Below are 71,233 nucleotides of genomic sequence, written 5' to 3' on the forward strand. Positions count from 1 at the left end.
ATCATTTGAGACACTGAAGCTGCTGCCTGTGCAGGTTGTGCTAGTTGATTGCCCCGATGGATTTACCTGTGAGTTTCTGTCTGTCCTTTGCCTTCGTAGATAGTCGTGGACAGGGTCTATGAGTTTGTACAGGCTGTCCAGAACGGCATCGCTAATAAATGCTCTCTCTCCCTCAGTGGAAGATGCCGGAAGCCGAATGGTGAAATTGCTCTCAGGGCCAAAAATGTCCAACATTGTGCCCTGAGGATTCCAGTCATCATCATCCTCATCATCCTCATTCACATCATCATAATCGTCATCGTCATCGTCAGGCTCAGACTCTTCATCCTGATCCTCCTCATCCTCTCTCAGAATGTCACCCTGATGCTGGGGGCTTTCTGAGAGAGGTGAGAGAGGTAGGTGACTTTCATCCTCTCCCTCACTATTGATGAAGATGGGGGGCTGAGGTCCAGTGGTTTTGACTGGTGCTGTCTCAGCAGAAGTCAGAGAAACACCCCACTGAACACATTCATGCAGATTGGATCTGCACACTGAGGAACGAAAAACATTCATCAGGTACCCACTGTTGCAGGATTGCACTGCTTACTGCCTGGTTTTGAAATCATATGGGTCATGTGATCTGTTTTTTGCCAGAGGTACATGTAATTATTTGCAAATCTCACAAACATGGTACAAACATACTTCCATCGTGTTAAATGTTTTCTTCCAACTTAGGGTTTGATTTACAAAATACAATAAGTAAAATATTTTGCGTGTACATACCTTTGCTGTCGACTCGATGCAGGTTAATGACTGGGAACATTTTTAAGTCTAGAGTTTTGATTAAGTTACTTTTGCCTGAAAACATGACCTAGTAAAACTCGTTACTTTCCCTGTCCTGTGCAAGTTGTTCCAAATGAATTATTTGCAAATTCCATCAGTGTTCTAGAATAAGTATAGCATTTTGGAATTATGTCACAAAAGGTCTCTATGGCAACATGCTTCTGATATATTATTTCAGATGTGAAAAAAATTCATTGTTTATTCACTTGCCATATTAGAGAGTTCTTAGCATACACACCTAGTGTAGCTATTAAAATAACCTCCTGTGAAGTAGAGTACTGTCACGGCACGGCCCCCTCGTCCCAGACGTCTCCCTGTGTGTGTGTCTGTGTGTGTTTGTGTACGGTTGTATGGCGACACCATTACTGTGTATCACATATGTTCCACGTTTTACGTCGTAACTGTGCATGTATAGCATGTGCTGTTTAGGCGTTGGTGTTTGTCGGCGTTTGAGCAGTGTGCTTAATTGTGCTGTTGAATATAGCGTCCGTTCGCTCACTTGTGTTTAACATTTTTTCCTCTGTTACTTGTATGAAATAAACGTCTGTGTGTGCGTGACATGGCTCATTTGTGCATCCTGCCTCGCCTCCCACGTCAGAGGTACAGCAAGGCCGTCGCCATGAATTGAACTTTGGGGGGCACCAAATCTACCCCGGGGGCAGGGAATTCACTAACTCAAAAGATTAATGATAACAATAATTATTATTATTATTATTATTATGGAACTAAAAAAGAATAACGATAATCATATTCCTAGAGGGCAGTGGTAGCTTATTGGTTAAGGAACTTGATTTATAATCGGAAGGTTGCTCATTCAAACACCACCACTGCCAAATTGCCACTGTTAGGCCCCTGAGCAAGGCCCTTAACCCTCAATTCCTCAAGTTCTATTCAGTCATAATTGTAAGTAGCTTTGGATAAAAGCATCAGGTAAACAAATCCGGAAAAATATGCATTGTTATATGAACACAAGTCCAAATATTTTTGACCAAGGTTCAGGAGATTTTTATTTTTACTGACGTACATGTACACTTGGGTGGGTATCAGGGACATCTGCTCTGCTCTGCTCTCATTTTAACCTCTTGACGTATCTTCTCCTCTCCAGCCCTCTCTCCTCCTCTCCTCTGGTACTATATTTTAATCTCCTTTCCAGTCATATCGTTTCCTCTCCCCTGCTCTCCAGTCATCTCTCTCTCCTTTCTGTTCCTCCTCTCTCCTCTTTTCTTTTGTCCAGTCATCTCTTCTCTGTTCTCTGCTCTCCATGTCTTTCTTCCTCTCCTCTGGTACTTCTCTTCTCCTCTCCAATCATCTATTCTCCTTGGCTTTCTTTTTAGTTATGTATTTAATTGTTTTATTAATTACCACCCCCTCACACGTATCGGGGGACTACTTTATTAGTCTTAATGTTTTTTTTATTAAAAATTTGGGTTTTCTTTGTGATTCATGTTTCATTTTAATCTATTATTATTATTATTATTATTATTATTATTATTATTATTATTAATATTAGAGGATTATCTTAAATTTGAATATCTAACATTCAGATGAGGTGAAATTAACATCCAGATGAGGTGATGTCATTATTTGATCTTAACTATCACTATTTACTCCTTTTCTCACCTCCATTTCACCTGATCTCCATGTCCCGTCATTATCCTCGTACTCTCTCTCTCTTTGTCTCTTTACTGTACGTCCTGTACGTCCTCTCCTTGCCCTATGACACTTAGCTCGTTACACAACTAAGACGTAGAACTGTACTGTATGTGATTAAAGAAACATAAAGATATGTTTTTATGTTTAATATATTTTTAGCAAAAAATGAGCTGGACCCTCAAAAAACAATCAAACACAGGCTATGATGAACAATCATAAAATGTTATTTTATCATTAGAACTTCTACAAAATGTCAAAAAAGCTGACAGTTTTTTAAAAATTATTTTTTATTATTATTTTTATTTATTTTTTTAATTATTGCTTGAGAGAGGTGACTTGTCATTCCTCTTCATTGTCTCGTCTCCTCATCTTGCTGAGGCTGCTCTCTGTCTCGGAGCTGTGAGAGGAGCTTGAGGAATCTGTCTCTCTCTTCCTCTTCCTGGAGCTACTTTGCTCCGTCTGGCTACTGCAGCTCTGACCCACGGCAGGAGCAGCACTGGAGCTGTGAGCTGTGACCTCAACAGGTTCTCTTGGAGTGTTTCCAGGCCAGGAACTGTGCTGAGCTCGGTCATTTTGTGCCGTCACAGAGACATCGGGGTTAGGTGTCCTGGAGGCATCAGTAGATGGTGGCGTATTGTAAAACGGATAAAATCCAGGTGTGAAAGAATCACCTGCCATCTCAAAGCTGACGCTCCATGCGTCGGCCTTCCAAGCCGTCATGGCAAGCAGAGGGTGGTCCCTGCCATATTCTGGCACCATGTATTCAAAGGGCTGGGGAGACCTCAGGCGCCTCTGGGGCCACTTTGCTTTGGTGCTGCGAATGGCAGCAAGGAGCCTCATTTCTTTATCTTCTTCAATATCATTTGAGACACTGAAGCTGCTGCCTGTGCAGGTTGTGCTAGTTGATTGCCCCGATGGATTTACCTGTGAGTTTCTGTCTGTCCTTTGCCTTCGTAGATAGTCGTGGACAGGGTCTATGAGTTTGTACAGGCTGTCCAGAACGGCATCGCTAATAAATGCTCTCTCTCCCTCAGTGGAAGATGCCGGAAGCCGAATGGTGAAATTGCTCTCAGGGCCAAAAATGTCCAACATTGTGCCCTGAGGATTCCAGTCATCATCATCCTCATCATCCTCATTCTCATCATCATAATCGTCATCGTCATCGTCAGGCTCAGACTCTTCATCCTGATCCTCCTCATCCTCTCTCAGAATGTCACCCTGATGCTGGGGGCTTTCTGAGAGAGGTGAGAGAGGTAGGTGACTTTCATCCTCTCCCTCACTATTGATGAAGATGGGGGGCTGAGGTCCAGTGGTTTTGACTGGTGCTGTCTCAGCAGAAGTCAGAGAAACACCCCACTGAACACATTCATGCAGATTGGATCTGCACACTGAGGAACGAAAAACATTCATCAGGTACCCACTGTTGCAGGATTGCACTGCTTACTGCCTGGTTTTGAAATCATATGGGTCATGTGATCTGTTTTTTGCCAGAGGTACATGTAATTATTTGCAAATCTCACAAACATGGTACAAACATACTTCCATCGTGTTAAATGTTTTCTTCCAACTTAGGGTTTGATTTACAAAATACAATAAGTAAAATATTTTGCGTGTACATACCTTTGCTGTCGACTCGATGCAGGTTAATGACTGGGAACATTTTTAAGTCTAGAGTTTTGATTAAGTTACTTTTGCCTGAAAACATGACCTAGTAAAACTCGTTACTTTCCCTGTCCTGTGCAAGTTGTTCCAAATGAATTATTTGCAAATTCCATCAGTGTTCTAGAATAAGTATAGCATTTTGGAATTATGTCACAAAAGGTCTCTATGGCAACATGCTTCTGATATATTATTTCAGATGTGAAAAAAATTCATTGTTTATTCACTTGCCATATTAGAGAGTTCTTAGCATACACACCTAGTGTAGCTATTAAAATAACCTCCTGTGAAGTAGAGTACTGTCACGGCACGGCCCCCTCGTCCCAGACGTCTCCCTGTGTGTGTGTCTGTGTGTGTTTGTGTACGGTTGTATGGCGACACCATTACTGTGTATCACATATGTTCCACGTTTTACGTCGTAACTGTGCATGTATAGCATGTGCTGTTTAGGCGTTGGTGTTTGTCGGCGTTTGAGCAGTGTGCTTAATTGTGCTGTTGAATATAGCGTCCGTTCGCTCACTTGTGTTTAACATTTTTTCCTCTGTTACTTGTATGAAATAAACGTCTGTGTGTGCGTGACATGGCTCATTTGTGCATCCTGCCTCGCCTCCCACGTCAGAGGTACAGCAAGGCCGTCGCCATGAATTGAACTTTGGGGGGCACCAAATCTACCCCGGGGGCAGGGAATTCACTAACTCAAAAGATTAATGATAACAATAATTATTATTATTATTATTATTATGGAACTAAAAAAGAATAACGATAATCATATTCCTAGAGGGCAGTGGTAGCTTATTGGTTAAGGAACTTGATTTATAATCGGAAGGTTGCTCATTCAAACACCACCACTGCCAAATTGCCACTGTTAGGCCCCTGAGCAAGGCCCTTAACCCTCAATTCCTCAAGTTCTATTCAGTCATAATTGTAAGTAGCTTTGGATAAAAGCATCAGGTAAACAAATCCGGAAAAATATGCATTGTTATATGAACACAAGTCCAAATATTTTTGACCAAGGTTCAGGAGATTTTTATTTTTACTGACGTACATGTACACTTGGGTGGGTATCAGGGACATCTGCTCTGCTCTGCTCTCATTTTAACCTCTTGACGTATCTTCTCCTCTCCAGCCCTCTCTCCTCCTCTCCTCTGGTACTATATTTTAATCTCCTTTCCAGTCATATCGTTTCCTCTCCCCTGCTCTCCAGTCATCTCTCTCTCCTTTCTGTTCCTCCTCTCTCCTCTTTTCTTTTGTCCAGTCATCTCTTCTCTGTTCTCTGCTCTCCATGTCTTTCTTCCTCTCCTCTGGTACTTCTCTTCTCCTCTCCAATCATCTATTCTCCTTGGCTTTCTTTTTAGTTATGTATTTAATTGTTTTATTAATTACCACCCCCTCACACGTATCGGGGGACTACTTTATTAGTCTTAATGTTTTTTTTATTAAAAATTTGGGTTTTCTTTGTGATTCATGTTTCATTTTAATCTATTATTATTATTATTATTATTATTATTATTATTATTATTATTAATATTAGAGGATTATCTTAAATTTGAATATCTAACATTCAGATGAGGTGAAATTAACATCCAGATGAGGTGATGTCATTATTTGATCTTAACTATCACTATTTACTCCTTTTCTCACCTCCATTTCACCTGATCTCCATGTCCCGTCATTATCCTCGTACTCTCTCTCTCTTTGTCTCTTTACTGTACGTCCTGTACGTCCTCTCCTTGCCCTATGACACTTAGCTCGTTACACAACTAAGACGTAGAACTGTACTGTATGTGATTAAAGAAACATAAAGATATGTTTTTATGTTTAATATATTTTTAGCAAAAAATGAGCTGGACCCTCAAAAAACAATCAAACACATGCTATGATGAACAATCATAAAATGTTATTTTATCATTAGAACTTCTACAAAATGTCAAAAAAGCTGACAGTTTTTTAAAAATTATTTTTTATTATTATTTTTATTTATTTTTTTAATTATTGCTTGAGAGAGGTGACTTGTCATTCCTCTTCATTGTCTCGTCTCCTCATCTTGCTGAGGCTGCTCTCTGTCTCGGAGCTGTGAGAGGAGCTTGAGGAATCTGTCTCTCTCTTCCTCTTCCTGGAGCTACTTTGCTCCGTCTGGCTACTGCAGCTCTGACCCACGGCAGGAGCAGCACTGGAGCTGTGAGCTGTGACCTCAACAGGTTCTCTTGGAGTGTTTCCAGGCCAGGAACTGTGCTGAGCTCGGTCATTTTGTGCCGTCACAGAGACATCGGGGTTAGGTGTCCTGGAGGCATCAGTAGATGGTGGCGTATTGTAAAACGGATAAAATCCAGGTGTGAAAGAATCACCTGCCATCTCAAAGCTGACGCTCCATGCGTCGGCCTTCCAAGCCGTCATGGCAAGCAGAGGGTGGTCCCTGCCATATTCTGGCACCATGTATTCAAAGGGCTGGGGAGACCTCAGGCGCCTCTGGGGCCACTTTGCTTTGGTGCTGCGAATGGCAGCAAGGAGCCTCATTTCTTTATCTTCTTCAATATCATTTGAGACACTGAAGCTGCTGCCTGTGCAGGTTGTGCTAGTTGATTGCCCCGATGGATTTACCTGTGAGTTTCTGTCTGTCCTTTGCCTTCGTAGATAGTCGTGGACAGGGTCTATGAGTTTGTACAGGCTGTCCAGAACGGCATCGCTAATAAATGCTCTCTCTCCCTCAGTGGAAGATGCCGGAAGCCGAATGGTGAAATTGCTCTCAGGGCCAAAAATGTCCAACATTGTGCCCTGAGGATTCCAGTCATCATCATCCTCATCATCCTCATTCTCATCATCATAATCGTCATCGTCATCGTCAGGCTCAGACTCTTCATCCTGATCCTCCTCATCCTCTCTCAGAATGTCACCCTGATGCTGGGGGCTTTCTGAGAGAGGTGAGAGAGGTAGGTGACTTTCATCCTCTCCCTCACTATTGATGAAGATGGGGGGCTGAGGTCCAGTGGTTTTGACTGGTGCTGTCTCAGCAGAAGTCAGAGAAACACCCCACTGAACACATTCATGCAGATTGGATCTGCACACTGAGGAACGAAAAACATTCATCAGGTACCCACTGTTGCAGGATTGCACTGCTTACTGCCTGGTTTTGAAATCATATGGGTCATGTGATCTGTTTTTTGCCAGAGGTACATGTAATTATTTGCAAATCTCACAAACATGGTACAAACATACTTCCATCGTGTTAAATGTTTTCTTCCAACTTAGGGTTTGATTTACAAAATACAATAAGTAAAATATTTTGCGTGTACATACCTTTGCTGTCGACTCGATGCAGGTTAATGACTGGGAACATTTTTAAGTCTAGAGTTTTGATTAAGTTACTTTTGCCTGAAAACATGACCTAGTAAAACTCGTTACTTTCCCTGTCCTGTGCAAGTTGTTCCAAATGAATTATTTGCAAATTCCATCAGTGTTCTAGAATAAGTATAGCATTTTGGAATTATGTCACAAAAGGTCTCTATGGCAACATGCTTCTGATATATTATTTCAGATGTGAAAAAAATTCATTGTTTATTCACTTGCCATATTAGAGAGTTCTTAGCATACACACCTAGTGTAGCTATTAAAATAACCTCCTGTGAAGTAGAGTACTGTCACGGCACGGCCCCCTCGTCCCAGACGTCTCCCTGTGTGTGTGTCTGTGTGTGTTTGTGTACGGTTGTATGGCGACACCATTACTGTGTATCACATATGTTCCACGTTTTACGTCGTAACTGTGCATGTATAGCATGTGCTGTTTAGGCGTTGGTGTTTGTCGGCGTTTGAGCAGTGTGCTTAATTGTGCTGTTGAATATAGAGTCCGTTCGCTCACTTGTGTTTAACATTTTTTCCTCTGTTACTTGTATGAAATAAACGTCTGTGTGTGCGTGACATGGCTCATTTGTGCATCCTGCCTCGCCTCCCACGTCAGAGGTACAGCAAGGCCGTCGCCATGAATTGAACTTTGGGGGGCACCAAATCTACCCCGGGGGCAGGGAATTCACTAACTCAAAAGATTAATGATAACAATAATTATTATTATTATTATTATTATGGAACTAAAAAAGAATAACGATAATCATATTCCTAGAGGGCAGTGGTAGCTTATTGGTTAAGGAACTTGATTTATAATCGGAAGGTTGCTCATTCAAACACCACCACTGCCAAATTGCCACTGTTAGGCCCCTGAGCAAGGCCCTTAACCCTCAATTCCTCAAGTTCTATTCAGTCATAATTGTAAGTAGCTTTGGATAAAAGCATCAGGTAAACAAATCCGGAAAAATATGCATTGTTATATGAACACAAGTCCAAATATTTTTGACCAAGGTTCAGGAGATTTTTATTTTTACTGACGTACATGTACACTTGGGTGGGTATCAGGGACATCTGCTCTGCTCTGCTCTCATTTTAACCTCTTGACGTATCTTCTCCTCTCCAGCCCTCTCTCCTCCTCTCCTCTGGTACTATATTTTAATCTCCTTTCCAGTCATATCGTTTCCTCTCCCCTGCTCTCCAGTCATCTCTCTCTCCTTTCTGTTCCTCCTCTCTCCTCTTTTCTTTTGTCCAGTCATCTCTTCTCTGTTCTCTGCTCTCCATGTCTTTCTTCCTCTCCTCTGGTACTTCTCTTCTCCTCTCCAATCATCTATTCTCCTTGGCTTTCTTTTTAGTTATGTATTTAATTGTTTTATTAATTACCACCCCCTCACACGTATCGGGGGACTACTTTATTAGTCTTAATGTTTTTTTTATTAAAAATTTGGGTTTTCTTTGTGATTCATGTTTCATTTTAATCTATTATTATTATTATTATTATTATTATTATTATTATTATTATTAATATTAGAGGATTATCTTAAATTTGAATATCTAACATTCAGATGAGGTGAAATTAACATCCAGATGAGGTGATGTCATTATTTGATCTTAACTATCACTATTTACTCCTTTTCTCACCTCCATTTCACCTGATCTCCATGTCCCGTCATTATCCTCGTACTCTCTCTCTCTTTGTCTCTTTACTGTACGTCCTGTACGTCCTCTCCTTGCCCTATGACACTTAGCTCGTTACACAACTAAGACGTAGAACTGTACTGTATGTGATTAAAGAAACATAAAGATATGTTTTTATGTTTAATATATTTTTAGCAAAAAATGAGCTGGACCCTCAAAAAACAATCAAACACAGGCTATGATGAACAATCATAAAATGTTATTTTATCATTAGAACTTCTACAAAATGTCAAAAAAGCTGACAGTTTTTTAAAAATTATTTTTTATTATTATTTTTATTTATTTTTTTAATTATTGCTTGAGAGAGGTGACTTGTCATTCCTCTTCATTGTCTCGTCTCCTCATCTTGCTGAGGCTGCTCTCTGTCTCGGAGCTGTGAGAGGAGCTTGAGGAATCTGTCTCTCTCTTCCTCTTCCTGGAGCTACTTTGCTCCGTCTGGCTACTGCAGCTCTGACCCACGGCAGGAGCAGCACTGGAGCTGTGAGCTGTGACCTCAACAGGTTCTCTTGGAGTGTTTCCAGGCCAGGAACTGTGCTGAGCTCGGTCATTTTGTGCCGTCACAGAGACATCGGGGTTAGGTGTCCTGGAGGCACCAGTAGATGGTGGCGTATTGTAAAACGGATAAAATCCAGGTGTGAAAGAATCACCTGCCATCTCAAAGCTGACGCTCCATGCGTCGGCCTTCCAAGCCGTCATGGCAAGCAGAGGGTGGTCCCTGCCATATTCTGGCACCATGTAGTCAAAGGGCTGGGGAGACCTCAGGCGCCTCTGGGGCCACTTTGCTTTGGTGCTGCGAATGGCAGCAAGGAGCCTCATTTCTTTATCTTCTTCAATATCATTTGAGACACTGAAGCTGCTGCCTGTGCAGGTTGTGCTAGTTGATTGCCCCGATGGATTTACCTGTGAGTTTCTGTCTGTCCTTTGCCTTCGTAGATAGTCGTAGACAGGGTCTATGAGTTTGTGCAGGCTGTCCAGAACGGCATCGCTAATAAATGCTCTCTCTCCCTCAGTGGAAGATGCCGGAAGCCGAATGGTGAAATTTGTCTCAGGGCCAAAAATGTCCAACATTGTGCCCTGAGGATTCCAGTCATCATCATCCTCATCCTCATCATCCTCATCATCATAATCGTCATCGTCATCGTCAGGCTCAGACTCTTCATCCTGATCCTCCTCGTCCTCTCTCAGAATGTCATCCTGATGCTGGGGGCTTTCTGAGAGAGGTGAGAGAGGTAGGTGACTTTCATCCTCTCCCTCACTATTGATGAAGATGGGGGGCTGAGGTCCAGTGGTTTTATCTGGTGCTGTCTCAGCAGGAGTCAGAGAAACACCCCACTGAACACATTCATGCAGATTGGATCTGCACACTGAGGAACGAAAAACATTCATCAGGTACCCACTGTTGCAGGATTGCACTGCTTACTGCCTGGGTTTGAAATCATATGGGTCATGTGATCTGTTTTTTGCCAGAGGTACATGTAATTATTTGCAAATCTCACAAACATGGTACAAACATACTTCCATCGTGTTAAATGTTTTCTTCCAACTTAGGGTTTGATTTACAAAATACAATAAGTAAAATATTTTGCGTGTACATACCTTTGCAGTCGACTCGATGCAGGTTAATGACTGGGAACATTTTTAAGTCTAGAGTTTTGATTAAGTTACTTTTGCCTGAAAACATGACCTAGTAAAACTCGTTACTTTCCCTCTCCTGTGCAAGTTGTTCCAAATGAATTATTTGCAAATTCCATCAGTGTTCTAGAATAAGTATAGCATTTTGGAATTATGTCACAAAAGGTCTCTATGGCAACATGCTTCTGATATATTATTTCAGATGTGAAAAAAATTCATTGTTTATTCACTTGCCATATTAGAGAGTTCTTAGCATACACACCTAGTGTAGCTATTAAAATAACCTCCTGTGAAGTAGAGTACTGTCACGGCACGGCCCCCTCGTCCCAGACGTCTCCCTGTGTGTGTTTGTGTACGGTTGTATGGCGACACCATTACTGTGTATCACATATGTTCCACGTTTTACGTCGTAACTGTGCATGTATAGCATGTGCTGTTTAGGCGTTGGTGTTTGTCGGCGTTTGAGCAGTGTGCTTAATTGTGCTGTTGAATATAGAGTTCGTTCGCTCGCTTGTGTTTAACATTTTTTCCTCTGTTACTTGTATGAAATAAACGTCTGTGTGTGCGTGACATGGCTCATTTGTGCATCCTGCCTCGCCTCCCACGTCAGAGGTACAGCAAGGCCGTCGCCATGAATTGAACTTTGGGGGGCACCAAATCTACCCCGGGGGCAGGGAATTCACTAACTCAAAAGATTAATGATAACAATAATTATTATTATTATTATTATTATGGAACTAAAAAAGAATAATGATAATCATATTCCTAGAGGGCAGTGGTAGCTTATTGGTTAAGGAAATCACTATATTTTAATCTCCTTTCCAGTCATATCGTTTCCTCTCCCCTGCTCTCCAGTCATCTCTCTCCTTTCTGTTCCTCCTCTCTCCTCTTTTCTTTTGTCCAGTCATCTCTTCTCTGTTCTCTGCTCTCCATGTCTTTCTTCCTCTCCTCTGGTACTTCTCTTCTCCTCTCCAATAATCTATTCTCCTCTCCTTTCTTTTTAGTTATGTATTTAATTGTTTTATTAATTACCACCCCCTCACACGCATTGGGGGACTATTGTACTTTTCTTAATATTTTTTTTACTTAAAAATTTGGGTTTTTCTTTGTGATTCATATTTCTTTTAATCTATTATTATTATTATTATTATTATTATTATTATTATTATTAATATTAGAGGATTATCTTAAATTTAAATATCTAACATTCAGATGAGGTGAAATTAACATTCAGATGAGGTGATGTCATTATTTGATCTTAACTATCAATATTTACTCCTTTTCTCACCTCCATTTCACCTGATCTCCATGTCCCGTCATTATCCTCGTACTCTCTCTCTCTTTGTCTCTTTACTCTGATTGATTGAGAGTGGACAGGAAAGAAACATCATCACTAAACTAGTAACAAGAAAGAATATTTATACATATATGACGTCGTACTGGAGTCTGTATATTAGGATGAGACTAGTGTCATAGCATTATGTGACCTTCACTATCCATATTTGCTTCTCTGACCTGTCAGCATCTTCTTACTCTCCATCTTCCTCTTGCTCTGCTTTGAAAGAAACAGTTTGAACATATTAGCGGTAAACGACTGGTATTTTTTTGCCATGATGTTCAGGACTGAATTATTGATCATTTTTTATCTGACAGGTAATTATGATGTCTGGAAAGACTGACTCAACTCTTGTACATGTCACAGGAGGCCGGTATACTCATAATAGAGATCACTCCACTTCCCAGCCTCGCTCCAAATCCCCGGGTGCACCTGTCCTCACTAATGGTGTGTCTATTTAAAACCCACAGGTACACGAACACAGCGCTGCACTTTAGTGGACTATCCCGCAGCAAAGCTGGTGATCGTCGCTGCGCTGCCTTCGAGGCGTAGGCTACCTTGTGTGATATATGTATTTCGTGCGTCAGTTACCTTATTATCTATGACTAATAAAATGCACTTCCCCGCAACCCCGCCTCTCGCTTTCTCTGAAGCACCGCCGTCACAGTACAACTAGTTATATCATCTGACTAGTACTCACAGCTTAGTTTTATATTTTTCTAAGGTTGTCCAAAAAACTGCTGGATGTCATTGTCACCCTTCATCTTACTCATGACTTACTGCGACTGTAAGCTGACAAAAGCTGCTTTCACTTTTTCAAACTGTCACTAATAATGCTTTTATCATAAACAGGTACACCTACACAGGATAATATAAGAATATACAATAAATTAAAGATGCTACTCTCAACATGTTCACATGCATCACTACAGTGATTGACACAATACTGTGATTTCATGTGGGATTTCTAACAAATATGTCATGGAACGGTCTCCTCTCACTGTTACATGGTAAGGCCCGCCACGTGCAGTGGGAGTTAATTGTAATTTGTCTCGTTTGTAACCACACCCATGTATAGCACACACCTGCACCTGGTTTAGTCTTGTTATGTTGTCTGTATTTAAACCGCTGTAGGCGTCGGTCATTGCCTCTGTTCATCTTATCTTTGTTTGTGCTATTGTTCAGTGTCAATGTTAGTGTTCGACATTTACGTTATGCGAGAGCGCCACCATTGTGTGTTATAAACGTCTGTCACTGTAGAGGGAGTCTGTTCGTCCTTCTCGGTACCCTGCGGCACTCGGGCCGTTACAAAACAGAATGAAATACAAACAAAACCATTGACCGTTGTTGGATGCTGCGCGAAAGTGTGGCTAATTTAACTTTAAAGCTAACTTTAGTAAAGTCAGTAGTGATTGTTGCCTGATTTAGCATTTGCAAATTGGACATTTTTAATGAAAAATTTGCTTCCACTTCATCTAATTACTGACACTTTTTAGAAAAAAATATTATTTACTTCTACATTTACAGTTTCAGCACAAAATAATGTAATGACATTAATGTTAACTTTTCATGCAGGTCAGAGACAATTGCTAATCATTGCTAATAATTTGAACATTGACAGGACTTAACGTTGCACAAAGTTAGTGAGTGGAATAAATGTATTTTTACCTCAGTTTTACCTCGGCATTTTGAGAATTTCTCAATATGCCCCAAATTTCTGGGTGGCCTGACCAATAAATATATAATTTAACAGTTTGAGCAACACCAATTATTTTTCTAGGTACCTTAGCAACATTGTTAAGACAATTCATATCCTGGACATTTAAGTTCCTGACACAATCAATCATAGAAAAAGTTCAAACAGATTAAATAAAGGACTTTTAAAAAGCCTCATAATCTGAACATGCTGATGTGTTGAGTTTATTTTCTAAAATTTGAGGTTTAATTGTGTGGAAGGCAGATGGGAAATACACAAAAAAAAGTCTTGCATGAGTTTTTAAACTTTCAAGACATCTGTAAAGCACGTTCAGTAGCATAATCTATCTTCCTGCTGGATCTATATGAAAATTGTACTGGATCTAAATGTTCCTCTAATACCAAAGATGTTAAGGCTACAGGATGGAAGTCATTCAACTCCTTTGGTGATTTACATTTGGTAGGGATTTTTCATTGCTCCAGAGACTATTTAAAATGTAATAAAATACATCCCTTAGTTGCTCTACCCAAGCATACAAAGGTTTACCTGAGATATTGCCTGATCCAGGCCTCCTATTTAAATAGCTTTTTTTGTTCAAAATCATTCTTTCTAAAACACACCGTTTACCTGAAGAGAGTGACACTCAAATCAAAGCAATTTAGTGCCTCAGCCAGTTCCCTATCACCATTACAACTATTAAGTCTAATGGGTATGTTGTCTTTCCCTTGTGCCCAGTCATGAATCTCATGCCTAATTTACATTTCTGCTAAACCGTTTTTATTTTTGTTTTACCTTTTGCTTTATGATTTGTACTATAACTTCTCTCTTTATATTCATTAAGATACTCTTTACTATTCTTTGTAACCCATGGCTTTGTGTTTGGATGTGGTTTCAATTCCTTCACAGGGACAACAACGTCTTCACGTCACGGGACGCTGCCCCTCCCCCAAATCACATGGTACGGCCTACCGCGTGCAGGGTGTTTCACTCTTGTTTATGTAGCCACGCCCTACGTGATGGCACACACCTGCAAGGGGTTCGGTGTTCTGTCCATTTAAAGCCCCCATTTGTGTGTACCTCGTTGTTGGTCATTGCTGATGTAGTGTGCTTATGTAGTGGTTAGTTTCAGTGTATGTTAGCCTTTGTCGATGTTTATGTAGTCCATATTAACGTTCACGTTGTGCAAAGTCGTTTGTGTGTTCACATTCTCCGTTTATGATGTGAGAGCCACCGTTGAATGTCATTAAATGTTTCACAAAACCGAGGAAGTCGGTGCGTCCTGCTCCGCACCATGCGGCACTCGGGCCAGCCTTTAAACACAAAATAAAATCTAACTAGATACAACATCAGTCAGCTCACTTATATCTGAACAAGAGTCAATAAAAACTGACCAGTTTGGCATTCAAAACAATGCTGCAAGCCCTTCACTGGATCATCAGTCCCAACTATAACCATTTTAGACTGCATTTTCTCCTTCTTTAAAAGCGGTCTGTATACTGGGACCAAGTGAATAGTCTGGTGGTCAGATGCACTTAATGGGGTGGTTTCTGGGTGCTTTATAGGTGTTTTTATAGACCCATAACAATGATTTTTATTTGCTCTAGTAGTTTTATTTTCTCTAGACATTTGGGGCACCAGAAGAGAGAGTCTGAAGTTGTGTTTGACTCTGTAGATCATATCAGCAGCACATTTAATATTGGCTTTTGGATGGATGTACACAAGTTATTTGAAGAAATTCAGAGGGCAGATAAAATGGTCACACTGATGCAGATAAATGTTCACTGTCTGCAGTGCATATCCTCTCCCTAATGAGTACATTTTTGCACCAGCTTCGATTTATGTACAGACACTGCCACCTTGACATTTCCCCAGAGCACTTGCATCTCTGTCCAAACGTATAGGTGCCAAAGCCTATTGCCTTATCATAGTCAGTGTCCGTAGCCATAAACCAGGTTTCTGTAAAGGCCATAATACATGCGTTCCTATAATGTAATATATATTTGACATTCATTTGAAAATCATCTACTTTGCTTTCCAAATTCTGTGACTCAGTTCTTGGTTGTTTTATATCTCATCAGTAAATCCTGAGAATACTGGAATACTGAGAATATTTCCCTCCAGCCCCCAGAAAAATTGTATTAAAGTGTACAGAGTTTCCAGAGAAACAGAACATTTCAGTTAGGTTTCATACCCCACCGTAACACTGAGGCTGCCCTCATAAATGTAGTATATGATATTCCACCTGAATAATCTAGTAAAAAATAAATAAATTCTAAAACACAATACAATCATTACGATACAGCCCCTCCCCCTTGAAGTTTTCGTGTGTGTGTGTGTGTGTGTGTGTGTGTGTGTGTGTGCTTGCATGGTCACACCCTCTCGTATTTCTCACCTGATCCTTGTTCTGTGTCATTAACATGCACGTATATAAGTCTTTGGTCTAGTCGTGGATGTTATCGATGTTTAACCCCGATAGCCTGCGAGCTACATCGTCTTTGTTGTGTGTGCGGATAAACGTATGTCCCTTGTTTTACTCAACTCGTCCCCGCATCCTGCTCTGCCTCCAAAACGTTACAGAAACATCCACTGCCGAAGGATGCCTGGGACAAAAGGCAAAAAGAGGAGGGGGAAGAAAGGACATAAACAACAGGGGAGAGTGTTGCAGGAGAATTTCTGGGGGGCCCTGAGTGTGGTCCAGGGTCAGACTCTGTGGACTCCTATTGTGGAGTCCTACGTTGGACTACCAGGACTGGTTTGGTGACGATTTGTACCCGGAGTTGGACTCAGCAGTATCGGGTCGCTCTGTCCTCCTGCCTCGCCGTTTGGTGTCGGTTTCGGGGCCGTAGCCCGATAGGCTGGCACGCCAGGAGTCACGCCATTGGGGAGGGGCTCTCTCACAATATAGCCCCCCTCCTCGAAGTCTTTGTTTGTGTGTGTGTATGTTTGTTTGTTTTTTTACATGGTGGGGGCTGCAACACGTTAGCACACTCATGTAGTGGGGACCGAAAACACTGTGGGGACCAGTTTGCTGGTCCTCATGATGTTTTCAGCCAAAATCCCTCAGTTGACTCATGAGACCAGGCTAATATGGGTGATGCAGGTATTTTGGGGGGACCCCAGGAAGTGCAAAAACAAGGTGTGCTTACACTCCATACTCACGATGCCACCGTAGATTTTTGGTAGTACTGCACCTTACACATTCTTTGTGGGCGTGGGGGGGGGGATGCGGACCATAAGCACTCTTTCACTATTGTGCACTTAACCTGTCACTGCTGAGCCAAGGTAACGCAAATAAAATGTTTTAAGTAGTTACTTTTAAACATGATTAAAAATAAAATAAAAAATGAATGACCTAATAAATAATTGCAAACAAGATATGAAAACACAATTTGCAGTTCATAGAACATACAATTATATCTAGTATATGTAATATGCACTGCTTTATAAGTTCAAAGATGAAATATAAGGTAATATAAATATAAAGTAATACGGCATTCATGAATTGATTCTGATCAGCTGATAACATATCAGCCTTATTAAATCTTTAACATTTTTACGTTTACAGTAAAATACATATAGATGTATATCTTTTTTTTCATTTTCAGTGTATTAAAATATTCCAGTGTACTTATGATTTTGGCTAATGCTTCATTTTTGTGGATACTGAGGTAACTCTAAAATTGCAGCTGTAGGTTTCCCTGTTTGGGCTGTTTTCTTTATATTGAATGGAAAAAGGGACACACAGGAACAAAGACACAGTATAAGGTAAGCACCACTTTAAAACAATTCATTGCTTACATTTATACCTTTGCTCATAAAAATGAAGTTTTATGTTTGCCCTCAGTTTAGAGAGAGCGAGCGCTGCAGCTGTAGATTGTATATACTTCAGTTACGTGAAGCCTGTGCGTCTTTAAAGTTTGTAAAGTCGTTGTACCAAAATGACAATGCAACTCCGCATAGACCGTTGAATTAACTTTTAATTAATATCCTTGCGATAGAACATGTGAGCACACCAGTCATGTCTTACAAATACGTTATATCTGGTCAGACTCCTGCATGCTGATTGGTCCAGCTCGTAGCAGACAAAACAGGACATTTGTTCAAATGCTCTACATCCCTCCTTTAGTACACGTACCTCGTGAAGAAGGCAGAATAGTTGAACTAGTTGCATAGGAAGCCTATTTCTCAAATCACCATGTACAAAACAAGATCTTTTTATTTATTTTTTACACATCAAGCCACGTCATTGCATGTATTTTGGGTTGGGTCTGCAGACACGACCCGAGTGAAATCTGTGCCTTTCTATCGTTCTGTTGGTCTGAGGGTTGCAGATTTCACGAAACTTTCTCTCTACGCACTCCGGGTCCTCTCTGGGCTCCGCCGGGGAAATTATCGCTCCGTCTGCTCCACGCGTGCGTACCTCATCTGCTTAGACAATGAGCGTTCACGTTCAATGGCCTCTGGTCCCCGAATGTTGAGAAGACTATAGGCCCTTGTCTTCGCAGGCTTGTCGAAGTGTGCCGCTACGATGAAAATATCGTATTCTCTTTCGAAAATTCGCCAGTTTTCGCCAACATTTTCATCAGAAATTAGGGGGTCAGGACTGCGAAATCCATCCGCCATTGTCAGATCAGGGTGGCACTAACTAGTTGGCTAGCAGGAGAAAAAACGGACGATCGTTCGGCGGCAGAAAAATCAGTCACAGGCGTAAAGTTCGTGCCGGATTGTGACACCATGTAAAGTCGTTGTACCAAAATGACGATGCAACTCCACATAGACCGTTGACTTAACTTTGAATTAACAACCTTGCGAGAGAACATGTGAGCACGCCCGTCATGTCTTACAAATACGTTATACCTGGCCACAGGCAGACTCCTGCATTTGATTGGTGCAGCTCGTAGCAGACAAAACAGGACATTTATTCAAATGCTCTACAAAGTTGATACAGTAATATACATGCACGTATTTATAGTTCATTTTAAATAGCTAAAATGGTGACTGTAGTTTTCTCTGTTTAATATTTCATTGAACAAAACGGAGTTGAAAGAACAAACAAACTACTCTTCCCCTAATTCTCACGTAGCTTCGATTCTGTACATAGCTGTACATCTTGGAAAAAGCTTCGCTGTTGTACTCGAGAATTAAGTGCCTGTATAAGGTAGCTAAACATGAAAAACCATTAATATCTCGGTTATATCCCTTTGTTAGCTAGTCCAAGTGTTGCAAGTCGAAGTGTTTATAACGTGACGCTGTTTCAGTCATATCTAACTTCAAAGAGAGAGTGTGTGGAAACTATTTGTTTGTTTTTGTATAATCAAAGTTTTAAGTGAATGTTTAATGTGTGTTTAATATAGAGAGATACATCTTTAAAGTTCAGCTTGGTCACTAGCTAGCTAGCATGCTGGGTTAACCTAAGATTAAAGGGGTTAAAGCCCAAGGTTTTGTAATGAGACGCTTAGTTTGGTTATATTTAGTTTATTCAAAGCATCTTGTTATGAACTCTTAGATGGTACATGTAACAGTGTGTGATACAATATATATATATATATATATATATATATGTGTGTGTGTGTGTGTGTGTGTGTTTGTTTCTGTTTAAACTAACCACATATATTTCTGTGCAAAATAAAGTGAAGCTAAAGTGGCCGCTGCCGTTTTCCTTGTTCCTTGATGCACCCATGTCATTACCACAAGATATAATAGCAAATTTTAAGAGTTCATTTACTACAAAACTAGAGTTCATTAACATCAAACCGGTTGGCCAACAGCAGAAACTGATGAGAAAAAAAAACAATGTGAGAGCTGTGAAGGAAACCCCAAAATCAAATCAGTGACATCAACAACCTCCACTGGGCAGGACTGAATCCTCCATTCAACAACATGGAGAGAGGAAAAATAGAGGCCTTGCCACTAGATGAAAACTGCTGATCAGAAGTAAGAATCAGGAATCCAGTCAGGAATTAACAAAGACAATTATAGATGAGTTGCAAACATTTTGGAGTTTTACAGACTGATGATATCAAGATTAATCTCTACCAAAGTAGAGGTCAGTAAGGCTGAAGTATGGGTTACAAAGGGATCTGCTCATGATCCAAAACACTCAAGCTAATCGATCAGCACAGTGGAGTTTCTGTAACTCATGATGGTAGCAGTAGAATGAATTCAGAGGTCACCAGAAACATTTTCTGCCAACTTGATAATGATAATGACCCAAAACATACTGCCAACACAATAGAGGGAAAAAAGTGGACAATTTTAGACTGGCCATGTCAGTCATGGGACCTTAGCCATGATTAACCTTAGGCACCTTTCACCTCCTGAACAGGAGACTTTGTAATGGGAAAAGCTTTATGGACAGTGTACAAGTTGTAGGCATTGCAAATGTAAAATGCAAACACAAACCATTCTAAAAAAAATCATGCCCTTTGTGCTAAAGGTGACCCTCACAATTCAAAAAACAAGCGTAAGGGTGTGTGTATGTGCGTGTGTGTTTGGATGGTCACGTCCTGTGGTGTTTCTCACCTGATCCTTGTTCTGTGTCATTATCGTGCGCCTATAGGCGTCTCTTGTCTAGTCGTGGATGTTGTCGATGTTTAATTCCGATAGCCTGTGAGCTACATCGTCTTTGTTGTGTGTGATAATAAACGTATGGCTCTGTTTTACTCAACTCATCCCTGCATCCTGCTCTGCCTCCTCAACGTTACAACAATTTAATATCACAGTGATGCAGATGATGCACAGATATGCCTTCTTTTCTCTCTGGGTCATTCCAACCCATTAGACACATCGTTTATGTTTGGAGCAAATAAATAGTGCGGTGACATATAATGTCCTTTATTTAAATAAAGACAGCATGAACTTGTCAGCAGAGAGGAGGATCTTAAAGTTGCATATCTTTATACAAATCTTGATTCTAGGAATCTAAAAACAAAAGATCTAGGCAGAAATCTTCTAGTAGACTCAGATCTCACCTTTACTAGCCACACCAAATCAATCACCAAAACAGCTTTCTTTTCTCTTATTAATACAGGTAGAGCCAAAGGCTTAATGTCCCTACTGAGACCTAGAGAAACTAGTGCATGCCATGCTCTGACATTGGGGGAGACCAAATCTACACAGGGGGTAGCGAATTCACTAACTTATAAGTTGAAATTATTAGTAGTAGTTGTAGTATTAAGGGACTAATAAAGCATTTAAAAAAAAAAGTTATTTATAATTTGGGTCCTTTAAATAAGCACTCTTAAATTTGGTGCCAGACTAATATATAGAGGACCCTTGAAATTTCACATTTCAAAATATGCTGGATATCACGGAATGCTCCCCCTCCCACTGCTCACGTGCTAAGGCCCGCCATGTGCCATGGGAGTTCATCATGTTTGTAACCATGCCCATGTTTGCACATGCCTGCACATGGTTCATTGGGTAATGTTTTTGTATATTTAAACCTCTGTGGGAGTGTGCATCTTTGAGGGTCTTTGGTCAGTATGCCCTACCATGCACACTAGTATCTTGAAAAAGAATTGTATAAAATTAAGCATTGCTTTTGGTTAATCCTTTTTAATCACTGCTTCTGGGTATTGGGTGTTGACATGGAGAGCTGTAATTAGGAACACATAATAGAAAAATTATTACTTCTAGCAAAGTTGCGAACATAAAAGTGGGTTTTTTCATTGCTGTGAATGTGAATGGGATGTCTAAGAGAACAAATTGTAATCTGTTTTAATAAGTACAGGGCTGAGGGCATTCTCAGTTAAACAATTAAACACAGGCTATGATGAACAATCATAAAATGTTATTTTATCATTAGAACTTCTACAAAATGTCAAAAAAGCTGACAGTTTTTTAAAAATTATTTTTTATTATTATTTTTTTTTTAATTATTGCTTGAGAGAGGTGACTTGTCATTCCTCTTCATTGTCTCGTCTCCTCATCTTGCTGAGGCTGCTCTCTGTCTCGGAGCTATGAGAGGAGCTTGAGGAATCTCTCTTCCTCTTCCTGGAGCTACTTTGCTCCATCTGGCTTCTGCAGCTCTGACCCACGGCAGGAGCAGCACTGGAGCTGTGAGCTGTGACCTCAACAGGTTCTCTTGGAGTGTTTCCAGGCCAGAAACTGTGCTGAGCTCGGTCATTTTGTGCCGTCACAGAGACATCGGGGTTAGGTGTCCTGGAGGCATCAGTAGATGGTGGCGTATTGTAAAACGGATAAAATCCAGGTGTGAAAGAATCACCTGCCATCTCAAAGCTGACGCTCCATGCGTCGGCCTTCCAAGTAGCTTTGGATAAAAGCATCAGGTAAACAAATCCGGAAATCTATGCATCGTTATATGAACACAAGTCCAAATATTTTTGACCAAGGTTCAGGAGATTGATATTTTTACTGACGTACATGTACACTTGGGTGGGTATCAGGGACATCTGCTCTGCTCTGCTCTCATTTTAACCTCTTGACGTATCTTCTCCTCTCCAGCCCTCTCTCCTCCTCTCCTCTGGTACTATATTTTAATCTCCTTTCCAGTCATATCGTTTCCTCTCCCCTGCTCTCCAGTCATCTCTCTCTCCTTTCTGTTCCTCCTCTCTCCTCTTTTCTTTTGTCCAGTCATCTCTTCTCTGTTCTCTGCTCTCCATGTCTTTCTTCCTCTCCTCTGGTACTTCTCTTCTCCTCTCCAATCATCTATTCTCCTTGGCTTTCTTTTTAGTTATGTATTTAATTGTTTTATTAATTACCACCCCCTCACACGTATCGGGGGACTACTTTATTAGTCTTAATGTTTTTTTTATTAAAAATTTGGGTTTTCTTTGTGATTCATGTTTCATTTTAATCTATTATTATTATTATTATTATTATTATTATTATTATTATTATTATTATTAATATTAGAGCATTATCGTAAATTTAAATATCTAACATTCAGATGAGGTGAAATTAACATTCAGATGAGGTGATGTCATTATTTGATCTTAACTATCACTATTTACTCCTTTTCTCACCTCCATTTCACCTGATCTCCATGTCCCGTCATTATCCTCGTACTCTCTCTCTCTTTGTCTCTTTACTGTACGTCCTGTACGTCCTCTCCTTGCCCTATGACACTTAGCTCGTTACACAACTAAGACGTAGAACTGTATTGTATGTGATTAAAGAAACATAAAGATATTTTTATGTTTAATATATTTTTAGCAAAAAATGAGCTGGACCCTCAAAAAACAATTAAACACAGGCTATTATGAACAATCATAAAATGTTATTTTATCATTAGAACTTCTACAAAATGTCAAAAAATCTGACAGTTTTTTAAAAATTCTTTTTTATTATTATTTATTTTATTTTTTTTATTATTATTGCTTGAGAGAGGTGACTTGTCATTCCTCTTCATTGTCTCGTCTCCTCATCTTGCTGAGGCTGCTCTCTGTCTCGGAGCTGTGAGAGGAGCTTGAGGAATCTGTCTCTCTCTTCCTCTTCCTGGAGCTACTTTGCTCCGTCTGGCTACTGCAGCTCTGACCCACGGCAGGAGCAGCACTGGAGCTGTGAGCTGTGACCTCAACAGGATCTCTTGGAGTGTTTCCAGGCCAGGAACTGTGCTGAGCTCGGTCATTTTGTGCCGTCACAGAGACATCGGGGTTAGGTGTCCTGGAGGCATCAGTAGATGGTGGCGTATTGTAAAACGGATAAAATCCAGGTGTGAAAGAATCACCTGCCATCTCAAAGCTGACGCTCCATGCGTCGGCCTTCCAAGTAGCTTTGGATAAAAGCATCAGGTAAACAAATCCGGAAATCTATGCATCGTTATATGAACACAAGTCCAAATATTTTTGACCAAGGTTCAGGAGATTGATATTTTTACTGACGTACATGTACACTTGGGTGGGTATCAGGGACATCTGCTCTGCTCTGCTCTCATTTTAACCTCTTGACGTATCTTCTCCTCTCCAGCCCTCTCTCCTCCTCTCCTCTGGTACTATATTTTAATCTCCTTTCCAGTCATATCGTTTCCTCTCCCCTGCTCTCCAGTCATCTCTCTCTCCTTTCTGTTCCTCCTCTCTCCTCTTTTCTTTTGTCCAGTCATCTCTTCTCTGTTCTCTGCTCTCCATGTCTTTCTTCCTCTCCTCTGGTACTTCTCTTCTCCTCTCCAATCATCTATTCTCCTTGGCTTTCTTTTTAGTTATGTATTTAATTGTTTTATTAATTACCACCCCCTCACACGTATCGGGGGACTACTTTATTAGTCTTAATGTTTTTTTTATTAAAAATTTGGGTTTTCTTTGTGATTCATGTTTCATTTTAATCTATTATTATTATTATTATTATTATTATTATTATTATTATTAATATTAGAGCATTATCGTAAATTTAAATATCTAACATTCAGATGAGGTGAAATTAACATTCAGATGAGGTGATGTCATTATTTGATCTTAACTATCAATATTTACTCCTTTTCTCACCTCCATTTCACCTGATCTCCATGTCCCGTCATTATCCTCGTACTCTCTCTCTCTTTGTCTCTTTACTGTACGTCCTGTACGTCCTCTCCTTGCCCTATGACACTTAGCTTGTTACACAACTAAGACGTAGAACTGTATTGTATGTGATTAAAGAAACATAAAGATATTTTTATGTTTAATATATTTTTAGCAAAAAATGAGCTGGACCCTCAAAAAACAATTAAACACAGGCTATTATGAACAATCATAAAATGTTATTTTATCATTAGAACTTCTACAAAATGTCAAAAAATCTGACAGTTTTTTAAAAATTCTTTTTTATTATTATTTATTTTATTTTTTTTATTATTATTGCTTGAGAGAGGTGACTTGTCATTCCTCTTCATTGTCTCGTCTCCTCATCTTGCTGAGGCTGCTCTCTGTCTCGGCGCTGTGAGAGGAGCTTGAGGAATCTGTCTCTCTCTTCCTCTTCCTGGAGCTACTTTGCTCCGTCTGGCTACTGCAGCTCTGACCCACGGCAGGAGCAGCACTGGAGCTGTGAGCTGTGACCTCAACAGGATCTCTTGGAGTGTTTCCAGGCCAGGAACTGTGCTGAGCTCGGTCATTTTGTGCCGTCACAGAGACATCGGGGTTAGGTGTCCTGGAGGCATCAGTAGATGGTGGCGTATTGTAAAACGGATAAAATCCAGGTGTGAAAGAATCACCTGCCATCTCAAAGCTGACGCTCCATGCGTCGGCCTTCCAAGCCGTCATGGCAAGCAGAGGGTAGTCCCTGCCATATTCTGGCACCATGTAGTCAAAGGGCTGGGGAGACCTCAGGCGCCTCTGGGGCCACTTTGCTTTGGTGCTGCGAATGGCAGCAAGGAGCCTCATTTCTTTATCTTCTTCAATATCATTTGAGACACTGAAGCTGCTGCCTGTGCAGGTTGTGCTAGTTGATTGCCCCGATGGATTTACCTGTGAGTTTCTGTCTGTCCTTTGCCTTCGTAGATAGTCGTGGACAGGGTCTATGAGTTTGTGCAGGCTGTCCAGAACGGCATCGCTAATAAATGCTCTCTCTCCCTCAGTGGAAGATGCCGGAAGCCGAATGGTGAAATTGCTCTCAGGGCCAAAAATGTCCAACATTGTGCCCTGAGGATTCCAGTCATCATCATCCTCATCCTCATCATCCTCATCCTCATCATCATCGTCATCGTCAGGCTCAGACTCTTCATCCTGATCCTCCTCATCCTCTCTCAGAATGTCACCCTGATGCTGGGGGCTTTCTGAGAGAGGTGAGAGAGGTAGGTGACTTTCATCCTCTCCCTCACTATTGATGAAGATGGGGGGCTGAGGTCCAGTGGTTTCGACTGGTGCTGTCTCAGCAGGAGTCAGAGAAACACCCCACTGAACACATTCATGCAGATTGGATCTGCACACTGAGGAACGAAAAAAATTCATCAGGTACCCACTGTTGCAGGATTGCACTGCTTACTGCCTGGGTTTGAAATCATATGGGTCATGTGATCGGTTTTTTGCCAGAGGTATATGTAATTTTTTGCACATCTCACAAACATGGTACAAACATACTTCCATCGTGTTAAATGTTTTCTTCCAACTTAGGGTTTGATTTACAAAATACAATAAGTAAAATATTTTGCGTGTACATACCTTTGCAGTCGACTCGATGCAGGTTAATGACTGGGAACATTTTTAAGTCTAGAGTTTTGATTAAGTTACTTTTGCCTGAAAACATGACCTAGTAAAACTCGTTACTTTCGCTGTCCTGTGCAAGTTGTTCCAAATGAATTATTTGCAAATTCCATCAGTGTTCTAGAATAAGTATAGCATTTTGGAATTATGTCACAAAGGTCTCTATGGCAACATGCTTCTGATATATTATTTCAGATGTGAAAAAAATTCATTGTTTATTCACTTGCCATATTAGAGAGTTCTTAGCATACACACCTAGTGTAGCTATTAAAATAACCTCCTGTGAAGTAGAGTACTGTCACGGCACGGCCCCCTCGTCCCAGACGTCTCCCTGTGTGTGTGTCTGTGTGTGTTTGTGTACGGTTGTATGGCGACACCATTACTGTGTATCACATATGTTCCACGTTTTACGTCGTAACTGTGCATGTATAGCATGTGCTGTTTAGGCGTTGGTGTTTGTCGGTGTTTGAGCAGTGTGCTTAATTGTGCTGTTGAATAGAGTTCGTTCGCTCGCTTGTGTTTAACATTTTTTCCTCTGTTACTTGTATGAAATAAACGTCTGTGTGTGCGTGACATGGCTCATTTGTGCATCCTGCCTCGCCTCCCACGTCAGAGGTACAGCAAGGCCGTCGCCATGAATTGAACTTTGGGGGGCACCAAATCTACCCCGGGGGCAGGGAATTCACTAACTCAAAAGATTAATGATAACAATTATTATTATTATTATTATTATTATGGAACTAAAAAAGAATAACGATAATCATATTCCTAGAGGGCAGTGGTAGCTTATTGGTTAAGGAACTTGATTTATAATCGGAAGGTTGCTCATTCAAACACCACCACTGCCAAATTGCCACTGTTAGGCCCCTGAGCAAGGCCCTTAACCCTCAATTGCTCAAGTTGTATTCAGTCATAATTGTAAGTAGCTTTGGATAAAAGCATCAGGTAAACAAATCCGGAAATCTATGCATCGTTATATGAACACAAGTCCAAATATTTTTGACCAAGGTTCAGGAGATTGATATTTTTACTGACGTACATGTACACTTGGGTGGGTATCAGGGACATCTGCTCTGCTCTGCTCTCATTTTAACCTCTTGACGTATCTTCTCCTCTCCAGCCCTCTCTCCTCCTCTCCTCTGGTACTATATTTTAATCTCCTTTCCAGTCATATCGTTTCCTCTCCCCTGCTCTCCAGTCATCTCTCTCTCCTTTCTGTTCCTCCTCTCTCCTCTTTTCTTTTGTCCAGTCATCTCTTCTCTGTTCTCTGCTCTCCATGTCTTTCTTCCTCTCCTCTGGTACTTCTCTTCTCCTCTCCAATCATCTATTCTCCTTGGCTTTCTTTTTAGTTATGTATTTAATTGTTTTATTAATTACCACCCCCTCACACGTATCGGGGGACTACTTTATTAGTCTTAATGTTTTTTTTATTAAAAATTTGGGTTTTCTTTGTGATTCATGTTTCATTTTAATCTATTATTATTATTATTATTATTATTATTATTATTATTAATATTAGAGCATTATCTTAAATTTAAATATCTAACATTCAGATGAGGTGAAATTAACATTCAGATGAGGTGATGTCATTATTTGATCTTAACTATCAATATTTACTCCTTTTCTCACCTCCATTTCACCTGATCTCCATGTCCCGTCATTATCCTCGTACTCTCTCTCTCTTTGTCTCTTTACTGTACGTCCTGTACGTCCTCTCCTTGCCCTATGACACTTAGCTCGTTACACAACTAAGACGTAGAACTGTATTGTATGTGATTAAAGAAACATAAAGATATATTTTTATGTTTAATATATTTTTAGCAAAAAATGAGCTGGACCCTCAAAAAACAATTAAACACAGGCTATTATGAACAATCATAAAATGTTATTTTATCATTAGAACTTCTACAAAATGTCAAAAAAGCTGACAGTTTTTTAAAAATTATTTTTTATTATTATTATTATTTTTTTTTTTATTATTGCTTGAGAGAGGTGACTTGTCATTCCTCTTCATTGTCTCGTCTCCTCATCTTGCTGAGGCTGCTCTCTGTCTCGGAGCTGTGAGAGGAGCTTGAGGAATCTGTCTCTCTCTTCCTCTTCCTGGAGCTACTTTGCTCCGTCTGGCTACTGCAGCTCTGACCCACGGCAGGAGCAGCACTGGAGCTGTGAGCTGTGACCTCAACAGGATCTCTTGGAGTGTTTCCAGGCCAGGAACTGTGCTGAGCTCGGTCATTTTGTGTCGTCACAGAGACATCGGGGTTAGGTGTCCTGGAGGCATCAGTAGATGGTGGCGTATTGTAAAACGGATAAAATCCAGGTGTGAAAGAATCACCTGCCATCTCAAAGCTGACGCTCCATGCGTCGGCCTTCCAAGCCGTCATGGCAAGCAGAGGGTAGTCCCTGCCATATTCTGGCACCATGTAGTCAAAGGGCTGGGGAGACCTCAGGCGCCTCTGGGGCCACTTTGCTTTGGTGCTGCGAATGGCAGCAAGGAGCCTCATTTCTTTATCTTCTTCAATATCATTTGAGACACTGAAGCTGCTGCCTGTGCAGGTTGTGCTAGTTGATTGCCCCGATGGATTTACCTGTGAGTTTCTGTCTGTCCTTTGCCTTCGTAGATAGTCGTGGACAGGGTCTATGAGTTTGTGCAGGCTGTCCAGAACGGCATCGCTAATAAATGCTCTCTCTCCCTCAGTGGAAGATGCCGGAAGCCGAATGGTGAAATTGCTCTCAGGGCCAAAAATGTCCAACATTGTGCCCTGAGGATTCCAGTCATCATCATCCTCATCCTCATCATCCTCATCCTCATCATCATCGTCATCGTCAGGCTCAGACTCTTCATCCTGATCCTCCTCATCCTCTCTCAGAATGTCACCCTGATGCTGGGGGCTTTCTGAGAGAGGTGAGAGAGGTAGGTGACTTTCATCCTCTCCCTCACTATTGATGAAGATGGGGGGCTGAGGTCCAGTGGTTTCGACTGGTGCTGTCTCAGCAGGAGTCAGAGAAACACCCCACTGAACACATTCATGCAGATTGGATCTGCACACTGAGGAACGAAAAAAATTCATCAGGTACCCACTGTTGCAGGATTGCACTGCTTACTGCCTGGGTTTGAAATCATATGGGTCATGTGATCGGTTTTTTGCCAGAGGTATATGTAATTTTTTGCACATCTCACAAACATGGTACAAACATACTTCCATCGTGTTAAATGTTTTCTTCCAACTTAGGGTTTGATTTACAAAATACAATAAGTAAAATATTTTGCGTGTACATACCTTTGCAGTCGACTCGATGCAGGTTAATGACTGGGAACATTTTTAAGTCTAGAGTTTTGATTAAGTTACTTTTGCCTGAAAACATGACCTAGTAAAACTCGTTACTTTCGCTGTCCTGTGCAAGTTGTTCCAAATGAATTATTTGCAAATTCCATCAGTGTTCTAGAATAAGTATAGCATTTTGGAATTATGTCACAAAGGTCTCTATGGCAACATGCTTCTGATATATTATTTCAGATGTGAAAAAAATTCATTGTTTATTCACTTGCCATATTAGAGAGTTCTTAGCATACACACCTAGTGTAGCTATTAAAATAACCTCCTGTGAAGTAGAGTACTGTCACGGCACGGCCCCCTCGTCCCAGACGTCTCCCTGTGTGTGTGTCTGTGTGTGTTTGTGTACGGTTGTATGGCGACACCATTACTGTGTATCACATATGTTCCACGTTTTACGTCGTAACTGTGCATGTATAGCATGTGCTGTTTAGGCGTTGGTGTTTGTCGGTGTTTGAGCAGTGTGCTTAATTGTGCTGTTGAATAGAGTTCGTTCGCTCGCTTGTGTTTAACATTTTTTCCTCTGTTACTTGTATGAAATAAACGTCTGTGTGTGCGTGACATGGCTCATTTGTGCATCCTGCCTCGCCTCCCACGTCAGAGGTACAGCAAGGCCGTCGCCATGAATTGAACTTTGGGGGGCACCAAATCTACCCCGGGGGCAGGGAATTCACTAACTCAAAAGATTAATGATAACAATTATTATTATTATTATTATTATTATGGAACTAAAAAAGAATAACGATAATCATATTCCTAGAGGGCAGTGGTAGCTTATTGGTTAAGGAACTTGATTTATAATCGGAAGGTTGCTCATTCAAACACCACCACTGCCAAATTGCCACTGTTAGGCCCCTGAGCAAGGCCCTTAACCCTCAATTGCTCAAGTTGTATTCAGTCATAATTGTAAGTAGCTTTGGATAAAAGCATCAGGTAAACAAATCCGGAAATCTATGCATCGTTATATGAACACAAGTCCAAATATTTTTGACCAAGGTTCAGGAGATTGATATTTTTACTGACGTACATGTACACTTGGGTGGGTATCAGGGACATCTGCTCTGCTCTGCTCTCATTTTAACCTCTTGACGTATCTTCTCCTCTCCAGCCCTCTCTCCTCCTCTCCTCTGGTACTATATTTTAATCTCCTTTCCAGTCATATCGTTTCCTCTCCCCTGCTCTCCAGTCATCTCTCTCTCCTTTCTGTTCCTCCTCTCTCCTCTTTTCTTTTGTCCAGTCATCTCTTCTCTGTTCTCTGCTCTCCATGTCTTTCTTCCTCTCCTCTGGTACTTCTCTTCTCCTCTCCAATCATCTATTCTCCTTGGCTTTCTTTTTAGTTATGTATTTAATTGTTTTATTAATTACCACCCCCTCACACGTATCGGGGGACTACTTTATTAGTCTTAATGTTTTTTTTATTAAAAATTTGGGTTTTCTTTGTGATTCATGTTTCATTTTAATCTATTATTATTATTATTATTATTATTATTATTATTATTATTATTAATATTAGAGCATTATCTTAAATTTAAATATCTAACATTCAGATGAGGTGAAATTAACATTCAGATGAGGTGATGTCATTATTTGATCTTAACTATCAATATTTACTCCTTTTCTCACCTCCATTTCACCTGATCTCCATGTCCCGTCATTATCCTCGTACTCTCTCTCTCTTTGTCTCTTTACTGTACGTCCTGTACGTCCTCTCCTTGCCCTATGACACTTAGCTCGTTACACAACTAAGACGTAGAACTGTATTGTATGTGATTAAAGAAACATAAAGATATATTTTTATGTTTAATATATTTTTAGCAAAAAATGAGCTGGACCCTCAAAAAACAATTAAACACAGGCTATTATGAACAATCATAAAATGTTATTTTATCATTAGAACTTCTACAAAATGTCAAAAAAGCTGACAGTTTTTTAAAAATTATTTTTTATTATTATTATTATTTTTTTTTTTATTATTGCTTGAGAGAGGTGACTTGTCATTCCTCTTCATTGTCTCGTCTCCTCATCTTGCTGAGGCTGCTCTCTGTCTCGGAGCTGTGAGAGGAGCTTGAGGAATCTGTCTCTCTCTTCCTCTTCCTGGAGCTACTTTGCTCCGTCTGGCTACTGCAGCTCTGACCCACGGCAGGAGCAGCACTGGAGCTGTGAGCTGTGACCTCAACAGGATCTCTTGGAGTGTTTCCAGGCCAGGAACTGTGCTGAGCTCGGTCATTTTGTGCCGTCACAGAGACATCGGGGTTAGGTGTCCTGGAGGCATCAGTAGATGGTGGCGTATTGTAAAACGGATAAAATCCAGGTGTGAAAGAATCACCTGCCATCTCAAAGCTGACGCTCCATGCGTCGGCCTTCCAAGCCGTCATGGCAAGCAGAGGGTAGTCCCTGCCATATTCTGGCACCATGTAATCAAAGGGCTGGGGAGACCTCAGGCGCCTCTGGGGCCACTTTGCTTTGGTGCTGCGAATGGCAGCAAGGAGCCTCATTTCTTTATCTTCTTCAATATCATTTGAGACACTGAAGCTGCTGCCTGTGCAGGTTGTGCTAGTTGATTGCCCCGATGGATTTACCTGTGAGTTTCTGTCTGTCCTTTGCCTTCGTAGATAGTCGTGGACAGGGTCTATGAGTTTGTGCAGGCTGTCCAGAACGGCATCGCTAATAAATGCTCTCTCTCCCTCAGTGGAAGATGCCGGAAGCCGAATGGTGAAATTGCTCTCACGGCCAAAAATGTCCAACATTGTGCCCTGAGGATTCCAGTCATCATCATCCTCATCATCCTCATCCTCATCATCATCGTCATCGTCAGGCTCAGACTCTTCATCCTGATCCTCCTCATCCTCTCTCAGAATGTCACCCTGATGCTGGGGGCTTTCTGAGAGAGGTGAGAGAGGTAGGTGACTTTCATCCTCTCCCTCACTATTGATGAAGATGGGGGGCTGAGGTCCAGTGGTTTCGACTGGTGCTGTCTCAGCAGGAGTCAGAGAAACACCCCACTGAACACATTCATGCAGATTGGATCTGCACACTGAGGAACGAAAAAAATTCATCAGGTACCCACTGTTGCAGGATTGCACTGCTTACTGCCTGGGTTTGAAATCATATGGGTCATGTGATCGGTTTTTTGCCAGAGGTATATGTAATTTTTTGCACATCTCACAAACATGGTACAAACATACTTCCATCGTGTTAAATGTTTTCTTCCAACTTAGGGTTTGATTTACAAAATACAATAAGTAAAATATTTTGCGTGTACATACCTTTGCAGTCGACTCGATGCAGGTTAATGACTGGGAACATTTTTAAGTCTAGAGTTTTGATTAAGTTACTTTTGCCTGAAAACATGACCTAGTAAAACTCGTTACTTTCGCTGTCCTGTGCAAGTTGTTCCAAATGAATTATTTGCAAATTCCATCAGTGTTCTAGAATAAGTATAGCATTTTGGAATTATGTCACAAAGGTCTCTATGGCAACATGCTTCTGATATATTATTTCAGATGTGAAAAAAATTCATTGTTTATTCACTTGCCATATTAGAGAGTTCTTAGCATACACACCTAGTGTAGCTATTAAAATAACCTCCTGTGAAGTAGAGTACTGTCACGGCACGGCCCCCTCGTCCCAGACGTCTCCCTGTGTGTGTGTCTGTGTGTGTTTGTGTACGGTTGTATGGCGACACCATTACTGTGTATCACATATGTTCCACGTTTTACGTCGTAACTGTGCATGTATAGCATGTGCTGTTTAGGCGTTGGTGTTTGTCGGCGTTTGAGCAGTGTGCTTAATTGTGCTGTTGAATATAGAGTTCGTTCGCTCGCTTGTGTTTAACATTTTTTCCTCTGTTACTTGTATGAAATAAACGTCTGTGTGTGCGTGACATGGCTCATTTGTGCATCCTGCCTCGCCTCCCACGTCAGAGGTACAGCAAGGCCGTCGCCATGAATTGAACTTTGGGGGGCACCAAATCTACCCCGGGGGCAGGGAATTCACTAACTCAAAAGATTAATGATAACAATTATTATTATTATTATTATTATTATGGAACTAAAAAAGAATAACGATAATCATATTCCTAGAGGGCAGTGGTAGCTTATTGGTTAACCTCTTGACGTATCTTCTCCTCTCCAGCCCTCTCTCCTCCTCTCCTCTGGTACTATATTTTAATCTCCTTTCCAGTCATATCGTTTCCTCTCCCCTGCTCTCCAGTCATCTCTCTCTCCTTTCTGTTCCTCCTCTCTCCTCTTTTCTTTTGTCCAGTCATCTCTTCTCTGTTCTCTGCTCTCCATGTCTTTCTTCCTCTCCTCTGGTACTTCTCTTCTCCTCTCCAATCATCTATTCTCCTTGGCTTTCTTTTTAGTTATGTATTTAATTGTTTTATTAATTACCACCCCCTCACACGTATCGGGGGACTACTTTATTAGTCTTAATGTTTTTTTTATTAAAAATTTGGGTTTTCTTTGTGATTCATGTTTCATTTTAATCTATTATTATTATTATTATTATTACTATTATTATTAGAGGATTATCTTAAATTTAAATATCTTAAATTAACATTCAGATGAGGTGATGTCATTATTTGATCTTAACTATCAATATTTACTCCTTTTCTCACCTCCATTTCACCTGATCTCCATGTCCCGTCATTATCCTCGTACTCTCTCTCTCTTTGTCTCTTTACTCTGATTGATTGAGAGTGGACAAGAAAGAAACATCATCACTAAACTAGTGACAAGAAAGAATATTTATACATATATGATGGCGTTCTTGAGTCTGTATATTAGGATGAGACTAGTGTAATAGCATTATGTGACCTTCACTATCCATATTTGCTTCTTTGACCTGTCAGCATCTTCATACGCTCCAGCTCCCTCTCGCTCTGCTTTGAAAGAACCAGTGTGAACATATTTTCAGTTAACAACTGGAATGAATTATTGACAATTTTGTATCTGACAAAATGTATTTGTATTTAATGTATTTGTATTACTGTGACTCTAAGATGACAAAAGCTGATTAATAAAAAACTTTTCACTTTTTCACAAACTGACACTAATAATGTCATTATCATAAGCAGGTACACCTACACAGGATATTATATGAATACATTAAAGCTGCTACTCTCAACATGTTCACATGCATCACAACAATGATTTACACATTACTGAGATTTTATGTGGGATTGCTAACAAATATAATGAAATACAAACATAAAACATGAACATTAGTTGAATATGCCCATCACCATTGTTGGATGCTGCGTGATGTCACGGAACACGCCCCTCTCACTGTCACATGGTACGGCCCACCACGTGCAGTGGGAGTTAATACTTTGTCTCGTTTGTAACCACACCCATGTTTAGCACACACCTGCACCTGATTTAGTCTTGTTACGTTGTCATTGCCTCTGTTCATCTTATCTTTGTTTGTGCCATTGTTCAGTGTCAACGTTAGTGTTCGACATTTACGTTATGTGAGAGTGCCACCGTTGTATGTTAATAAACGTTGGTCGCTGTAGAGGGAGTCTGTGCGTTCTGCTCCGTGCCCTGTGGCACTCGAGCCTTTACACATGAATGTGTGGCTAATTAACTTTAAATGTAACTTCAGTGAAGTCAGTGGTGATTGTTGATTGATTTAGCATTTGCAAATTGGACAATTTTTACCAAAAATGTTGGCTTCCACTCCATGTAATTACTGGCACTTTTTACTAAAATATTATTTATTTCTACATTTACAGTTTAAGCACAAAATGATGTGATTACATCAATGTTACCTTTTCATGCAGGTCAGAGATGATAGCTAATCAGCAGTGCTGATATGGTGGTATGGTGTTACAATAATAAATTGAATATTGACAGCTCCTAACATTGCACAAAGCTAGTGAGTGGAATAAATGTAACCACAACATTCAACAACATCCAAAGATATTGTAGATATTATTCACAATACAACTCATATACATCCGAGAGACTAATATTAAAAAAAAAAACAAAAAAAAAAAAAAACTACCTATTTAGGCACTATAAAAACAATGACCCATAGCAAATATCATACATGTAATAGTTTTATAAGCTTGAGTATGAAAGTTCTTCCATCTGTTACTTTTGCCTTGGGAGCCTAAACCTGCATTCAGAAGGTAGAAGCTGAAAGTTAAAGTTGAATGGATGATCTGGAAAGCTCAGTATCAGTCATATTTTCTGGGTGGCCTGACCAATAAATGTATCATTTAACAGTTTGAGCAACACCAATTATCTTTCTATGTACCTTAGCAACATTGTTAAGACAATTCATATCCTGGACATTTAAGTTCCTGACACAATCAATCATAGAAAAAGTTCAAACAGATTAAATAAAGGAGTTTTAAAAAGCCTCATAATCATTCTATCCATGCTGAACATGTTTAACATCCCTTAAAACATAATCTCTGCTGTCCTTTTTCACAAATTACCTTAAAGGAAAGTTTCTCATCAATGACTCTCCCCAGGTATTTATAACAATTGACAAAATCAATTGCCATTCCATTAATCAATAAAGCAGCTGGGAAACTTTTATGGTAATCAATAGTCATGTATTTTGTTTTTGTAATGTTTAATTTCAAATTCATATCTATACACCACTGCACAAATTCCTCAATCACTTGGCCATGCTCAATCTCCTCCTTCTGCAGCAGACTAACAATGACTGTATCATCTGTAAATTTAAGGATATGTCTATTTTGATATTGGCTTACACAATCAGTTAGTGTAAAGAATATGCCTCAGCAGAGAAAAAACACAACCCTGTGGTGAACCAGAGGAATAGAAGAGAGTTTGAAATACAAGACCATTCACCTTAATCTGTTGTGGTCTACATGTTAAAAAATCCATAATCCAATCTGCAAGGTTGAAACCAACATTAAATTGTGTTGAGTTTATTTTCTAAAATTTGAGGTTTAATTGTGTTGAAGGCAGATGGGAAAGCCACAAACAAAAGTCTTGCACGAGTTTTTAAACCTTCAAGATGTCTGTAAAGAAAGTTCAGTAGCATAATCTATCTCCTTGCTGGATCTTTATGCAAATTGTACTGGATCTAAATGTTCCTCTACTAGATCTAATCGTCCATTTTTAATGATTTTCTCAAATACCTTCATTACCAAAGATGTTAAAGCTACAGGATGGAAGTCATTCAACTCCTTTGGTGATTTACATTTGGTAGGGATTTTACATTGCTCCAGAGACTATTTAAAATCTAATAGAATACATCACTTAGTTGCTCTGCACAAGCATTCAAAGGTTTACCTGAGATATTGTCTGATCCAGGACTCCTATTTAAATAGCTTTTTTTTTTGTTGTTCAAGATCATTCTTTCTAAAACACACTGTTTACCTGTAGAGAGTGAGACTGTTCAAATCTCATATAAAAGCAATTTAGTGCCTTAGCCGGTTATCTATCACCATAACAACTATTAAGTCTGTTGTCTTTCCCTTGTACCCAGTCATGAATCAAATGCCTTTTTTACATCATTGCTGTTAAACTGATTTAAAATTTTATTTTTAGGTGTTACCTTTTGCTTTTTGATTTCTACTATAACTTCTCTCTTTATATGCTGTTTCTCTATTTCTGTACCATTAAGAGACATTTTGTATTTCTTAATTAACAGCACTTTCATTTTCTTTGTAACCCATGCCGTTCTGTTTGGATTGACTTTCAATTCCTTCATTGACAACACCACCTTCGCAATGTCACCCCCCCCCCCCCCCAGTGTGGACTGCAACTGGTCTCTGCATCCACTTCTGAGGTGGAGGGGAACACCCCCAGGAATTTCTAGGGATCAGGGCCTGAGGCCTTTGAGCCTTGGAGGCAAACCGCCTCTGGGGGTGCTTCTAGAGCGGCTGGGAAAAGGAGGACTGTTCGGGGGAGGAGCACGGCCAGAACCGGGGCGCACATATTCCCCTGCATGTCCGTCGAGGTCGGGGACATGTTTACAGTGCCTGCGCTGAAAGCAGGCGCTGCAGCACAGCACCCGAAGTGATTATGTGAAGGCACTTCTGTTTGTGTAAATGTGTGCCTTTTTACGAAAGGCACACCGAACTTCACTGACGGGGGAAGGAATTCTGCCATCCTCCCTCCGTTTAAGAGGTCTCCCGGGCTTAAAAGCCATTTAGTGCCTCAGCTAGTTCCCTATCGCCATTAGAACTGTTAAGTCTAATGGGTCTGTTGTCTTTCCCTTGTACCCAGAATCTCATACTCTTATATTCTCCCTTTTTTCCCCAGCAGCACAGACTACTGAAATGGCCTCCTCACTGGACTCCCCCAAAAGACCATTCAAGTGCTACAATCTATTCAGAATGCTGCTGAGAGAGTTTAAACCAGAACAAAGAGAACTGATATTCCTTTGTATTTTACTTTTGTACACTTTTTGATCCAGTTTAAATCCAGGAGGTCTCTTAGATCCGTGAACACCAGGCATCTTGTCGAACGTATAACTCAAACCAAATATGGTGAAGCAGCATTCAAGTCTTATGTTATACAGCTCCCAGTCAAACTGAGATATGCCCCAAATGTAGCAGTTTTTAAATGCAGGTTTAAAGTATTTCTATTTTCTTGTGCTTGTAGTTGAGCTCATGAGCGACATCTGTCAGTACTTTTTAAATTTATTTTATTATTGCAATTTAGTTTTTTAATGTGATTTCCTATTTCATTTATTTTTATTGTTCCATTATTTATTTTTTCACATTGATATTTAAATGAAATGTGCTTTGGTTTTTCAGTATTTTGTTAATTGTGAATATTATATATACATACATTTTATATAACATTTGTTATTTTATTTAACAAAAAAAAACCCTCCTGAGGTGTTGGATCTCAGGATTATAATAATAATATTATTATAATTTCATTCTACTATGTTTGTGTAAAGTACTTTGAATTACCACTGTGTATGAAATGTGCTATACATATAAGCTTGCCATTTCATGCCTTGCCTAAAAATGATTTGCAAATACAAAAAAATACTTTAAAATATATTTTTCATGATGGGCTTTATATATACAGTGTGTTATACACATCATGTGGGGGTCACATTTCTGAAATGTTACAGGTATCATATTTACTATTCTCTGTTGGGAGAAAAGACAAATCAGAGCCAAATAGAAGCATTTTTTGCAGGATTTCTCATCTTTTCTGTGTGTTTGGAGGGGTACCTTTCGGGAGTGTCCCAGGCCATAGAAGATGCAACAGAAAGAAAGCATGCTAGTTATTATGTAACATGTGGTCATGAGATGAAGCATGTGCCCATTGTTTGTGTAGTTATTAGGCAAGATGTGACAATGAAAGTCTTTTGGGTTCACTTTGCTCAAGAAATGCCTACATTTATCTTTGCAAACGTATTCCAGTTATTCAATATGTCATGACACATTTAACTAGTGCTATATAAAGAAGTATTTCCTAATCTTTGTCAAAAAGTTTTGATGCTGCCAGCTTGCCATCATATTTGGGACCCTTTCCATCAAAATCCTCAGGCAGGATTTCGGCTTCAAACTCGTTGTAGAAGCCACTCAGGTCATCTCCATGGACAAAGACCTTCATGCATGTAAAAACAGGTAAAAGCCTTGGTCAGACTTAAGAGCCTTTTCCTACAGCAAGTCTAACATCATATTAACATGTACCCAAAGATGTTTAAAAAAAAAAAAAAAACATCCGGAGTGTGTGACCTCACCCTCTCCAGGAGTTTGCTCTTCATGAAGGGCTTGACTACATTGTATGTGGTAGTGAAATACCACGGCTGGTGAATAAAGTGCACGGCTTTGAAGCGAGCAGGGAAAGAATCCTAACCCAGATGAAAAGAATAGCACGAGGAGAAGTGATTTTAATGATTCTAAATTTCCCTTGAAAATACAAGTCTCCTCTCATCACAGACATGGTGTGACTGTGAAAGGGTTTTACGGTGATGTAAAGTATACTTGGATGTTGTGTAAACATGGCACATTCTGAACATTACCTGCAACATGTCCACCATCTTCTTCAGTTCCGCTGGCTTGATGTTGGAGGCCTGCTGAATGGTAAAGCCCTTGAAATTTTCAATGATACAGAAGCCATTGATCTGAGTCTCCTCGTTCTCCAGCAGCTTCTCCAGAATCACACAGTATGCCCTGAGAATCTACAACAAGAGCCATATTCTGTCCTTTTATATCTGTCTATTCTGTGACTTTACAAAAAAATAATTACGTGTTTTTAGTTGGCACGAATACTTTTCAAAGAAAAAGCAATGAAAAACAAAAGACAAAAACAAAAGAAGCAATTAACACAAAACTATTCCAGTCTGATAATTTCCATACATCACTCAACAATAAAATTGCATTGCTTCCTAGACCAGACATCGTCTTCCATTCTGTGGCACATTTCTCACCTCATCGAAGGTGATCTCATCATAGTCCCAGTTCTCAATGTTGAAGAGCAGCACCACGCGGCCATATTTGTCTCTGCTCTGGAGAACCCCTGGGTAGCCAGCTTCAATGGTGCTACGTACTGCCTCAGGGGTCAGGTTCTCAAATAGCTCAGGGTAATCTCGCCTGAAGCGCACATAGCCTGAAGCAAAGGAGCAATTCCTATCACTACTGCATTTCATGGGATACAAAATAGTTGTACTCCACCATTACCAGCTCAGGAACTGTCTATCACGGCTGAGCATATGGCAGTGACCCTTACATTGGTTGTGATAAAGCCATAAACCCCTGCTCACCTTTCATGAGTTCAAAGGACCTGTGCACATCGTATTTTCTTGCCCGAATAAACCGCAGGAGTAGAGCATCAGATTTGGCACCAAGAGTGTCCTGCACCATCTTGGCCAGGACATCTCCACTGTCCGCCTTCTCCTTGATTATGCTCTTCAGCTCCTTTAATACTGAGACCTTTCTCTCCTCTGTCTCATTCAGCTCATCTTTAGCCTACAACAACCAATGGGTAGCACACCACTGCTAAAATAGACATGCCCAATTTGGTGTGTTATGAAACAATTGCAGTGGCCACAGTAAAAACCCTCCTTTAACTATTCAAATTGTCATGCTTCACATAAACACTGGTAGCAGTGTGTTAAAAAAAAGTAGATGACAGATGTAATACTTCTTAAAGTAATAATGTATAATAGTTCATACTGATTGTGAAAGCAATTTCTGCAAAATGAGTGAAAGCACAGATTATGGTCTCGGTATGTGGCAGTAAATCAGTGAGTGGGCAAGTTTTATTGGGGTTGTGAACACACCTTTTGTATGGTGTGTTCAGGCAGCTGGGCACAGGCTCCGAACACTGGCCCATGGTCTTTAATTGTGAGATGCTCCAGCTTGGCCCTGAGGGCCTGCTCCTCCTCCGACACCATACGAAACATTCCACTCTGTGGGCAGACAATGGCATCAAAACAACCCTGAAAGCACCCTAATCCAGTATGCCCAGTTCTCACGAGGGCAGGTCAATCAATAAGGGCTAGTGTGAGGAAATGCTAAGCTTCCTCACATGAACTGGGCAAAGCCTGTTAGAACAAAAAAGAAAACCTTTGTCTGAGATCAGAGCTTAGCAACTAATGCTGGAAGCCCCTGTAATGAGAACGGGCTTGTTCATTAAATATTTGCTGACTATACCTTGCATGGAAGAGGAGGTTCAATGTTATTAAATATTGTCGCTTCAGGAAGAGCAGCACCAAGTTACTAAGTAACTGCTTTTTTTGCAATGAGAAAAAAGCAACTCAAGAAGTGAGGAGTCCTAATGCCAAACAATCTCATCCATATTTATGGGTCATCATGATAATAAGAATATCAAAAATATATATGAAAAACTAAAAATATTTGAAAAATAAAAGCTACTCTGAGAAAATAAATGTGAACCCCTGTTTAAAGCATGCATAAGCATAAAAATTATGAATAGCATAGTAGAATATTCAAATACATATTTAAATATTTAAAGTTATCAAAACCTTAAGAATTATGTACTTACGATGACAGCCATTATTTCAGTTGTTCAGCATAATCTTGTGAAAGATGGAAACAGAGAGATTATATTGCAAACAGCATGCTTTAGCTTTAGGAAAGTACAGTGAGAAAATATATTCTTTACATAGATGGTTTCCAGTAGGCAATTAAGCTTTTTCAAACAAGACCTTTTTAGAAGATCATTTTCATATTTCTGTTAATTATAATTTATTTTGAATAAATGTTTTTTGTGTATGTGTGTATCTACAGGCAGATTTACATTCCTCGCTCAAGACACAGCCCTCATGTAAATTCTCCTTTCTTATCACAATGGCTGATGTGTCTCAGAAAGAAACATATAATTGGAATCAGTTATTAAGCTCAAATACAGGCTTAACAAAACTCCAAGAAACCTGCTTCTTATTCAAGCAATACAAAATATACCCATTGTGGTGAAGCTACAAAATCCAAGACAGATACCTGTGACCAATCTAGCCACACATCAAATGGAAAGCAAATAATTTCTAAAAACAAATGCACACCTTGTATACGCTCTTCTTAGCACCTAACCCCTACACCCTGTATAGAGGAGATATTAGGAGGAAAAATGTAGCACATGTTTATTCTAGTCCAACATAACTTACCCAGCCACAGAGGTGAGCAACTGAGGAAACTGTCACATAAGCTCTGGTGAGGAAAGGATTTGCAGACTGTGACCATTTGTAGTAGGCACTCCTCTCTCTTTCTTACCACCGTCACAGAGGATTATGCAGGGCAGATTTTCTGATAATCAGAACAAAATTAACAGGCGGAAAGAGGAAGGAGGATATTCATAGTCTTCAACAAATACCTGGAAGTCAAAGATCCAAATATTTAAGATTCTTTTGTCCCTGTGTCCAAATTCTTCTGGGAAGTGTGATCTGAAAAACCGAAAAGCTGGTTTCAGTTCATCACAAAGAGCAATCAATATGATTACTAATATAGGAGGTTGTTCATAGGGGCATGCTCTAAAGGTGTAAAGCTAAATGAGTCTTTATGTGTTAATATTAAATCAACTCAACCAACTCCTGACATTAACCTAACATTTCCTATATATTGCCATATACATAAAAAGACCATACATCTTCCAGCTCACTATTGCTCAACAATAGGGGTAGGAATAACTAACCACTTACTAATATGCTTTATTAAGAGTCCAGGATGAAAAGCTATAATTCTTTGCTGCTGACAGCATGAACTGAGTCCCAAAAGTTTCAGACATCATGTTTAGGTAAATACATATGCATATGACCAAAAATTGATACAAGTATCCCAACTACCTCATAAAACTTAAGAAACTGGATACCCTATATCTAATCATTCATAACTTGGAAATCATAATATGCAGCTGTTGGTATCGTGTCTTGGCCGTTAAACAAATGTCATTGTCCTTGAGAAGTAAAAAAAATGGAAATATCTAAAGAAAGTTTTGAAATAAACTCTTTGATCTATTTATTTAGCATTGCTTATGGAAAGTAATGTCACCTCCCACTGAAAATCATCCTATAGTATTGTTATTTTGCTACACTATGACAGCAACTTAATTTTTGTCTCAAAAGGACAGCAAGCTGTGGCCTCAACTGACCACGCTAGGAAAAACTAATTTGACAGATGTATGGGGTAAAAAGTAACAAAGAATTGTTTTTAAATTATTACAATGTGTTATATGTTGAAAATGTCAAAATGGTCAGATATTATTAAGCTTTCCAATGTTCAAGTTTGACAAATTAACACAAACATCAAGTTAACTTTACTCCACAACCTTTAATCAATAAAATGTTTAACATTTATCAAGTGCATGTCCGAAACAAGAATGTTTAAAAACAGAACATTGTATTTTTGTATTAATTTAGAGTATATCACATGATATTAAATGATGCAGGCATTGTTTGCAGATCCAACATATTAGTGAACACTCCTCCAAAATTCAAAAACTCCTCATTAAGGTTCAGTTAATGCAACATCATGTTGCATGTGCTGGTAATGTCCACTATGACATATAACGTCATCACAGTCACCCACAGGGTTAGTCAAAATGAACATGACATGATTGGCCATCATAGTCACCCACAGGTCAAAGTGCACTGGGTTGCTCAGCAGCATTTTTAGTCTAATTTGACTACAGCTCAAATTCTGCCACCAATATGATGTGATTACCACATCTAACTCAGTGTCTTTCAAGTACAGCCTTTAGCAAACTATTACTGAGAAGCACCGGCGACACATTCCACCGGATAACACGACCCATATAGACAGAGGTATAGAGAGAGGTATACACAAATATACATCATTTTAAAACAATAGTTTCCTAAAACCATCTAGTCATATCAAGTGTGAACAGAAATGTTATTATTATTTTTAAAATGGCCTAATGTCAACTTTATCTTCTCTCATATTTAGCTAAGGACACACTTGTAGGAAAGCAGTGCAAAACCATTTCTATTAAGGTTGTTACCATTCACAGTTAAATGTTTTAAAGGGTTGACATTTAAAATTGAATGTGCACCTAGATAGAGCTACCATCAGTCCACACAGTGGAGAGACAACAGATCAATCAGCTTTTTTCTGTGTGTACATGCTATATTGGTCTTTCATTGGTTGCAGTCTGTTATACTGTCAGGCCAGTATTCGTCCTGCATGTACTCTTCCAGAGAGGAGGCTGGCTCAGGGGCTAAATCAAGGTTGTGGACATGGGCCTGTAGGGACTTTTCCCACTGATCTTCCACCAGCTTGTAGAGGTCCAGCGCAGCGCGTGAGTCCTCTATAGAGCAGTGACCTTGTTGGCCAACCTGATTGGACAAGAAATGTCACAGATGTAAGAAGTGTCTTAAAGAGACAGCTTGACCAGGCACTCTGATGTGGATAACAGTGAATGGAAGCTAGTAGTGAGCCAACTGATATTTTGATCGTGTTCACTGATGGCTATTCGGTTTCATTTATTTTGAGCAACATTTTTACCTGGACCGTTCCTTTAAACAGTTATTCCGTTACAATACATACATGGAAATGAGAAAGATTAACATTTGTGATAATTTCAACAAATGTTAATGATAAACTTTACAACTGAGTCTATTTAGCATTAAATGATATTCAGATTATACCTCAAGGCTATTAAAAGCTGTCACTAATCAGATTCTAATCATCCTGACGTACCTGTATGTTCCTTTTCAGAAGCACACTGGACAGCCTTTTCAGGGACATTTCTTTCTCAGAAGAACCGCACATCTGCCGCAGTAGTTTCATGCAGGAAGTGTCCCTAACCATGTGACGCGGGACAGTGATACCCATGGCCCGGAAGTCATTATGCAAGGCATGGCCAATGATTACTTTCCCTTTAAGGATGTGGAGGATCTGCAACAAACACAAAAAAAATTTGTTTAATTCAACAAGCCAGAGAGGATACCAAATGGAACAACTGACTTAAAAGCCACTGCAATGCTGGACACCCCAACATTAGTAGCCACTTCTGTGTCTGTATTATTAATCATCTTTCTGGCACACTCTTGATATCTGCCTTCATTACATTTACTGCATTTGTCAGATGCTTTTATCCAGAGCGACTTAAATATGTGTCAGCATGACCTTGTATGTGCTCCCTGGGAATTGAAACCATCACCTAGATACAGTGAGCCTAGATGCTATTTCTTACCTCATTCCTTGCTTCCTCAAAGGACAAAGCCCCTTTTAAATGCTTCTTTGTAATACCACTCCACCGTGTCCTGTAGTCTGTGACAGGCAGCCGAGGCAGGATATACTTGTCATAAATTACCGTTCCATAGTAATTGATCAAACTACAGCGGGCCAACTCACTATACTTTCCACCAGGTCCGGTCCCTACCATTTCACAATCCACAGCCACCAGCATTGAAGGGTTAATTCCAACACAAGGCGAACTGCGACCACTAGTAGAAGGGCTAATTTCTGATGAAAAGCCACTGTCCACATCCCATGTATCAGGGAGCGAAGCAACAGCTGCGTCTGAAGCCGTTTTGGCCCGTTTGGGGTTGACGTGTCGTACGCTGTCCGATGAAATGTTGACAGAAGGTCCAACGAAGCTGACAGGCTTGTCAAAATACGAGGATGTGACTCCAACGCCCTCTTCCTTCAGTGTCTCACTAGACTTCCTTTTTTTACATGTTTTTAATTTAAGATCCATTTCACGGGACTCCATGGAGCCATTTTTCTTTGTCTTCTTTTTTTTCGGTTTTCTCCGTTGAGGTGTATCGGCCATTGCTGCGCAAATCGACTCCATGTTAAGGGGTCCCTAAATATTTTTGGACCACCCAACCGTTGTTAAGAGAGCCCTTAAACTTGGCTCCCCTGTGAAAACAAAAGACAGTTATAGAATGACAAGAGGCCTATCCTGCATAACATTTTTATGTACATAGCTAGACTGTTACAGCAGACCGTTGTATGGTCTCTTACTGACACTGAGCTGGAATTAGCTAGTTTAACTAACTAGCTAGCTAGCAGTGTAACTAGCTGGGTAACTAGCGCACAGCAGTTGCGGGGGGAAATATATCAGTAACTTTATAACATTAATATATTCACAGAGCGAAAGACGAGGAGATCATTTTCCCGAAGCATGGTGTCAACGATGGTAAGAAAAACGAACATGTGGGAACAATAATTGCTAACTACTTAACATAGCGATAGCTAACACGGGGCCTAAACACATATAGGCCTATACAATATACAGAACAGAAGACAGGACATGGATTGTAAGCAAAAAAAATAACGTAACATATGTATCATATATAATATATGTTAACAAATTTAACAGATACCGAAAACGGACTGGAAGCGTACCTCTACAGACACGTGCACCCGGTAAGGAGGTATTAGAAGAGCATGCCCAGGCAACTGCTATATCCGATAACACCATTGGTCAAATCTGTTAGGCGTAGCTATGACCGCATCACACTCTGATTGGATGGCATCAGCACTGCCCTCTTTATGCCAATCACAGTTGAATGCGACAAATATGTTTTAAATTAGGATTAGTTGTTCGAATAATTGCAGCCTTTTATCATCACGTATGAAACAGAAACAGGTTATTTTGTCCAAAATTATTGATATTACCAGTATGTTGATTTCTTCAAGATATTATTATATAACTAATGTTCTGCTGGTGATTTTATCAGTTCATTAAAACAGGTATCTATCTATCTATCTATCTATCTATCTATATATATATATATATATATATATATATATATATATATATATATAATGTATTTAATTATCGCTTTTTACAACAGATGTTGTCACAAAGCAACTTTACAAATGTCCAAAGCAGCAGTGAGCAAGCTAAGGGCGACAGTGGCAAGGAAAAACTACTTAGAGCATGAGGAAGAAACCTGGAGAGAAACCAAGACTTAAAGGAGGGGCCCATCCAGCTCTGGCCGACAGTGGTCACCACAATAATAACAATTTTAAGAGAAAAATAAATTAAAAAAATTAAAACATAAGCAATTAAGGTCTAGTCCAACTTTCTAGAGGTCCTAGTCTTGTCCCGATGGAGACCTATCCCACAAGAGAACGTCCATTGAAGGCAACGGAGAAGTAGTTGGCTAGGATGGAGGTGTGGTGGGCTACAGCAAGGGGACATCAGGGGGTGGTTGGAGTAGCCATGGCAGCTGAGACGATATGCATAGGTTTTATTGATTTTGGATTATTGAGATGTAATAAAGTGTGACAATGAGTGTAATTAAATGTTACTCAGCACAGGGTACAAAAATATGGTTTCTTTATTTTTTTTAAAAAACCATAATGTTCCAAACTCAATAAGGGTTAACAGCTAGCTATTCAATGTAGCTACGCTTTCTACAGGCCATTCCTTAGAGATGAAGCGGTTGCCTTAAAGTTTTTTGTAATGTATTACTAAGGAGGTCCACCAGATGGCGTAGTTAGCATAGCTAAGTGTTATTTTCTCCACACCGAAGAAAAAGATGCTCTAGAAATGCTGTCTCTTCGGAAATTCCTACTTACTAGTGCAGAGGTCGTAATTACGACATGGTATGCATTCATGTGGTTTTTGGTTGGGGAAAAATGGACGCCATGAGAAAACGCCACAAAAGTAAACAAAGCATATAGCAAGGGCCACCTTTCTATTTATATGTGATGATACTTGTTAACAGACTGAAGGTAGTGAAACAGATGGATGAATGTACATAAACAACACAAAAATGTCTGTGCATAAAATCAATATCTGTGCAGGGGCAACACGTTCCGAGTTCTTCTGATTAGCTTTGTTGCTATTCCTCATCAGCATAAGCGCAAACTGTGCACAAAATTTATACAAGCTTGAACTGTGCAGTTAACATGTAAAACTACAGCCAATAAGCTTGGAATTTACAGTCTACTGTAGGAGTGGCAGCCACGCCGACAGCCATGACGTTTTGTTGCTGACACGCCCTCAACTCGGAAAGTAGGGCCTTATCGAAAAATACAAATTTCCCACTAGTAAATACGAGGTTGTGGTGGTGTTCATGTGCGCTCATCTCGTAAATACGATATTTATGACACGAACTATAGGCAGGATAATACCATCCTTTGAATCACGAAATTTTATCATGAGTGAATCATGAAATATTGCTGCTGCACAAGAAGTAACATGAATGTGGCTGCAGAAGAAATAAATAGGAGAAGAAGGGCTAGTTGCCACTTGAATACTAGGGAAGTAGAAGTAACAAAAAACAAAAAACAAAAACAGTGAAGCAAAAATTGTTTGGAAAATAATTTTGTCTCCAAAATCAAGACATCTATTTGTTAAATGGATTTTTCATGCATGGCCAGTTTTCTGGATGGATGGCTGATATTTTCTAAGCCAACCTCTTGTAGCTCTAAGATGAAATGGAACGTTTATATCCTGTATATTTTTTAAAGGTTCACACTACTTGCAGACTGTAAGTAATATATAATACACACACATCTTTTCAGTGTTCAATAGTCAAAGCAGTACATTTGAAATGTGCAGTTATAAGGAGTTGCATCTTATGTGCTAGACAGTACTGGAACATCAGTGTGTTACAAAGTGGCTTCAGTTTTGTTCACTGTAGGACAGAATTTCCAAGTTTTCATCAAGAAGTCCTTCATTACTACACTACTTTGCATTATCAAATGCTAATCAGGTGTATATGTATAGGTGTATATATATATATATATATATATATATATATATATATATATATATATATATATATATATATATATATATATATATGACTACACTAATCAATGTATAGTGCTGTATATTTCAGATAAAGAGGTGTAACCTCCCAGCAGCCTACATGCACTAAAACCATTGCTCATATTCACCTTTGAGCAGAAGAGGGTGTGTAAAGAACAGTGGCCTAGTTTTATAGTGGTTCTAACACAGGCTTGTGTCGATAAGGGATTTAGGAACTTTATGTCAACCAATAGAAGTGTATAATTCATTAGTTATAAACTGTAATAGGGAATGCAGTCATGATGTAGACTTTGTTAAGCCAATCACACTGTGACATATATTGCAGGTCTTTAACCCATAATGTACCAACCTAGTGTGCATTGCCTACATTTTTAGAACCAGCAAAGAACTATGCTAGATGAATAAACAGGCTATTTTAGTTTATTCCTAGAAATTCTGGATAATTAACTCATTTCACTATTTGGAGATTGAAAGTATTCTTCAAAGATATGCACTTGAAATTCTTGGACAGTATATAAAAGGGGTTTGGGAAGTGGTTGTTTTAAACATTCTGTGTTCTCTTTAGTGAACTTGTTTGATTAATTTCATTGCACAATCTTTTACATATTTTAATCTTGTAAGTAAAATAAATTGATATTAATAATTATGTTCTATAATAATACAAATGTTATATAAAATAATACAAAATAGCACAAACAACAGCAATATCAGTAATTGGATATATCCAATTATGCTTAAAATGTTGGTAAATTTACTTCTGAACAACGATTCTGGTGAAAAACTGAAAATGAAAAAAAAACAAAAAAACTGTTTCCTATTAAACAACTGGGAGCATTCAGCATGGCTTAGAAACAGCAGCAGACACATGTGGGCTGAAGGCCTTCTTTGTCTTTTATACAGATGGAGAAAGAAATCACAATGGGATGTTTATGTCATGTTATTTTCTTGTTTTTCTAAAGTCTTTATTTAGCACTAATTAGGAATGGTGTGTCTATTAGATTATTAGATCGTGGTCTTAGTAACTATATATATATATATATATATATATATATATATATATATATATATATATATATATATATATATAAATCAGACTTTGATATCCGATTTTGCTAGTTGAGAGTGTGAAAGGTGACATTTTTGTCACAGAGGAATTTTTTCTGTACTTTCATTAAGTATTATTTTATGTGATTGCTGTTTTTGTCAGAAAGCTTCAGCTGTTATTCATTCAGACTTGGAAGTCGGCATGGGACCTGGAAGACATGCACACACATGCACACACAGAGAACACACCCAACATACATACCACATGATACCATTTATACTGAGTCACCTTGTTTTAAGATAAGAGTCTCACAAACGTCCACCCCTACAAGGAATGCAGGTGTTCATTCGTACTTAGCAGGTGCTTCAGAAGATAAAATCAGCCTCAACACAACTAAATTAATACGTTTGTATGAAACTCCGCTCTTTACAATTCCATTTGAAAATGTACATTCCTGTTTGCCTGCCTGTGTGGTTTGTTCATGTCATGTCTTCTCTTCATGTTTTCTTTGTAATATTGTTCACATTTAATTTACTTGCCATACCATACTTATCTAGCTTTACTATTGCATTAACAAAGTTATGGGCTATCACTGTGCAGTGCAAACTTGAACTTTGATCAGCAAAACATTCAATGGAATTTCTGTCTTATAGCTATTAGCCACTGAATTATAGCCTCAAGCTCCATTCCATCACGGAGCAGAAGCCTTATATAATGTTATGTTGTACTTTTCACTAGTCTTTTGTTTTATTCCGTTATTATTGTGTTTTACAAATGTAAAGTTTAGTCGGAATTTTTTTCAGTGTAAAAGTTCTATTTAAAGATTCATGAGCGTGTATAAATGTGAAAAAACCGTGTTTTATTCCCTGTGCATATCAGTAATGTTTAGATGAATAGTTATGAAGAGACAAAAGGATATCAGTTGGGTACGGCCCATTTTTCTTTGTCTATAGCAGAAAGGTAGAATATTTAAAAGACAAAACATGCTCAAAGACAGCCTCTGGTGCGTGTGTAGCTTTTGCGCAGGTGAGCGTATCACTTTCAAGGTGAAGGTTAAACGGTCACACCAACCTTCAGCACGCAAAGCATTAATAACCGCCTAGTTCTCGAATATAAATTGTTTTGTGACGAGAAATATAATCACATTATTACAACTGAATAACTAGGCTAATTGGTGGATTTTGTTTGTTATTTTGTTCCCAAATCCACGGCGTGGCACTGATAAGGGGAGGGCGATCTGACTGCCACGCTGCTCTCGGTGTTAGATCGCAACTTTCTCGCGCATCCTCTGACCCTGCACGTATCCACCCCCGCCGATTTCACCGACTCCATTTTTCCATTTTTTTCCGGACAGGCACCGACTCCACGAACCGCTCCGTAGCCGACGTATACATTGAACTGCGGAACTATCATGGCAAGCAATTTCGCCAGGATTTTGTCCTCGAAAAGAAATGTGGGCATCTTGTCGCTGGTTGGTGCTGGCTCCCTTAGTGTGGGATTCTTCCTGACCAGAGAGCAATATGTCAGCGCTGGAGTCCAGGTTCGGAGACTGTATCCCGCCAGGTAACCAACTTGCTGTTTTTGGTATTCTTGAGCAATGTCCATTTATAGTCCGACACGTCATCTCCCAGCGTACATACTCACAAATGGAAAGCTAATGTTTGCAGTTAAACTGGTTTATAAAACATGTTTGTTGTGGTCACCACGAATTGAAATGCGGGACTGCATCAGAATGTAGTTAATACGCTGCTGCATCAATGACCCATGACCCATAAATGCATTTGCAAAGCATCGGATGGACGAACGAAATATATCTGATAATGTTGGATGGTTTAAAATGGATTTATTTGGCGTACCGTAAGGCTGATTCATAGACATGGGTGTATGGAATGATCCAGATCGTGTTTAGTAGCCATGGTGTGAAAATGCAAATGCCACTACGATCCATACTGCACCATAGCCTGAGAGAGAGAGAGAGAGAGAGAGAGAGAGAGAGAGAGAGAGAGAGAGAGAGAGAGAGAGAGAGAGAGAGAGAGAGAGAGAGAGAGAGAGAGAGAGAGAGAGAGAGAGAGAGAGAGAGAGAGAGAGAGAGAGAGAGAGAGAGAGAGAGAGAGGATTTATATTTCGAAGATAAGCGATTTTTAGTTGTATATGAAAAATGAAAAGGGAGTTTTTAAAACCTAGATCCTTTAGCATATAACACAACGGATAAATTGGTATTGTATCTGTCCATGTGTAGCCTATTACACGTTATGTATATATATATCTCTTACCATACAGGCATTATCTATATGTTTTGTACATATTGGGTGAGTATTATCATAGCCTGCGCACAACTTATTTCCAAGCCATACCTTTGTACGTCCTCTCTAAATCCAGCAGTCTCTGTTCCCCAACAGTGCGGATTATCCAGATTTACGAAAACACAACAATTGCATGGCCAGTCACCTGACACCCGCCTTATACGCCAAGCTATGTGACAAAGCCACTCCAAATGGCTTCACCCTGGATCAAGCCATTCAGACTGGCGTGGATAACCCCGGACACCCCTTCATTAAGACTGTAGGGATGGTGGCAGGAGATGAAGAGTCTTATGAGGTCAGAGGTCATTCTAATCACTAAGCCTGCCACTGCATAATGCTATTTTTAACATAATATGCTTTGTTTGATCCAACCCAAAACTGAAACAATCAAATTACGTTTGTTTAGACATTAATGATCAGAATGTGTCAGATTTGTGGAATATGGAACTTGAGGATTCACTGCTCATCTAAATGCAGCTGCACAAGTGCATTCGATAAAAGAATATGAAGATCTTTATGAACATATAAAAGGAAGCATATTTTTTCTTCTCGAGGCAGGTGTTTGCTGATCTTTTTGACCCTGTGATCAAAGAGAGACACAATGGCTATAACGCACGCATAATGAAACATCCCACTGATCTGGAGTCCAGTAAGGTAGGTGTAAATGTGAAACTACTGTGTTCTCTTTGTATAATAATTCAGCAAAAAGTCATAAGAATTATATAAAATGGAAATCAGTTTCTGTCCCGGATTTTTTTTAATGTACATCATCATTTTCCATTTTGCTAAAACCAAGTTTGCTATTAAACACAAAGGAGCAGTAAAAAAAAAAAGTTTTTTAAAAAGCCAGAAAACCCTACTGTCTTTCCCCTCAGATACGGGGTGGTCAGTTTGACGACAACTATGTGTTATCGTCAAGAGTGCGTACAGGCCGCAGTATCCGAGGCCTGAGTCTGCCACCGGCCTGCACACGGGCGGAACGTAGGGACGTGGAGCGGGTGGTGATCAGTGCCCTGGCTGGCCTGAAGGGCAACCTGGCAGGCAAATACTACAGCCTAACAGAGATGACGGAGAAGGAGCAGCAGCAGCTCATCGATGTGGGTATCTGCCCTGGAGCACCTCACCAACGTCAGGCCCACTGGCATTCTCAGCAGACATCTGAGTTATTACAGGATTATATTCTCTCTCTTCTCAGCATTCCATTTGTACTTTTTAATCTTTAATTATTCAGAGGTTTCAATTATTCATTCATTCATGATATATGTTACAATATATTCACTATAAATCACAGCAATCTCAAGTGTAAAAAAAAATGCATCTTGAAACTGTCGAGCACACCACTGAGCGCTACGCCGTTCCGCTGCACTGCCCCTTACTTAGAATGCCCCATCAGTCTTTTCTGTGACCCATGTGTGCACTCTGGCTGCTGCAATTTCAGCCTGCATCTGACAAATTAATATTCTGGCCTTAAACAACTAGCTGTTTCTTATTTGTTACTTTTCCATGTAAATGACTCTCAGAGTTAATCAAATAAATGACAAAAAGGAATTGCCCATTCTACATCATATACAGCTCTTTGAACAAGAGCATATTTGTATTGCATGTTTCCATGAGGACATGAATTTACTCTTTGCTCCATCCTGCAGGATCATTTCCTGTTTGATAAACCTGTTTCACCCCTCCTGACATGCGCAGGAATGGCGAGGGATTGGCCTGACGCAAGAGGCATCTGGTAAATGAATATCCATAAATATTTAATTGAATATTCCGTATATACAGTATTTGTATCTTGCAGTGTCTTCCAGGCCTGCATGGTTAGTAGGAGCCTGGATGACTGAGGAAAACTGGAGGACTGGGGAGAGGACTACTTTAGTTGCTCTCGGTGCCCACTCTGAATTAGTTTCAGGGCCTTGATATAACACACTGCTGCCACATCCTCGATTCACTTGTCCAAGGATCGATAGCTCCCATCTTGCAACAGCAACCTCTGCTCCATTATAAATGATCTTTCTCTGCCAGAACCTCCAGCACAACCTCTCTTTAGCTCCCCTGGCCTGAGGTTCATTTGATTAATTAAATATCAAATGGATTTGAAGATACAGGAGGTGATTACTGAAGAAAAGTAGAGAAGACTTATCTGAAAGCATAAAACAAAAGAAAAAAACAGTATGGTATTTATCTTTGAGTATGGTATTTATAATGTACAAGTACAAAACAAGATCATGTTTTAAACAGGCATTTGGGCAGCTAGTCCATAGCCTGTACTACAGGTCAGCACAGCACTTTGCAGTGTTGCAGGCACCCATTTTGCATGTCCCTATTAAATTATTAGAGCAGCTTTTCATATTAATTGCAGATATCTTGGAAAAAAACTTTTTAATGAATGTAGTAGGTTGGTTGCTGGTTATAACTGGCTTGGTATTATACAAGTATACCTTTAACAGCTATCTGTCTATTGGTCATAGATTTTAATCGGTGTGCTGTTCACTTTTGCCTTGTTTGTAACCTTGTATCTTCTGAATTTTCCAGGCACAATAACGAGAAGACATTCCTCGTGTGGGTTAATGAGGAGGACCATACTCGGGTGATCTCCATGGAGAAGGGGGGCAACATGAAGAGGGTCTTTGAGCGCTTTTGCCGGGGACTCCAAGAGGTGAGCCCTCTCATCTCCCTGCTGGTTCCCTCGTCTCCCTGCTGGCTCCCTTGTCTCCCTGCTAGCTTCTTCATCTCTCTGCTAGCTCCCTCGTCTCCCTGGTAGCTTCTTCTTCTCTCTGCTGGCTCCCTTGTCTCCCTGCTAGCTCCTTCATTTCCCTGCTGGCCTCTTCATCGCCCTGCTGGCTCCTTGGCAGTGCTAAAGGAACACATTGTTTACCACAGAGAACTCTGAGGCAGCAGCACAGATGTGTTTAATGCTGCTGGAATGAAAAACCTTTTCTGTATATACAGTAGTTATATAAACAAACTGTCTTACATAATTTGGTGTGTTTGCGTGTATGTTAGGATTACACATTTTGAAGAGTATGTTTTTTAAACAGACTTTTTAAGACTTTTTGTAAGCCCTCCTGTTAGAAGCACTAATTTTTACTTTCTGAAGGTTTTAGAATCTATCAGTAATACTTGTCACACATTTTTGGCAAACCAGCTTTGTCAGTAACAAAAAATGCATCTGAGTAATGAACATGTTTGCAGATTTCTGCTACAAAGGATTTGTGCTAAACACATGCCTAGCAATCTACGAATTTATATAGATCTGCATGAAATGTGGCCTTCTCAGACTCATCTGTCCCTCAGAGGTCACATGCTGCTAAACGCCTCTCTGCCCCGTTCAGGTTGAGCATCTGATTCAGGAGAAAGGCTGGGAGTTCATGTGGAACGAGCATCTGGGTTACATCTTGACCTGCCCGTCCAACCTGGGCACAGGGCTGCGAGCTGGTGTCCATATTAAACTGCCCCGCCTCAGCAAGGTATGTTCCTGCCAATGACTACGTACCCATGACAGAAAACAATAAGCTGCACCTGCATGTGCTGGGTGTTTCTCTGCTGTAGGACCCTCGTTTCCCCAAGATCCTTGATAACCTTCGGCTACAGAAAAGAGGCACTGGAGGGGTGGACACAGCTGCTGTGGGGAGCACCTTCGACATCTCCAACCTTGACAGGCTGGGCCAGTCAGAGGTAAACAGGAAAGCATGACCAGTGTTGGGAAGTCTGATGGCAAAATGTTGTTCCATTATGGGCTGTTGAGTTTCATTGCTGTGTTCTTATCATTTTCAGAAGAGTTGACCATTACCTCTCAGTCTGAAAGTGAAATTTGTATTTGTGTGTTCAGGTCCAACTGGTCCAGACAGTCATTGATGGAGTGAACTACCTAATCGAATGTGAGAAGAGGCTGGAGAAAGGCCAAGACATCAAGATCCCTGCCCCCATCAGTCAGTTTAAGTAGACTAAGTCTAACCTCAGGATTTCTCCTCCTGATAGTACTCTAAACTCCATCACATACAGCATGCCTTTGTGTGATGTCTCTTCTCAACTCCACTCTTTTGTCCCAAAGGAGTGAATATGTACTGTACTCCATGATTGTGTTAATGGGACATTAAGGCTTTGTTGCATACCACTGTCACTCAAGTTAAATGTGTTACAATAAGAGTGTAATAACTATGTTGGAGATTGCTTGCTCAGGCAATGACAGGTGGATAGTTCAGGTTTAAAATGGAAAGTTCCTCCCAGGGTGTGACAGTCAGCCCTCAGCTATAAATACTGAAACACACTGGGTGATGTCAAATTAAATCAGGACTTTTACCTTTTGAACCTAAACCCCTTGTTTGAGTCTGTCTACCTGGGCAAGCAACACAGACTCCTGGGAAGGTTTTTTTTTTGTGTGTGTGGAAGGAAATTCTAAACCCTATAAAGTGCTCACTGAAGGATCTTAATGGTGTGGTCTCAAGTACTCTTTTTTTATTCATAAACACACAGCGTTGCATGTGCTCTGATTGGTGGGTTGGTGATCTTGCGGTAGCAGTGGAATAAGGAAGCCCAGACTCTAAAGGACATTCTGGCACATATTGGTACCATTCACTCTTATTAGCACAGGATAAATGTTCAGTTTGCAGAGAGCTGCTTCCATGTGACCAAAGATAGATTTTATCATCCTCTATTATGTTACAGCTCCCTTGAGCTCTCCATTGCCTACTCTCACACACACACACACACACACACACACATACACACACACAGTTGCACACACTGAATTGCCAAGGTGACATTAGAAAGGTCTGTTTTCAGACTTGCGTTCCTTTTTGGGGGGAGAAGTATTTCACATTCACTGGTTTCAGTTACGGGTGTTTTCACAAGGTATAATGGCAAGAGGCCCCAGGGATCACAGGTCAGAGCAGCCTATTTAGGTGCAGATTGGGAACCATACCATATGAAAATGCTTCTCATTTAAAAAGAGAGTTCCTTAAAGAATTAATACTAATACTCTGAAATTGTTTATGTTAGACTTATCTGATCAAAGGCAGATACCACTGTCCTACAATACAATAGTAAGATCTGCTCTGGAACAAGAGACTACCAAGATCTCATGAGCTATACACTATATTTGCATTTAAGCTACATATTCATTTTCTGTGTTTTTTTTTTTTCCCATTGTTGCCATTTGTTGTTTTTACTATAGCTTGTTCAAATGCAAGAGCCCTTTGAATATCAAGTTCACAAACCCATTCAGCACTAGAATGGACTGAGGTCTGTTACCATGGAAATATCTTACAGGGGACCTCCTGCAAGTGTCAACAGCGTAGCCAAGAAATCCTTTTTATACTTTAGAGTTCCAGTCGAGTGCTTTCATTTTTTTAACCTTTCAAGTATTGTGCCTTTGCAGGGATCCAGTTTGGATAGATTACCAGATGCACAGAAATGTGTCAAAATCACAAGGTCCCTTAAAAGACAAATTAAATCCATCTGCAGCACACTTAGCACAGTTGCTTTCAAAATCTTTTTGATGATAGTCATGTGGTGTCCTGGCTTCCAGGAGCCTTCCTCAATTGTAAATACACACCTGTAACTCACTTGGTCGAGCAGGTAGAACAAAATACTAGCAACAACAAGGCCATGGATTTGATTCCCAGGGAACACCCACAGTGTCATACTGTGAAATATGTTATTTGCTCTGAATAACAGTGTCTACCAAATTATGTAAATATAATATAATGTATTTGTTAAAATCAGATGCCATTTCCTACCAAACGAATGCACTATGTTGCACTGAATTTCATTAGATAACTGGGCATTCCTTTAATGCTGCCTTTAAAATGGATTTAAAGAACGCAGCTGAATTAAATTTTTGCCAACTATGCCCTCTAGTGGCCTAAATAGTAAACCGTAGGTGATTTTAGTTAAACCCAAAGGTTCTTTCACTCTTAACAGTTTCTGCCCTACATGTTGCATACAGGCAGCCAGTTGCACCTCAGTGTCCCTACAGTTCCCAAACCTTAAAATTTACCTGCTAGGATCTACAGCATTCTCCTCCAAGATGAACTGAAACAACTCCTTCAGTGTACCTGAAGAGACCATGGCCAGGTCTCCTGCTTGTCCATTTTTAAATTGACTTTATTAAGAAAATTCAGTTCAATTCAATACAAACACTCCATCACAAAAACCTCTCCTGCTTGTCCTCCTCCCATTCCTGCATAACTTACATGTTCTTCACATATTCCAGGCTAATTCACACCATCTTAAAGACTGCAATTTATTCACTATGGACAAACACCATAGAGCTTGTGTCTTTTTGTTTCTCAAATTGCAAACTGCAGCAATTGATGAACCCCTCTGTTATTACTTTGCAAGAGCTAATTCAATAGCTGGTTAATACAATGCAATTACAAATACACTGCTTGTCGTAAATCATATCTTCACTAATCCTTTCCACATAAACCAGACAGTAGGGGACACAGTGAATCATTGATAGTTTGTGTAAATGCAAACTGAAGCATAGACAGGGACAAATTAACAGCATAATGATTATAAGAAAACATTTCATCTAGTCTAGTGTTGGCAGAAAGGAAAAGCGCTATTTATACAAACATAATTATCTGAATTTCTACACAATGATGCGCCCATCCACCTACCCACCCATAGTACACAAATGTACTATATTTATCATACAATAATCTGACAACTGCATTATCATATTCACAGGGCACTGTTATTTATGGATATAAAATTACAAACAATTTGCAAAAATTTACAAAAATACATTTATTGTATTGTACATTTAGGTATTGCACATGTGATCATTATCTGCTTGTGAACATGTATTGCACATTGGTTTTGTATTGCACTTTGACTAATTTATCACACACAAAAAACCTGCAAAATTGGACTGTGTGCATCTTTTGAACAGAATAATGCATCCCACAGTAAAAATATACACAAACACAATTAGAAGTAGAATGACTATGGCCAATTCCTGTGGAAATAAAACATTTGTACATATGTTTCTACTGATAACAGCATTACATAATAAGCAAAAATAAACTGCATTTGTATAGTACCCCAAACCTTAAAGTTCTAGCTTTTGGGTCAACATTGCCAAAAATCTCTGAAGGAATAAAACAGTGGTCAATATTTATCAGGTGTATTAAAGTTTTGACAGGTAAAATGAACTTACCCGCAGGGATCCCTAGCACTAGTGTTCGAAATGTGCAGGAGAAGAATAATATTTTTAAACAAACTAGAGGTAGCACAATAAAGGATAATGACTGGCAATAGAATGTGCATACTCTTGAGGGTCCAGTGTGCAAACATGTTCAAAGAGTATATTTGCAAATGCAGTTCCTCCCCTACAATGCAATTGCCTATAGTGATGTTTGTGTTTCTCTACAGAAATGTCAAACGCAACCACCTGACATTAATTTTTTAGCCCTAATGTTCCTTTTGCAGGTAGAAGATCTGGAATTACATTCTCCTTGTTCTTGTGACACATATTCATGGGTCAATATCACAGTTGTGCCACATATCAAATGGTTGGTTCTTTGGCTGTGGTTCTATATCAGAGATCTACTGAGTTGCTTCTAAATCCAGGGAGTCAGGTAGGCTACAGCAGAGTACAGAGTAAAACTGCAAAAATAAACTGAGCTTCCTGCGAGTGAAAACATGCCTATATTCTCTATCTAAGCTATGCTTGCGAGGCATTTAGAACAATTACTAAAAGACAACTAGCAATGTGAATAAGCCGGCTCTGTGAGAGCTGAGCTTTGTTTTAGCTTTGTGTCCATTAATATAAGACAGGATAATTACATTGAATAATTTAAATGATATGCACGCGCACATCTCAGTCATAGATCATTGCTAAATTTGACTGAATTATAAAAGCCAGAAATGATAATAAATGTAGAGGCGTTCAGGAGACAAGAGATTGCTCTTGTTGCTGAAGTGAGTCAAGTGAACTCTCTGGTCCACTAAAAAAAGCCAGAACTCCAATCACTTGTTTAAAAAGGGGACATAGCCTAAATACAAAAGCAGCACATAAAGAATTTAGAAATCTAAAAACAGCATAAAATGATCATTTATACTAAAGCCTACAAAAATCACAATAGGTTTTACTATAGCTCTGGAATGGAGAGAAGGGAAAAAAAAGCAACAAGACAGAGGCAAAGAGCTCACAACACAACAGTGGAGCAGAGTTCCTCTGCCAAGCCCATTAATTCTGTATTGCGAGATACTTCAAAGGACTTTATCCCACTTATACTGAAGCAGTTACCTCACTATGGTACATTTCACTGTCATTTATCTTTAATTAGATAATTAGACAACATATATTTTAACTACCTAACGTTTGACCTCATGACTATGGAGCGCAAATAGAGATGCTGCCCCCTATAGGTCTTTTAAGTCTCGCAAATATTTATTACTGTCAGTGACTTGGAGTGTATGCACAAGGTTATAAGAAATATCTCAATGAAGTTGTTATTCAGAATTTGCCGTGCCGTTATGGGATGGGACAAATCTTTTTTCAATTGTTTAAAATTATTAACAAATTAGAATGTAATATAATGAGCGTATGCCCTATTTAATTGAGCATTCATTAATTCATTCATTACAGATTTGTAGATACATATAGATTTTATAGATTTGTCTTAGCTATAATAAGAAATAAATAAATGGGATAATTAAAACAATTAAGCATGGCTCATAGGGTAGTACTCTTGGCTGTCGTTGGATTGGTACACAATAGAATCAGATTCGTCTTGATTGGCCAAGTGTACAGACACACAAAGAATTTGATTCCAGCAATGCAGGCAACATACAGACAATACACAATATGTAAACAATATACAAGTTATGTACAAGACAAACAATATACATAAAGTAACGGTGTGTGTGGTAACGCTAACATCAATAGTGACTATGTATGGGAAGTGAAGTTGCAATGTACAGCATTAAACAATACGTGTTGTGGCTATATTTGTGACCTTCACATTTTAAATGAACAAAAACAACACACACAAAAACTGAAATGCCACTAAGGAATTCGCAGACGCTTTACTACAGATGACCTTTTATTAATTGACAGAGGAATTCTTAACAAGGAAACGTGTATATCTAGTGCTGCGATTGGCTGATTGAGATGTTACGACGCTCCTGAAAGCCCAATGGTGAGATGCCACACTCTGGTTACTCTCAGCAGCTCCGGGTTTGGGCGTCCGTGCCGCTTCAGCTTTCTTTTTTTCCTTGTCTGCGCGGTGCCGTTATCGCCGGGCCTGAACTTGCGTAGTCCGGATAAGTAGCCAGCAAATTTGTTGTCAGCAGTTAACATACTCTGTTCTGCAGACACACGCACGGCTTCCATTATGTTGGGTTTCTTATTTTTCGCTTTTCTTGCTGGAGTTGCGCGTGCTAGTGATGTACTTGAGTTCACAGATGACGATTTTGACAGCAAGATTGGAGACCACGAATTAATCCTCGTAGAATTTTTTGCACCCTGGTACGTGTGTAATGCTTGCACGATTAATCGTAAACTTTAAGTCCATGCAAACAAGGGGAGGTTATCCGTTAGTTAGTCTAACGCAGAAACGATAGATATTGATTAGCCAGATAGGGAGCATAGCGCTAGCTAGCATAAACTGTCGTGTAGGTGGTAGTTAGTTAATGTTAGGCCAAGTCTTTACCTGCGCAGCCTGTTTAAAACCTTAGTTTCAGTTTCAGTCCTTTCTTGCTAGCAGGTTAGCTAGCCATCTGCTTTATCTGTATTTATGAAAATGAACTCATTGTTAAACCGAGTGCTAAGTTGCGAGCACGGTTTAATCACTTTCGAGCCTCATGTATGCTGTTTGCTTAAGGTACAAAACCAGCTTGTCATGCGTAGCATTAACTGAATAATGGGTTAAGTGCTACAGCGCTAGCTAGCCTTGCTAGAGAGATGGGTAATGTTGGTCCGCAAAACTACGATAGCTAGGTTAGCTGCTTGTAATTGGTACTCAGTTTATTAACAGCTAACTTATATAATCTCCTTAAATAGCTAATGTTCTATTATACTTTAGCTTGAGTCTAAACGTTCAAGTACTGTACTAATGCGTATAGATAGCTGCTAGTTAAACTTTTGTGCAAGTAGCTAACCTAGCTATCAACCCAGATACATTTTCTCGCCAGATTCTAGAATCTCGGTAGTTGAGTTTAAATGGTCCTAAATTGATGCACAACATATTTCTTAAATTCAGTGGCAGTTGAGCGCGTTAACCTTACTCCTAGTACGTTTATCATTTTGGCAGGTTATGTTGGTTGGTAGCTAACTAGTTAATGTTACGAGCTAAATCGCAGTTCATTGTCGTTTTAGGGAGGAAACGTTAAAGAAGGATGTTTGCCCCCTCCTTCGTTGTAATGTGCCGATTGGACGTTGAAGTTTTGTTGTCCGACTCTGATTGGTTATTGCTAGTTACACGTAGTGCAGCAGAAAAATGAAGCAAATTAGACAGAAGAACTTGTCAACGAGCTGATAAGATGGCAGGGGGTTGTTTTGTGTATTTTTGTACTGTGGGGTTTTTTTTTTATATGCTCTTTTAATATACCATTCATATTTGCCATTTTTATATGGCCACTGTACATGGACAGCAAAAAGAAGTCCTGTATTTGATAATTTTATATAGGTATCAACTAAAGTCCACATTTGAAATGTTAACTGTTTTTAATGACTGTCATTTATTAGGTGTGGCCACTGTAAAAAACTTGCTCCAGAGTATGAGATTGCTGCTACTCGCTTGAAAGGCACTGTCGCACTTGCCAAGGTAAAATTGTTCAGCTTCATGTTTGCTACATGCAATACTATCAATGTGCAATAATTAGTAGTAGTAGTAGTAGTAGTAGTAGTAGTCGTCGTAGTAATAACAATAAAACTAGACTTGTATAGTGCTTTTTACACACCCAAGGCTGCTTTTCACTTTCAAGAAGGGAAAGGGTGTGGGTTTCTTTTCTTTTTTACACTATAACTTCTTGTAAGTTCTATAAATATATATATTTTCATGATCTGAAGTTCAAATCTCAGCTCTCCATTTGGTCGTAGTTAGAATAGGATTAGGTCAAGTTAAAAACACTGTAGTTAATGTTGTATCTGGCTTGATTTAGGTGGACTGCACTGCCAACACCAATGTGTGCAGCAAGTATGGTGTAAGTGGCTATCCAACCTTGAAAATTTTCAGAGATGGGGAGGACTCTGGTTCATATGATGGTCCAAGAACTGCAGGTATTTTTTTTTTCTTTCTTTCCTGCTTTCTCATGCTTTGTAAGAGTTTCCGCTTGTTCTGTCAAACACATTTTGCTTTAAATAGTTTACTTTAACAATGACTGCTTATGTGCACAAAGTGTATGGTTAAATACTAATGCCATTCACAATATACAGCTATAATAATGAAATGCCTCAATGCCCTGTTCATAACCAGTCTGGCAAACTACCACTTATTCAGGTTGTCATGCCTCCCTGTTTTATTGATCTTTTGGTAAAATTGGCAATGGAGACATGAGTGCCATGTTAATACATAATGGCCCGATGGGGTGCTCACCAGTAACTATAGTACCTGCTTTTACTACTATTTCTATCTCTTTATTCTATAGATGGGATTGTTAGCCATCTTAAAAAGCAGGCAGGCCCAGCCTCTGTGGAGCTCAAAACTGCAGAAGAATTTGAGAAGTTCATTGGTGACCATGATCCCAGTGTTGTGGGTGAGGATATTCAGAGATTGTTTTTGTTATTGGTGTTTAATTCTTGTTTTTCCATAGGAAAAAGTATATAGCCTGATGGTCTGTATTAAATTGCACTGAATCTTATCTTTAGGCTTCTTTGCTGATGCTGGAAGTGCTGCCCAGAGTGAGTTCCTGAAGGCAGCCAGTGCACTGAGAGAGTCATATCGCTTTGCTCACACTAACCTGGAGGATCATCTGAAGAAACATGACATTGAGGGAGAGTAAGTGGGACGTCATGCTGCATTTTTGCATCGCCTCTTCCAGTCATACGATTAGTGTTAAGTTATGAACATGGTAACATGGTATATGCATTCTTTTTCGTTTACTTTTTTAAATATTTTAACACCTTTTTATTTCAGGGCTGTTGTTCTGTTCCGGCCACCTCACCTCAATAACAAATTTGAAGAGAGCAGCGTTAAGTTTGGTGAGGACAAATTTACTAGCCCCAAGATAAAGAGGTTTATTCAGGACAATGTGTAAGTCAGCTCCCTTAAGCATGGTCCACTTTACGAGACTAGTTCATTTAAAGGATATCAATTATAGCTGCTTTCAATGTTTTTTGTATTGTTTGCCCCACCACTTTGTGTGGTAGGTTTGGAATGTGCCCCCACATGACTGATGACAACAAAGACCAGCTGAAAGGCAAAGATTTGATGGTGGCTTATTATGAAGTGGACTATGATAAAAACCCCAAGGGCTCCAACTACTGGAGGAACAGGTAGGGCTTCCTGTTTGGTGTGCTGCTGAACTATGGTACCCGTGTACTAAGGGAGGTCTTCCCATAACCTGACCAAGGAGACTGTTTTAAAGGTAATGAAGCAAGTTACGTAAGCTACATTGAGGTGCATTGAAGCTGTTAACATGGGGTGGGTAGAGAGAAATAACCTTGTTTGTCATAGCAGTGTTTTTGGCAGGTGAGCATACAGATGCATTTGGTAATATTCATCTCTCATCACCTTAAATGGTGGTATGGTCAGAAAGAATGCTTGCATTTACAAGTAATTTTGATCAGTTGACTATTTTTTTTTTTTTTAATTTTAAATAAAAAAGTAGTTCTATTTATAAATCAATTTAACCCTCATCCACAGTATTTGGTGGAGCATTCTTTTGTCTCGTTAACCTCCAAGTGTTTTCAGTAAGTTCTGACGAGCCTCTCCCAGCTCTCTCATGGAATCTTTGCCTATTCCTCTCATGCAAAAGGTACTAAGCTAGCTAACAGGTTTGATGGCTCCCAGGTTGCAAATACTTTCTTTAAATCCCACCAAAATATTTCTGAGATTTAAATCTGAACGATGAGAAGGCCACTCTAGGACATCCCAGAACTAGATCCTTAACCAAGCTTTAGTTGACTAGAAGTGTGTTTGGGATCAGTGTTTTGCTGATGGATTGAACTCCATCACCAAGTTTCAAATTCATTACAGCAGGCATAACATTCCTCCTCAAAATGGCTTGGTTTTCCTGGGAATCCATAATGGAAGTTACATGGTCAGGATTGCCAGTTCCTGCAGCAGAACACCATCCACATCACTGACCCACCTAGAATTATTCTGTTCGTAAACCTTGCCTTTTCTTGCCCCAGACAAACCAGTAATCCATATGGCCAAACAGTTGCACTGTTTCGTCACTCCATAGAACTGTCCCAAAACTCATATTTCAGTTAATCATTGTGCTTCTTGATCAGGAGTAGCATACATTGTAGAGTCCAGCCATGAAGGCGCTAGTTGTGATCATCTTATGGTTGGCACCAACACATGTTGCAGCCTTCATTAGGTCATCATGTAAGGTTTTTGTAGCAAGGTCTTTATTGCCCTGATGAGATGGCTATGAGATGAAGGTTTTTTTTGTTTGTTTGTTTTTTTGTTCACTTGCTCTGTCCCTACTGTCTTAGGTAGTGTTGAAATGTTTCCGATTGCAACTGTAGGTGCAATTCCTGACTGTCATTTGGTCTGCATATAGGGTCATGAAGGTGGCCAAGAGCTTCCTGGACCAGGGGAAGAAGCTGAGCTTTGCCGTGGCCAATAAGAACAGCTTCAGCCATGATGTGTCAGAATTGGGCCTGGATGCCAGCAGTGGAGAGCTACCCGTTGTCGGCATCCGAACCAGCAAAGGAGACAAATACGTGATGCAGGAGGAATTCTCGTAAGTGATGCATAATCCTGCAGCTAAGGCTGTGGCCAGTTATCTTAGGAGTTTTGCTCTAAACATGTCGATGTTGTGAAAAATTAGTCATGACTGGCTTATATCCTTGATGGGAGAATTGGAAGAATGGGACACTGACTGTCCATCATGCATGCATTAAATCACTTCCTTGCCACTGTGACCTGATTGAAACTGAGCTTGTTTACTTTGGACAACAGCTGCTGTAGTGATTTGTTTCCTTCATGGAAACTATACTATGGAATATTTGTATGTTGTGTAGGCGCGATGGGAAGGCCCTGGAGAGATTTCTGCAGGATTATTTTGATGGAAAACTTAAGCGCTACCTGAAGTCTGAACCCATTCCTGAGAACAACGATGGCCCAGTCAAAGTAAATCTACAAACATGTGCCATGATGCGTTATGTTGTGTGGGGGTTTTTTTTTGGGGGGGGGGGGGGGGTTGGTTGTTGTTTTTCTTTAAATTCATAAGTCTGCTCTCATTGGATTTACTCCAAACTCTCACTCTTTAGGTTGTTGTGGCTGAGAACTTTGACTCCCTTGTGAATGATGACAGTAAGGATGTACTGGTTGAGTTCTATGCCCCTTGGTGTGGACACTGCAAAAGCCTGGAGCCGAAATACAAAGAACTGGGTGAGAAGGTGAGTATTACAACCTGCATATCAAACATCAGATTAAATAAGTAACAGTGGTGTTTGTAATCCAATCAACATTAAGTACTTATGCAGGCCCAAAAGCTATGGTCACATGTTAAAGTACTACAGATCAACTTTAAATAGTTGTGAAGAACTTGATGTGTATAGTTTTAGTTTATTTGTAGGTTTTTTTTGTAGGATTTTTCTTTTCTTCCCCCCCCCCCACCGCCCAAATTAAGTGACTATCCATATTTGTCCATCTTGCAGCTCTCCGGTGATCCAAACATTGTCATTGCCAAGATGGATGCCACAGCTAATGACGTACCATCCCCGTATGAAGTTAGAGGGTATGTGTCCAATGTGCACTGTACAGCTTTGAGTGTATGCTTCTCAGGTGTCTTCCTTGGAAAGGTTTAACCTGGCTTGCTCTTTTTGTTTCAGATTCCCCACCATCTATTTCTCTCCAGCTGGACAGAAACAGAATCCAAAGAGATACGAGGTCTGCCAATTTTGGCTAACTGTTCATGTTTTACTGTGTTTTGGTGAATGAGTGGTATTTATAGTTGTGTTAAACAGAGCATTGCTCACCTGCTGATGTTTGATCAGGCTTCACTTGTTTGCATTTTAGGGAGGTCGTGAAGTCAGTGACTTTATTTCCTATCTGAAGAAGGAAGCAAGTAACCCTCTGGTGGTAAAGGATGCAGAAGAGACAAAGAAAAAGAAGAAGAAGAAGGATGATAAGTCAGAGTTATAAGTGGTCAAAACCCAAGAATTCTAATGAGGGGATCATGTAGGGGAGCTAAATTATATTCCAACTTTAGTGAACATCAGAATGCTCTGACACAACGTTGGCTCTCTTGGCTCAGCTGCTCTGGGGGACACTGTGGAAAGTTGTGGTGGCCAGACCTCTGTGAGATTGGATAATATGGAAGAGGTACACTGTGGTCAGACCGAGGAGTTTTGGTTTTTTGTTTTGTTTTGTTTTTGTTTTTTTTTTGCCCCCCTCACTGTACCACAAAGAGGCACTTAGATTTTCAGACCAATTTCCGTCACATTTGCTTTCTCTTGGAAATGGGGTAGGGGTTTGAAGTAGGGGTTTTGTTTTTGTTTTGATTTTTTGTACCATCTCATTTTGTACATTTGGAAAGATTGTGAAATAAAGGCCCACTAAACCAAGAACTGTGGTGGTTGGTCTTTTAATAATAATTTCTTAGTCACCATTCCACAGTAGTACTTAAGTATTTTACCAGTTCTTGCACCTTCTTATAAGAACAAGTCTTTGTCTTGAAGCTTAAATTGAATCATAGGGGACACAAGCAACACTAAGGGAAACTAAGCTTAGTCCACTGGGTATCTATCAAGCATGTTTTAAACTGCTTTAGGTTTGAACTTCAGTCATTGTTTTATCTTCAGGTTCTACAGGTGCCTGCAGAGTGCTGAGGTTTAACCAGCAAAGGGCCTAACCTAGTAGAAGAGATGTGCAATATTTAGTAAAGCAAGCTCAGCCACCTGCTGTTTCTTAAGTTTTGTCCTATTACTATATATTCAGGAAACATCCATTATCTGTCTGTTTTTGTAATGGAGAGCAGCACATGAGAAGACAAATGGGTGGTTGTAGGGTTTTTTGTTTGTCTTGTCAGTATACTTCTTCACTGTATGTCTGGTCAGAAAGACTGATGACCGCTGACTGACATTGATGTGCATGTGTTGTGTGTAATCAAATTTATCTGGTGTATTTGATGTGTGTATCTTGGTGATTTGGCAACTAGATTTTGTGATTGTGGATAACTTGGTTGCCACTGTAAATGTCATTTAGAAAAACCCAAGTGAGTTTTTCTCCTATTTTGATCTTGCACATTGCTTTATCATCAAAGTAGTAGTGTATTTTGTTTGTTACTGTATTTCCTATGCACACCTCACCATCCTCTTTGTCTCTTCTGAGCGGCAAGTGTTGTACTCCTTCCTGCTGCTTTATATGACACCGATGCATGATTGCAAAATGTTGATCCTGTTGTGGTCCCTCCTGCACTCCAGGCCAGCCTGAAACGAAGCCAGTGCTTTTTCCTGATGTAACATCTTTGGATTATCCCTCCTATCCTCTGTTTGATGGCAACGTTGTGCTTTTCAAATTCATATCTACTCTCTAGTGTTGCCTGGAAGAGGATGGGTTCTCCCAGCTCCTCTTATATGCACTGCTGCTGTCTTTTGTTAAGGGTCAGTTCACTATTCCCAGCAGCTTCCGGTAGGTGGCAGTATAACCCAGAACATTACACGTGTGGTTTTCTAATGAATATGAATGGAAAATCTCAGATGACATCACAAACTTAACAGTATAAATCACACCCATTTAACAGATTACATCCCACCCATAACAGACTTTGAGCCATACATATTCAATTTTATTAACAAATATCATTACTTCTCTTGAGGCCTCATGTACAACACCTAGGTGTATGTTTGCTTCAATATCTGCCAGGCACTTTTGTAAAGCTTATAGCCAAAACGAGAGTGAAAAAAATGGGTGAAAACAGCAAATAAAGCAGTATGTCGTCAATTTAAAAAGCATTCAAAAAGTGTATTTCAGAAAGAGAGGTTTAATAACAATGCTGCCTGTATTAGTCTATCTGGCATGATACTAGGTGGGCACTGTGTGTGTGTGTGTGTAGAAACATGGAACTTGATCAAGAGTTTTAGAACACGCCTGCACTGCACACTAGACCTTTTTTTTTTTCATAAAACAGTGATCTCTGCAGTAAAGCAGATCTTAATTTTTGCGAAGCAAAAGCTAACAAACTTTGGTCCCTTTTAGCACTTACATGAATCAACAACAGTTCAATTACGACAGTTATATCACAATTCACTTCACCTACAACCGTTTAGTCATGTAAACCTTTAGAGAGAAAACTGTTCTCTTTCTCTTCTACTGTTTCACACATTCATTCAAACATAGCCGCTGCTAGTCCAGTTTGTCTGTAGCTCTCAGCCACTTGTCTTGAGTGCTGGATTTTGGCTGAAAGGGCCTCAAATACATCATTGTGATCCTGGGCAGTGGCAGTCCTGTAGATGAACACCCCCAGTGCCTCCAAGCCCCTCATCCCGAGGTTGACACCACAACCTTTCAACAAATATTCGTAATATGTTACACACACATCAGAAACATTCACAGCAGTAAATACTTCTGTGTAATATATTAACTATGTAACAGTCTATTTTTAAGAGACAAACGGAGCCTGATTTAACCTGGAAAAAATTCCCAGCAGTCTGGAAACTTCCAAATTTCTAAACATCAAGATTTTGGCAGTTAGTCTCCAAAATGGCAAATGAAAGGTTGAAGCATTTTAAGCAACATCAAAAGTTAAAGCTGTGGCATTCATTACTAGGTAGATATGCATACAGTATGTCTCATCCAAATGTCATATATGCCATGAAGACAGAGAATCTTAGACACATAGACATACATTATATGGCAACAAATATATGGGCACCTCACCATCACACACACACTCGAGCTTGTTGGACAGCCCATTCCAAAAACCATGGATATTACTACTATATTACACTCCTCTATTTTTGGATGCTTTATCATTACCAACACCCTTCAATTGAACTAAGGAATCCAGCCCGAATCTTGAAAAACAGCCCCAGACCACTATCCCTCCCCCACCAAATGATTGGCACTATTCCAGTAGGTAGCGCTCTCCTGGCATCCACCAAACCCTCAAATCCTCACAGACTGCCACACAGTAAAGTGTGATTCATCACTAAAGCGAACACCTCTCCACTGCTCCAGAGTTCAATGGCAGTGGGCTTTGCACCAGTGCAGCCAATGCTTGACATTTTTCACAGTGGTCTTAGGGTTATATGCAGCTGCTCGGCCATGGACATTGTGAAATTTTTCCACGCTTCAGCACTTTGTGTGCTCGCTGTATGAGTGTGCGTTCTACCGCTTTGTGGCTTAGCTGTTATTGCTCCTAGACACTTCTGTTCACAATAATAGCACTTACAGCTGAGCGAGGCAAATCTAGCAGGGCAGAACTTTCAACATTTGACATGGTACTGATGGCATCCTATGACAGTGTCAATTGCATTGTTATGTGCATTGATTTTACACACCTAATGGCAAGAGCTGTGCTCACTAATAACACCTGAGCTCACTAATTAGTAAGGGTGTCTGCATGGTCAGATAGCCCAGTAAATGGTAGCTACTCACCAGTGTCAAAGTTGAGCATGCGGGCAGCCTCTCCCTCCACTGTGACAGCCACGTTGTCACCCTCGATGTAAGCAGCACTGGCACGGCGGTGAGACAGCATGATCTCAAAGAGCTTGCGGCTGCACTGCACGCGGTGCAGGGTGAGCTCGCTCAGGCGAGGCTCGATGTCCATTTTGTAGGCGTTGAACGACTGGTGGAAGATGTTCTTCATGATCTGAAACAGAGAGGTTCAGTGGGGAAAAGCTTAGGCAGGTTGGGGAGAACTGTTTCTGTGCGTGTATGCATGTGCAATGTTTTAATGTTACCAAAGACCTCTCAGTTTCAGATTTATGTTAATAGTCTACTCATAGTCATGTCCAAAGGAAAGCATGACTATGCAATCATGTAAAATGTAGAAGTCTAACTAACAAGATGTATAGTATTCCATGTGTGATCTAACTTCACAAAAACATACATATTTACATAAGCCCTCAATCAGTATGTCTATACATACACACACACACAAACCTACAAAGAAGCAAATAAATGCCACATGCTCTGCTGACTCACATCCTTGCCCCCACCATCCTCCTATGGTGTCTTAGTAACGTCTCCCCTATGCTCTGCATCCAGCTCTCTCTCACACACACACATACATACACACACAGATTCTCCATTGCTGTAACCAGGTAACAGCATGCGTCTCAGTGAATG

General features: G+C 39.9%; 5 protein-coding genes across 8 annotated transcripts in view; 2 read left to right on the plus strand and 3 right to left on the minus strand.

Moving 5' to 3' along the window:
* Positions 1-38,221: 38,221 nt before the first annotated feature.
* Positions 38,222-41,987, minus strand: rlbp1b (retinaldehyde binding protein 1b). 2 transcript variants are annotated; one of them, XM_081699112.1, is made up of 8 exons: positions 41,776-41,894; positions 41,259-41,292; positions 40,534-40,662; positions 40,015-40,219; positions 39,682-39,860; positions 39,274-39,432; positions 38,992-39,102; positions 38,222-38,855 (listed from the first exon to the last, which is right to left on the minus strand). In XM_081699112.1, exons 2-8 carry the CDS (start codon positions 41,268-41,270, stop codon positions 38,721-38,723), a joined length of 930 nt encoding a protein of 309 aa, XP_081555238.1. In that variant the 5' UTR covers positions 41,271-41,292; positions 41,776-41,894; the 3' UTR covers positions 38,222-38,720. The 2 variants fall into 2 exon arrangements, with proteins under 2 accessions (XP_081555238.1, XP_026878522.2); XM_027022721.3 differs by having other exon boundaries at positions 38,223-38,855; positions 41,878-41,987.
* A 1,029-nt stretch (positions 41,988-43,016) lies between these two features.
* On the minus strand, positions 43,017-46,155 carry isg20 (interferon stimulated exonuclease gene). Its single transcript, XM_027022724.3, has 4 exons — positions 46,082-46,155; positions 44,922-45,592; positions 44,426-44,623; positions 43,017-44,061 (listed from the first exon to the last, which is right to left on the minus strand). Exons 2-4 carry the CDS (start codon positions 45,522-45,524, stop codon positions 43,864-43,866), a joined length of 999 nt encoding a protein of 332 aa, XP_026878525.1. The 5' UTR covers positions 45,525-45,592; positions 46,082-46,155; the 3' UTR covers positions 43,017-43,863.
* Positions 46,156-49,776: 3,621 nt separating this feature from the next.
* Positions 49,777-56,239, plus strand: ckmt1 (creatine kinase, mitochondrial 1). Of its 2 annotated transcripts, none has more exons than XM_027022723.3 (10): positions 49,777-49,918; positions 50,864-51,072; positions 51,909-52,107; positions 52,371-52,466; positions 52,688-52,909; positions 53,459-53,544; positions 54,342-54,465; positions 55,142-55,276; positions 55,359-55,484; positions 55,639-56,239. In XM_027022723.3, exons 2-10 carry the CDS (start codon positions 50,921-50,923, stop codon positions 55,750-55,752), a joined length of 1,254 nt encoding a protein of 417 aa, XP_026878524.3. In that variant the 5' UTR covers positions 49,777-49,918; positions 50,864-50,920; the 3' UTR covers positions 55,753-56,239. The 2 variants fall into 2 exon arrangements, with proteins under 2 accessions (XP_026878524.3, XP_081555259.1); XM_081699133.1 differs by having other exon boundaries at positions 49,851-49,869.
* A 4,768-nt stretch (positions 56,240-61,007) lies between these two features.
* On the plus strand, positions 61,008-67,509 carry pdia3 (protein disulfide isomerase family A, member 3). Its single transcript, XM_027022732.2, has 13 exons — positions 61,008-61,290; positions 62,509-62,587; positions 62,925-63,042; positions 63,411-63,518; positions 63,631-63,760; positions 63,899-64,015; positions 64,132-64,257; positions 65,496-65,678; positions 65,959-66,067; positions 66,208-66,336; positions 66,598-66,677; positions 66,772-66,829; positions 66,959-67,509. Exons 1-13 carry the CDS (start codon positions 61,157-61,159, stop codon positions 67,082-67,084), a joined length of 1,497 nt encoding a protein of 498 aa, XP_026878533.1. The 5' UTR covers positions 61,008-61,156; the 3' UTR covers positions 67,085-67,509.
* A 365-nt stretch (positions 67,510-67,874) lies between these two features.
* The window catches only part of si:dkey-234i14.6 (uncharacterized), an 11,213-nt gene continuing 7,854 nt past the window's right edge, over positions 67,875-71,233 (minus strand). For both annotated transcript variants that reach the window (XM_027022736.3, XM_027022735.3), the window contains 2 exons: positions 70,541-70,754; positions 67,875-69,445 (listed from right to left, as the gene is read on the minus strand). In XM_027022736.3, the coding sequence (XP_026878537.2) occupies positions 69,267-69,445; positions 70,541-70,754 (393 nt within the window). In that variant the 3' untranslated portion in view covers positions 67,875-69,266. The remainder of the gene's footprint in view (positions 69,446-70,540; positions 70,755-71,233) is intronic.

Source organism: Electrophorus electricus, chromosome 16, assembly GCF_041902795.1.
Source record: "Electrophorus electricus isolate QZ-2024a chromosome 16, ASM4190279v1, whole genome shotgun sequence".
Taxonomy (NCBI): Eukaryota; Metazoa; Chordata; class Actinopteri; order Gymnotiformes; family Gymnotidae; genus Electrophorus; species Electrophorus electricus.

Excerpts from the sequence above, each read along its gene's own strand:
- rlbp1b (XM_081699112.1), bottom strand. Across the intron at positions 40,220-40,533 it reads CTGAACACACCATACAAAAG|GCTAAAGATGAGCTGAATGA; the intron begins GTGTGTTCACAA and ends TGGTTGTTGTAG. Across the intron at positions 38,856-38,991 it reads AGAGCAAACTCCTGGAGAGG|GTCTTTGTCCATGGAGATGA; the intron begins GTGAGGTCACAC and ends ACATGCATGAAG.
- isg20 (XM_027022724.3), bottom strand. The coding sequence starts at position 45,524 with ATGGAGTCGATTTGCGCAGCAATGGCCGATACACCTCAACGGAGAAAA. Across the intron at positions 44,624-44,921 it reads TTGAGGAAGCAAGGAATGAG|ATCCTCCACATCCTTAAAGG; the intron begins GTAAGAAATAGC and ends TGTTTGTTGCAG. Across the intron at positions 44,062-44,425 it reads TTCTGAAAAGGAACATACAG|GTTGGCCAACAAGGTCACTG; the intron begins GTACGTCAGGAT and ends TTGTCCAATCAG.
- ckmt1 (XM_027022723.3), top strand. The coding sequence starts at position 50,921 with ATGGCAAGCAATTTCGCCAGGATTTTGTCCTCGAAAAGAAATGTGGGC. Across the intron at positions 53,545-54,341 it reads CCTGACGCAAGAGGCATCTG|GCACAATAACGAGAAGACAT; the intron begins GTAAATGAATAT and ends TGAATTTTCCAG. Across the intron at positions 55,277-55,358 it reads AACTGCCCCGCCTCAGCAAG|GACCCTCGTTTCCCCAAGAT; the intron begins GTATGTTCCTGC and ends TCTCTGCTGTAG.
- pdia3 (XM_027022732.2), top strand. The coding sequence starts at position 61,157 with ATGTTGGGTTTCTTATTTTTCGCTTTTCTTGCTGGAGTTGCGCGTGCT. Across the intron at positions 61,291-62,508 it reads GTAGAATTTTTTGCACCCTG|GTGTGGCCACTGTAAAAAAC; the intron begins GTACGTGTGTAA and ends GTCATTTATTAG. Across the intron at positions 66,068-66,207 it reads ACAACGATGGCCCAGTCAAA|GTTGTTGTGGCTGAGAACTT; the intron begins GTAAATCTACAA and ends CTCACTCTTTAG.